Source organism: Pogona vitticeps, chromosome 6, assembly GCF_051106095.1.
Source record: "Pogona vitticeps strain Pit_001003342236 chromosome 6, PviZW2.1, whole genome shotgun sequence".
NCBI classification, from domain to species: Eukaryota; Metazoa; Chordata; class Lepidosauria; order Squamata; family Agamidae; genus Pogona; species Pogona vitticeps.
In genome coordinates, this window is record NC_135788.1 from 2,652,404 (window position 1) to 2,724,190 (window position 71,787).

Genomic DNA, 71,787 nt, shown 5'->3' on the forward strand with positions numbered 1-71,787 from the left:
AATTAGTAGATCAAGGCATCAAAATGGATTGGTGGGCACGAACACCATTATTATCAAGGTTTGCTAAAGATAACCAACAGGGCTTTTACTTAGAAAATACCCCCTTTGATTCAGAATTCTTCTAGAATCAGAGGGAAAAATGTATTTAGTTATTATATAATTTTCTGTTAGATTTTGAAACACAAGATGAAGTGGTAAAGGGCTGTATGATTAAATGGGCAGAGAATGTAGGACATAATATTCAAGAGGATCAATGGGAACGAATTTGGGAAACAAATATAAAATTAACTAAATCTGTTGTCTTTAAAGAGAATATATACAAAATGTTCTACAGATGGTACATGACCCCCACAATACTGGCTAAAATAAGCACCCAGATTTCAAATATATGTTGGAAATGTAGACAGAATAGCTGACTGATACAAAGTTATCTGTATGGCTGCAGAAGATACAGAATAAACGATAGATAAAGACAATCAGCTACATAACTACGATAACAATAGATCTGTCTGAATTTGATTTTTCCCCTCTCGCCCACTCTTTATATTTCTTTATGATATGCGGAACGATGACTAAAAAAGAATGTTTAGAATTACTGTGAAAAAGATTGATTTGTAATGTATCCGTTCAAATCCACCCCTCCGAGTGTGTCTTGGAAACAGGTGAAGAGTTGGAGAAGAGTAGAACTTCCATTTCATACTAGGATGACCATGCATCTTTCAGGGAACAGTCCTCTCTTTGAAGGTGGCCCAGAGGGTGTTGTTTCTTTTTCCCCTGAAGTTGCCTTCTGCTGGAAGGAAAGCCCCGTCATAAAGCCTGATTTAAATATTCAAAGTTCAAACGGTTATCATGGATGTAGAACATTGGTTCCCAACTCTGGGTCCCCAGAGGTTCTTGGACTACAACTCCCAGAAGCCTTCACCAGCCAGCTGTGCTAGCCAGGATTTCTGGGAGTTGTAGTCCGAGAACATCTGGGGACCCAAGGTGGGGAACCCCTGGCCGGGAAGAGGACCATCCTTAGCGAGACCTAGGGAAATGGATTGAACAGGTACACAGGTCATGCAGATATAAACTGCTCCACGTGGGTGAGGCTGTGATGGGTTTGAATGGGATCTCTTTCAACAATACTGGTAATTTCTAAATTTGCATCCGTACATAATAATTAGCCCCTGTCTCTAGCTTGTGGCTCACAGATGACATTCACTGTTCTATCAGGTTCCCCTATAATAAAAGGGGGGGGGAATACCTTGCATAGTAGGGGCCTACTTCTAAGTCACCAAAGGAACTAGAAACCCATATATTGAAAAATGGTTATATGCATGTACTGTAGATTTTTTTTACGTTGGCTTGGGCATGTCGTGCGAATGGCTGATGGTCAGATTCCGAAAGATCTCCTGGATGGAGAATGAGTGCAGGGAAATCGCCCCAGAGGGAGACCACAGCTGCGATCCAAGGGGATCTGCAAGCAGGATCTGAAGGCCTTAGGAATGGACCTCAACAGATGGGAAACCCTGACCTCTGAGCATTCAGCCTGGAGGCAGGCGGTGCATCATGGCCTCTCCCAATTTGAAGAGACCCTTGTCCAGCAGGCCGAGGCAAAGAGGCGGTTATAAAATGAGTAAAACCAGGGAGCTGGGCAGGGGACAGATTGGATTTGTCTTCAGTGTGGAAGAAATTGTCCCTCTCGAATTGGCCTTCTCAGCCACACTAGACCCTGTTCCAAGACCTCCATACAGAGCACATTACCATAGTTTCTCAAGACTGAAGGATACCTACAGATTTTTTACGCAGGGCAAATCGGATGGAGGAAGCTTCAGAGCCCAGATCTTTCGTTCGTGGTTAGCTTTTAAGGCAGTAGTTAATGACCTGGTTAGACCCGAATCCTCCGACTTAGGAAGGGTTTGCACTGTGCCCTAAAGTGAGATGGATCTGGCTGGGATCCATGGTCTTCTGTGGAGCCGATGGCCGGAGCAGGCGACCGTGTTTGTGCGCGTAGACAGACTTTACCTCCTCGTTCAGTATTGTTCTCTTGGCTCTAGCCAGGGTATTGCGTTACAGCTCTCAAAAGCCAGATCGGATTTCCTGGAACTCCATGGAACGTAAAAGGAAAAGAGATCTGGGTTGTCGGGAGGGGCTTTACTGTACATGCATGAGATCATGGGATAAGATTCTGCCCTGAGGTGCCAAGCCTGGCTGGAATTCTCCCCCCCCACTTCTTTTATAAAGGCAGAAGGAATGTCCAGACCACCAGTCTAACAATTCAGTCATCTGTCTATGATACACGCTAAGCAACAATGTTCGCCCAATGTTGGCCATGAGAACAGAACCTCCATGTTTAGTGGCAGTGTATCTTTAAATAACAGGTGCTAGGGATGTATAGGAAGTGGTGAGGGGGTCCCTCATAACTTACTTCTGAACAGTCAAGAAGCAACAAGGATGATCAGGGCACTGGAAACCAAGCCCTAGGAGGAAAGGCTGAAAGAACTGGGCCTGGAGAAGAGAAGATGGAGGGGAGCACTTTTTGAAGACTTGAAAGGGAGTCCTACAGAGGAAGGGCAGGATCTGTTCTCCATCATCCGAGAGTGCAAGACACACAACAATGGGCTCAAGTTACAGGAAGCCAGATTTCGGCTGAATATCAGGAAAAAGTTCCTAACTGTACGGAACCAGTCACCTCGCGGGGAGGTGGTGAGCGCTCCCAACGCTAGAAGCCTTCAAGAGAAAAATGGGACCACCCTCTGTCAGACTGGCTTTGATATGGATTCCAGGGGGTTGGACTGGATGGCCTTAGAGGCCCCTTCCCACTCCCTTATCCTATGATTCTGTGAATCCTGCCATGCTTTCCTGGGCACAAATCACTGGGTTTACTTTGAAATCTAGTGGATACCAGATCAGGTATGGAGCTCCTTATTCAGCCCGATGCAGTGACAGACAAAACCAAATGATCAAAACACCCAAATATTTTAGCTGAAAGGTCTTAACTTCAAGCTCTCAGGACGGTTATTTCAACTCTTTTTAAAAGAATAACTGTGTAAAACAAGTGTGGCTTCTGTATTTCCTAAATATGAAAGTTAGTGGACGAAGTACAAAATTCTAAAGTTCCCGTCCAGCTTCATTACTGGGTGAATCAAATAGGACTCATTTTTCATCAAAACTGCAGGGGTGTTTTTTTTTTAAAATCATCCCCTTGTATGTCAAACATATAGCTCCATGGACTGTGTCAAGCAGGGTGTGGAAAATATTTCCTGCAGTGGCTTTCACATCGATGTATTCTAAGTTTCTCTCGATGGAAAGTCATCTGGGTAAAGGATCTGGAACCTACTCTATAGTTGACAGGGAGGGCTGCCATGTGAACAGAGCCCTACAGTACAGGAATTAGATCTAACAGACTTGATCAATTTTATTTACAGTAGGACCCCTGTATCTGGGTGATGGGTTCCAAACCCCCCATGGATGCTGAAAACTGTGAATAATAGCAAACCCAACATAGCCTAGTAGAAGGGACCCAAGGCGGCTTATCGATAGGAGGGCAGATTTCAGTGGAACATCAGGAGAAACCTGCTGATGGGACAAGCAGTTTGAAAGCAGTGCAGGCGACTCTGTTGGTCACCCAGAGGTCTCCAAGTCGGGCTTGGGGTGGCCCTCTCTCGGAGGTGTTCCAGCCTCAGGCTAGAACGAGGTGGCCTTTCATTCGCAGGGGTCTTCAAACAGATGCAGGGCGCCATCCCGAAGTCCTCGCAAGGCTTAGAAAGGTGATTCCCTGGGCTGGAGCTCTCCAAATTCCTGAGCCAGCATGCCCGAGTCGTTGCTTTAGACCGCCATGTTCTTTGTGCTGGCCCACAACAGCTGTCCGAAGCGTTCCAGTTTTAAACTGGACCGCCGTCATCCTTGGGACGGGCCAGGAGCCTTTTCCTCAAGCCATACTCTTGTCCAGCCTCCCGCTCCGAAGCATCCGTAGATGGCCTGGTGGCTTCTTGACTTCATGCCGTCTGTCCCTCATGGTGGAAACGAGATCACGCTTGGCTGGGCCACGCTTGGCTGGATGCCCCTTCGGCAGAGGGTCATCTGAGCATCCCTTGGAAGGCCTCAGCCCATCTCTGCTACAGCTCAGCTTATCTCCTGGCAGGAATGGAGCAGGAGAAAAGCCCGGGATTCTGGTGAGACATGATGGGAAACTCAGATATTTAGCTTAAGATATCTGATGAAGGTCTGGCCTCCTCCCCCCCCCTTTGACACCGCTCAAGTTTCAGAACACTTATCTCTGTACATTGCTGTGTATAAAGCTGTGTATTGGGAGTCCCGAGATCTGCAGCGTGCTGAGATGCTTAGAATTCTGTGCCGGAGAGTTATTATTATTGCTTTGACTTATATGCCACCCCATCATGCCAGATCACTCTTGGGGGGGGTTTACAACTTAATTATGCAATGAACGCCTTGTCCTCTAGTGAGCTGGAGAGACATTTTACCAACCTTGGGAGGATGGATAGCTGAGTCACACGTGAGCCGGCGACCTCAACCTGTGGGAATCGAAGTCAGGTTGTGAGCAGACCTCTGTGCAGTCCAAGGTCTTGGACGTTCAAGGAAGCAATAGCAGGATAGCAGACGGACGAGTCCCCTGGTCTCTGTTTTCCCCGCCTGACTGACAGGCACTGCAGTTCTCTTTAAATTACAAAGATGATCTCAAATGTCACATCTGTACCCATGAATTAGTGCATGCTGTTTTATGCAGAGCGGTGTGCTTTACTGCTCTCCCTTTTGGGGGGTGGTGTAAATGGACACCCTACAGCCGAAAGATTTGAAAACAGGTTTCCTCACTTTAATCCCAAATCTGGTCCAGCCCACCACACCGGCTCTTCCTCTGAGCATGCCTCAAAATCATCATCATCTTAGAAAGAACGGCAGAGCTGGAAGGGGACCCTTTGGCTCATTGAATCCAACCACTATCAAGAAGACCCAGTGGAGGAATCGAACTCCGAACCACTGGCTTTACAGCCAGAAGCCTAAACCACTGAGCTATCCAGCAGTTCCTACACTGACTCAATAATACTCTTAGAATTTATGGGCTGGAAAGGACTCTTTGGCTCATCAAATCCAGCCCCTGTCAACGAGGCCCAGCGGGGAATCAAACTCCCAACCTCTGGCTTTGCAGCCAAAAAACTCAACCACTGAGCCATCCAGCCGTTTTCCAGACTTTCCATGAAAGAAGGGCTTTAAATGGAACGGCAATGGCCCAAATTCCTCCTTCTGTTCTTTTCTCTTGGACCTGAAAGTTCATCCTAGAGCATTATCAAAGAATCTGGTGGCTCCAGGGCTGAAATTGATATAGGGCAGCATACAGCTGGCTTGTGTTCATCCCCCCCCCGCCGACCTCTCCAAAGACAGAGACAAATTTGCCCCCCCGTCTAGGATCTGTACCTGATACCCCCACCGCCCAGCCTTCTTTCTATTTCGGCACTAATTCAGAACAATGTCCTCAGCGACCACTCCAAAATAGAAGGCCCAAATGTCTTCTCCTTTTATAGCAACGGTCCTATTGTGCGAGGCCTGGCATGCCTGCCCAGGGGAGGGTGGGCAGTGGATGAGCCTGTTGGGGAGGGGGGGGGGACGGAGGCCAAGTGCCACAATGTGTGACATTCGGGGACGGAGAGGTGGATAAAGACCTCGGCCAGGAGACCGTCCCGCGCTCTGCTCTGCCTCCCTTAGCCAGCCGCCGGCTTCACCCTCACCTCAGCGCCATGGCGCCCAAGAAGCCCGAGCCTAAGAAAGCTGAACCCAAGAAAGAAGAGCCAAAGGCCGCGCCCAAGCCTGCTCCTTCGACCGAGGCAGAACCCCGGAAAGAAGTGGCCTTCAACCCAGCTAATATCAAAGTAAGTGTCTTTGAGGGATCCTTCCCGGTAGAGGGTTGGGTTGGCCAAGGTGAAGCTGCTGGTGGTGGTGGTGGTGGTGGGGAGGACATCCTTGGGCTGTGCGTATAAGGTGAGTTTGCAAGAGATGGGTGGGTTCTTCAGACGGACCTGGAAAAGTAGAGCATCGGAACGAAGTGCTCCTTCACATGACCTTGAAGATTAGAGGATGCTGGAATCGTAGAATCCTAGAATAATGGAGTTGGAAGGACCTATAAGGCCATCGGGTCGAAACCTGCCCTGCTCAAGGCAGGAACCCAAGTCAAAGCAGATCTGACAGATGGCGGTCCAATTTTCTCCTTCAGCGTTGGAGTGCTCACCACCTCTCCCTGAGGTCATGGGTTCCGTTGTCGTACTGCTCTAACAGTTAGGAAGTTTTTCCCGATATTCAGCCTTCATCTGGTTTCCTGTCGATTGAGCCCATAATGACGTGTCCTGCCCTCTGGGATGATGGAGAACAGATCCTGTCCCTCCTCTGGAGGACAGCCTTTCACGGATTTGTGATCTCCTGTTTCTCCTCAGTCTTCTCTTCTCAAGGCTAAACATGCCTAGTTTCAGTCTTTCCTGATCTAGGAAGCTATCTTATCTTGAGTCAGACCATAGAAGTCCATCCAGCCTAGTCTAATATTAGTAACAGCTCTTGGGATCTTCAGGCAGGATTCTACCCGAGCCTTACCCACAGATCCCTGATGGTCACCCATCCAAGTCTTAACCTGGTCTGACCCTGCTTAACTTCTGAAATGAGGCCATGGAATGGTATGGAGCCAGGAGGACGCTTCATGGGTCCCATTGGTCGCTGAGAGCATCCACCAAAAGAGCAGGCTACCTGTTTTTCTGTCTCTCAAAGTCATCCTTGCGCACGGATGGACTTGACTGGCGCTAGAAGAGATGCGGAGACATTTTGCAGGCAAAGGTTTAGGCACATTTCGAGCACCTGCCCTCTGTTTTTCTTCATCTCAATCCCTTTTAGAGTTCAGATTAGTTGCCCTAAGATTTTGCCACATTTTACATGAACATCCCCTAAGAAGTTATACTGGTTTTTGACCTTCTTGTAAAGATTTCAGACAAGTCCTTGTAAGAGGAATGCATTGCCTAAAAATGAGGACACAGGCCTGCATGGAAAGTGTGCCTATGAATGTACTGTATGTTTGTAGATGCCTCTTTAGGGGAGAAATTACTATTGTATAAATCGAAAGATCTGTTTCCGTGTAGTAAGGAAGATATGAAGCAGGCCACCTCTGCACCCCCTCAGTTTGCAGTGCATTTGCTAACTGTGGAAAATCTCTGCATCCCTTTGATACAGCTTTTATCTTCACGCTTTCATGCAGTGCTTTAAACACAGGATGCTCAGCTTCATCTTGGGGGATTGGCCTTCCTCAAAGTAGAACATGATGAAGGTTGTAACCCTATGAACGTTGACTGAGCCATCCGTGAATTTTGGTCTCCAGGAAACTAAATAACAGCTGCACAAAAGACGGTCCCAAGTCTGTAGAAAAGATTTTATCAGATGTGCATGAAATCTGTATCTGTTTATCTGTAGAACATTAAATGGAAACAATTCGTTGGAGGAGATGCTGATTTGCTGGGCAAATGACGCATCTCCGTATTGCGGGTGGAGTCACCTGAGAAGAGGCATTTCGGGTTGAGATGGAAATGCTTCTTTCACGATTGGGACTTGTCGCACATAAGCACCCATGGGTGTTTCAGTGAGCCAGCATGAAAACAAGACCCGTAGTCATGTACCTTAAGTGGAAATACAATGCAGAAGTGCTGAGGACTTGGCTACATGTTGTCATACCTCCATTTTTGCATCAGATATACCAAATTGGGAATCGATTGTTAAAATATCCACCTACGTGATGTACGGCTAAGTACGCATTTTTGGGGGGGGGGCAGAAATTGCTTTTTAATTAAAAAAAAAACCTGGAGGATGTTGTTTATTTTGAATTGATTCCAGTTGCGTTTTGTTTTGGCAGGTGTGCTTCCTTGTGTTCGAGGACATTGTTTCTGTTTGTTAAATATGGGATGCTAGGATAACAAGTATTACGTTTCCTTTCCTGTGCAGCGTTAGGCCACTTTGAAATTGTTGATAAATATTAAAGTAGATCTTAAAAATAATTAAAAGAGGATTTAGACCAGTGGCAAACAATTCTCAACACAAGGGAAAAAATACAACACAGCTGAAGAACATGACTTTTGGGCATGACGAGGGACCTGGAAAAATTGGAGGTTGAAGTGTTAAGGGGTTTGCTCACTTAAAAATGCAACAAATTTAAAGTCCGTTTAGTCCACTGGACCGATATACCACACTGTTTACAACTGGACTAAAAGTGGTCCAAGAGGAGGTGTGTGTGGACGCAAAAAAGATGCGACTTTAAATCGATTTCAAAACCTCGATCCAGTTCTTGATTTATTTTAGCAATGTAGCCACACCCTGAGAGGGAGAGAAAGGAAAGGGATATGAGTGGCACAAAACAAATTTAAGTTGGTGGAACCTCGGAACAACTGAATAAAAGAATAGGCATTATATATGATATTTAAAACGGCCAGGATGTATCTAATGCTCAAGCAAAACATTTTTTAAAAAACAAATATGGTTGATACTAACTCAAAACTAGGTCCACTTGACCTCGAACATATGTGTTTTTTTGGGGGGGGGAAACTTATTTTATAGAAGACTAGAATGATGGACCTGGAGGGGGCCTCTTAAGGCCATCGAGTCCAACCCCTTGCTCAAAGCAGGAATCCAGATCAAAGCAGATCTGACAGAGGGTGGTCCAATTTTCTCTTGAAGGCCTCCAGCGTTGGAACGCTCCCTATCTCTTCCCAAGGTGATGGGTTCCGTTGTTGTACTGCTCTAACAGTTAAGACGTTTTTCCTGATCTTCAGCCTAAATCTGGCTTCCTGTAGCTTGAGCCCATGATTACATGTCCTACACTCTGAGAGGTTCAAGAACAGATCCTGCCCCTCCTTTATAGGACTACCTTTCAAGTATTTCAAAAGTGCTCTCCTATCTGCCCTCAGTCTTCATTTCTCAAGGCTAAACATGCCCAGTTCATTCAGTCAAATGGCATAAGGTTAAAAAAAAGGAGAGAGAGAGAGAGAGAGAGAGACTAATAACCAGTCACTGTGGCAGCCTGGGACATTTATTCATGTTTATCTCTGGGCCAGGAAACACTGGACAATGTTTCAAAGCTAATGAATAGGATATTGCCTCATATAATTCCATTAAAACCTTAACCGGGTTTGCAAACCGTAGCAACCTGAAAAGTTGCATCCGAGAGAAACCGTTGTTGATGTAGCTCCTTCCGTGAGGATCTCCGGAAACTCAGGAAGGAAAACAGATTTGGGATGAAGAATTTAGTAAAGCATGCCGCGGCAGCATGATGTCAGAAAAGGACTGATCGCGCCGGTATACGAAAAGGTTAGGAAGCAAAACTTAGAAGTATTTTATGAGGCCACGGGGCGGAGACCACATCCATTGTGCTTAGAGAAGACCTACTGAAATCCGTGGGATGAAACACAGCGCCGAGGTGCTAATTCTCTTGCTTTCCATGGGCGTAGCCTTAGCACGGCAATCTGAGGATATGTGTTCATTAAATTTGGTCAGAGGGTTGGTCGAGGTGAATTGCAGGGCTGTTCTAATTAGTGCAAAGAGTTCTAATTTTAGATCCGCCGTACCTATAAATTAACAGATGCTCTCGTCTGCCCATCTCTGTCCTCTTTCAACCTCCTTTTGATGGCTTGCCCTAGACTTCACCCTCTTAACGTATAATAAAAGGGTAGCTCAACAATGGTGCTGTTTCTCCTCCGTTTCTCCTCTCGTTTGTTCTTACTTTTCTCATTTGTTGCCCCCCCCTCCTTTTCAGTCACAACTTAGATCGCACCCTCCTTAGGGCAGAGGCTTGTATTGATAAGGTTGGAAACCAGAAAGGCTGTCAACTTTTGGCTGCTGCAGAAAACCCACTGCTGTCCTATCCCCAATAGTAAATAAGTCATCTAGCTTCTTGTTAGAACTATTAACCGTGGTGGTCCGGTCACTTCGGAGGGAGTCTCTCGAAGAGCTCATACCTGTTGGGAATTTGAGCAACCTTCGTATGATGTCTTTAAGAGGTTTTGTCTAGGTGGGACCTTTCTGCACTGGAAGGGCTGTCGATCCATCCAGCAGTAGCCAATTGTTCCCTTTCCACCTCAGATTATAAAGAGAGTCACTCCTCTCTCCTTAAGAGTCCTTTTCTCACTCTTTCTCTCAATCCGTATTCAGTTAGCTATGTAGTTAGTAGTCAGTATTTAGTCCACTGTTGGTCATGTAGCTATGAATCAGTTAAGGTACGTTTGTGTAACCAGGTGTCATTTTTCTACCATATGCTGTTTTTTTAAATCTCTTCAGAACTGTGAGTAGATGGGACTTTATTCCTTCTCTTACCTTTGCCTCAGAGTGAGACTGCAAGTGCCAGTGGATGAGACAACCAAAAAGAGGCTGTCTACTCTGGGAAGACTTGAAGCTTATGCTGCTCTCTAGGCCCCTTTACTACCCGCTGTGTAGCTAGAGGTTTTTGACTAAAAATTCATCCTTTGACAAGGATTTACCAACTGGAAGGTCTTGCTCATCCTTTCTGGAGATCCTTTTTCTCGTCGTTTGAGGCTGTTGGCTGGGAAATTGAGATCACTCCCTTCCCTGCAAGCTAGTGGGGTCTTATGGAGGGCAATCAAGGCATGGCTCCAGCATTGTGGATCATGTTAGGGAATGGCAATGAAAAATTCGCCCCTCCTTCACTGGTCACCTATTTTCTTAGCTTCGCCCATTTTGCATGACGTGCCCATGAACACATAGAATGTGGCTCCTGGATTCTGGGGAAAAAATTACAAGAGTATGGTACTCAGCATGGTGAAGGCTTCTGGGAGTTGTAGTCCAAGAATGTTGACAGCAAAAGTCCTCTTGGCGTGAAGCTTGTTCTTTCAGGAACTCCGTAAAGGGACCTCCCGAAGAGGTTTGCTTTTTCTTTAGAAGCGTTGGCATGTCACGGAGTCACCTCAGTTGCTTCTGTCTTTCTTTCAAGAGAAAGAGTTCAGGCTTGGTTTGCTCCAGGACCCGCTGGCTGGTCTTTCCAGCCATCCAGGGAATTCGCAAAGTTCTCCTCCGCCACCACGTTTCAAACGAATCAGTTAGGATCTCTGTCTCCCCAAAAACCAATGGGGGGGGCTTTTACATTAAAAATGTCAAACAAGATTGACCATGCTCTGTGTGTACCGATGGATGGCTAGGACTTGAGAGAGGTGCTTTTAGGGACTACAACCCCCAGTATCCCCAGAGTGGTAACCCACAAACCCGCCATTCTCAGGCTCTGTCAAGGCCCTCCCCTCGCCCATGCTGAGAGAGAGGGAGCAAAACCCCCACATATCAGAGGCATCATGGGGTGGGGTGGGGGTCTCGCCTTTAACGCAATTTATTTATTGCCACGAGCATCGCTCCAGAGGGACAGCCTGTGCTTAGCTGGGCGCCAGCCCAGGAGGGATGGCGTGCGGCTGGGTCGGGACCCGGGCTTTTAATAGCCGAACAACTGCGTCTGTCTCCTGTTTACCTGGCTCTCGCTGCTTCTCTTCGGCTTTTGTCAGCATCTAAAAGAGAAGCCCTTATGTGTTAAGAGAAGGAGATCGATGCTGTTTTTTTATTTTATTTTTTATACTCCTGGCCCTACGCTCACTTCTTTTTGTTCAGCTGCCTGACTTATTTTTATTAAAAGCGGCTGAAGATTTTCTTCACCCCTGCAATCGCCATGCTAGTAAAATAATAACATTCACCTAACAATGTTTCTCAGTCAGCTATGGATGTTAAACAGCCAAAACCGCCACCCCCACCCTGCACCGCCACAAAGGCGTCAAGTTGGGTGCGAAATGATGCTTATCTGTGCAAGATCTCTAAAGTCACCCATGTGGTTTACACAGAATCACAGAATCATGGAAGGAGTCTCTTAAGGTCATCCAGTCCAACCCCACTGCTCAAGGCAGGGACTCAAATCAAAGCAGATCGGACAGAGGGTGGTCCCGTTTTCTAGTGAAAACTCACCACCTCCCGTTGAGGTAACTGGTTCCGCTGTCATACTGGACTAACATTTTGGAAGTTTTTCCTGAAATCCAGCCCAAATCTGGCTTTCAGGAGGTGGATGAGACCTAAGGAGTGTTGAACAGCAGGGGACTAGCACCTCATAGGATTTGGGACCATAATAGCATGGGCCTTTTTTGCCGCCACGTCACATGACTGGCTCATTTTCATCTTGGGTTTCATGCTTACACTGGAGGAAAAAGAAGTAATGGGGATCAGCCGGAAAATCAGTATGGTAGACCTGCTAGCTTGGTGTTTTGTGGTCTAGCTGGCTCCTTATCATGTAATAATCATGAGACATCAAGTCAGTTCTTCTAGTGACTCTTTTCTGATGCTGGCTAGATAGCTCAGTGGTTTAGATCTATGGCTCTGGAGCCAGAGGTTGGGAGTTCGGTTCCCCACTGGACCTTCTGTGAGTCGAGCCAGCCTGGGTGGCTTTGGGCCAGCAGCACCGCCCCACAGTGCCCCCAGAAAAAAGCATGGATAAACCTCCTTCTGATGCTGAAGAATTTACGCTTTTGGATTGTGGTGCTGGAGGAGGCTCTTGAGAGTCCCCTGGACTACAAGGAGAACAAACCTATCCGTTCTGAAGGAAATCAACCCTGAGTGCTCCCTGGAAGGACAGATCCTGAAGCTGAGGCTCCAATCCTTTGGCCATCTCATGAGAAGAGAAGACTCCCTGGCAAAGATCCTAATGTTGGGAAAGTGTGAAGGCAAGAGGAGAAGGGGACAACAGAGGAAGAGACGGATGGACAGGGTCATCGAAGCGACCAACATGACTTTGACCCAACTCCGGCAGGCAGTGGAAGACAGAAGGGCCTGGCGTGCTCTGGTCCATGGGGTCACGAAGAGTCGGACACAACTTAATGACTAAACAAACAACAAACCTTTTCTGAGCACTCTTCACCTAGAAAACCTTAAAAAGGGGTTGCCCTATGTCAGAATTGACTTGATGACAAATGATTAATTAGACACATCCAAACCCATTTATAATTTCAAACCTAGGCTGGTAAAAAATGTATGATGTGTCATAGAAGTCCCCCCCCCCAATTGTTATGTACCTGACACTGAACGCAACCAGTTGTTGCTGTTGTTATCCTACATGATCTCACATCAGCCCAACGGATTCTCTTGCTCCGTAATAGACAGACCTGCAAAACTGTAACGAATGATGTCCTTCTAAGAACTGACAATCAGTAGGAAAGATACGATGGGCCGTTGTTTTATTTATGCGGACGACTGCCTCTAGGTTTTCCTAGTGCAGAAGGGACTGAGAGTAATTTGAGAGAGGAATTCTCCTCCTCCCCTGTTTGAAAAAGGGTGGAATATATAAACCAGTCCTGGGGTTTATGGTTTGACAATTCCCGGGCACCCTTCCATCTGTGTGTTTAATTTTATCCTTCACTTCATGGGGGTGGTTGTAATGCATTAATCACCCCATTTGTATGCGTTCGCTCCCTCCCTCCCTCCCTCTCATTCTTCCCACATTACAAATTCTGTTAACGAGTTCAGGGGACTGGAGCATCCTTAGATCAGAACTATCCCTCCCCATAGGCATTGTAAGAAGTTAGGCATTGTTTAAAATCCTTGTGAAGAAGCAGGTTTTGACACTTTGGGAACAGGCGAACACTCAGCCCACTTAAGGCAGAGAAGCCGGGGTTAATCCAAAGCACAGTAAATAGTGTGTTTCCACAGTTTCAAAACATTACATTTAGGAGGGGGGGTTCTGGATGCGAGAATCCCCCAGCCTGCATGGCCGGCAGGAAAGCTGTAGGAATGACATCTTCCACCTCAAAACTCTGTTTTTTTCCTGATAATGCCTATTCTAATTCAGCCAAGCGCTGGTGGTCTGCTGAGACTGGGAGCCAGGAAGGCCCGTAGCTTTAATTAAAATATGAGCTGTCAAAGCAGGTTGTTAAAAAGAAATTGGACTTGTGCAGATAGTATTGATGCTGCACTTTTGCCAGGATTAGACTCACAGCACCCAACCACCCAGGTACACAAATGTGCACGCATACGCTTTTCGGCTTGACTGGCTGGAGGCGTGATCTATCTCCATGTCAGGCGGGACTGTTGTGTGACATAGACGTGACAGAGCCACGTTCTTTAAAAAGCCCATACGCTGCCATTTGAGATGGGGTGCATTTGTCGGGGTGACTTCCTTCCTGTCTCTGCATTATTCAGATCTCAAGGTGTGTGCAACCCATCAACCCCCACACAGGTGTGTCATCATGCTTGCCCAGTGTGTGCCATGCCCCTTAAACTCTTGATCTTGGAATTGTTGTGGATCAAATGCTGAAGATGAGGCAACAGTGTGATGCAGCTGCAAGAAAGGCAAATGCGATTTTAGGATGCATTAACAGAAATACAGTCTCCAAACCCCATGAAGTATTAGTCTCCTTCTGTTTGGCACTGGTTAAGCATCATCTAGAGTCCTGCGTCCAGTTCTGGACGACGCGCTTGAAGGAGGACGCCAATAAACTGGAACAAGTTCATGGGAGGGCAAGAAGGATGATCAGGGGATTGGAAACCAAGCCCTCTGAGGAAAGACTGGAAGAATTGGTCATCTTTAGCCTTGACAAAAAAAGAAGACTGAGGGCAGATAGGAGAGCACTTTTCAGATATTTGAAAGGCTGTCATACAGAGGAGAGGCAGGATCTGTTCTCGATCCTCCCAGAGGGCAGGACACGCAGCCATGGGCTCAAGCGACAGGAAGCCAGATCTCAGCTGAATATCAGGAAAAACTTCTTAACTGTTAGAGTAGTATGACAATGGAACCAATTACCTCAAGAGGTACGAGTCTATGGTTCTTCTGAAACAGGCAGGGAGAAAGCCACGTATATAATGGGACAGACTAGTAACTGAAAAATTTTGGAATGCTGCTGTTTGTTTATTTTTATATGCTGCATTTTCCCTCATAGGGGACCCAAGGTGGCTCACAACAGATAAAATGAGATTTAAAAGCACTATATCAATGCCGCATTTTTTTAAAAAAACTATTAAGCATACATTGAGATTTTAAAAATCAAGTATAAATACAATTTAAAAATATTTAAGAACTTGTAAGTTAAAAAGCAGAATTCCTGAGGTAAGTCTTCTTTGGACGCAAGCCACGAACTAGAGCTTGAAGAAGTTATTTTTTATAATCATCATAATCTTAGAACGGCTCAGTTGGAAGGGACCCTCTGGGATCATCAGGTCCTGCCCATGTCAAGGAGTCCCCGCGGAGGAATTGAACTCCCAACCTCTAGCTTTGCAGCCAGAGATGTAAACCACTGAACAACCCAGCCATTCTGGGGGTTCTACAGCTCCAAACCCACCCCTTCTTAGTATTCTAGTGGATTCTGGGAACTATAGTCCATTCGAGAAAGTTTTCCGAGCTTTGGGACAGGGGAAAACCTAGCCTGGCTCCCGTCTGGTTTTTCTTGTTGCTGTTTTGGCCACCGGCCACCAAGCAGAAATCATCCTCATCCGCGTGCAGTTGTTTTTCCAGTCCATTGGTGACCCCAGAGTGAAGTCAAGGGGGTGAATCGGCAGCCACAGCCGGGAGAATCCAAGATTATATTTCTGAAGTCCATTAGCAAGGAACAGCCAGTCTGTTAAAAATGTTTTACATTTCTGGTGGTAAGAGTCTGCCAGGAACCCATCGGGTTTCTCCGGATGGGCTGCGGAGTCTTCTTTCGCTGGTCTTCCTCCGACTAATTCTCCCCCAGGCTGTGGAAAAACGATGGAGGCATGTTCTCAATAAAAGGATGGAGGTGATCATCTTACGGCCGAAAGCTGCACGTCAACTCTGGTTTACAGCTCCCAAGAAGAGGACATACAACCGCAGGCTCATTAAACGCTCAGAAAAAGAGACAGTGTTTGTGTGTTATAAGACAAGGGGCTTCTGGGAACACCAGGATCCGATCCTGCTTTCCTAATGTTGTTCCTGGCATCCGCCCAGGGGAAAAAAAAATAAAAGCAACTGAATTTTCACGGGAAATTTCTGAACAAGGAGACCTGCTACCGTGCATTTGGTTGTTTATTTATTCGTTTCTTTCTTTCTTGGTGAAAAATCAATGCTCCGCTTTTGAAAGGAAGCCTTAGGAAATGGCTTGAAGGAATTTTAGAAAGAAATCTTCTGCTATAGCCATTAAAAAATTAAGCACAAGCCAAAACACTAAAACAGTTTAAAATGGCACCATATTTTAAAAACACCGTGCTCTCTTAAATCAAAAGCGGGGGAAAGGGAAGAGGTTTTTGATGTGCGTGTAAAAATTTTCCAATAACGAGGCCACAATGACTTCCGGGAGGATCGCAGGGCGGGAGGATCGCAGGGCGGGAGGATGGTGGATAAAATTCCAGCGATGGGGTGCCTCGGTTCCAAGGTCTTTCTGATGGCTCCATACATGCCAGTTTTCAAACGGGTCACTTGTGCGCCCTCCGAAAGCAAGCCAAGAGAGAATTTCCCTTTGTATCAAGCCGAGCGCACTCCATTTTATGAACAGATGCAAAATTAGGTTTAAATATTTGGATAGAATTGCAACTCATTTCACTCAAGCGGAAACCAGGTGACTTTCGTGTCCGGTGCTGAGTCTGGCATGCGGGTATCTCTTGGTGTGTGAAAAGGAGGTCCTTGATTTGCCCCCAGTAAGGATGGAATTAGAGATGATTGAAGGCTATTCATTTAAAGATTTATTTAAATCACAGGGGATTCTTGCTAGCGGAAGGACGGCAAAGATGGGGGGGCCGGGCTGCCCTCCAGTGGGAGGGAGTTCCAAAGTTTGGGAGCTGCCACTGAGAAGGCCCTCTCCTGGGTCCCCACCAAGCGCACCTGTGAAGGTGGTGGGATTGACAGAAAGGCCTCGTCCATGATGTTAAGATCATCATTAACACCTGAGCAGCTTCCTAAAGGGAGATACGGTCCTTAAGATGGCTTGGACCCAGGGCATTGAAGGCTTTACTCGCTAAAACCGGCACTTTGAATCTTGCCCAGAAATGGATTAGCAGCCAGTGGAGCTGCTCGGATGGTGTTCGTGTGTCTGTTCTATGATCCTTGTCACCAGACCATTTTGTACCTGCTGAACTTTCCCAACACTTTCCAAAGGCAGACCCACCTAGAGTGTGTGACAGTATTATGGTTTATAAATAGGGCATAAATAGATCCATAAAATGAAGGCTTATAGATGGGAATCTTTAGAACGCGTCCTCTTTTTGGGGGTGGGTCTCCGTTTTTCCATTAGAGTTGGACTGTGGACTGCTTTTCAGATGGAAGAATGCCTTTAAAAGAGAGGACTGTCATCCCTAAAACAGGACATGCAGCTGTCTTCAGGATTCAAAAGAAAAGCCCGAAATTCATGTCTGATCTTCCCAGCGCGGGCCCATCCCTAGGAGTGACTCATGTCCATTTCCAGAGAGAGGGACGCAAGACCACGGAGCCTGCTGAAATTCATAAGCCTTGTCGGTTGCCTGAAATTTGAATGTAAAGGGTGACTCATTAGTTCTCCCAACCGGCAGTGATTAATCTGTTTTTACTCTCTTTCAGGTTGAATTCACGAAGGAACAGATAGACGGTAAGGAATGATTTTTCCCTTCAAGTTCTACAGTTTGATGATGATGATGATTTTCTTAACCATTCCAGTTTAAGTCATGATGAGAAACGACTAAAAACTGAATTTAGGGGGGGGGTGCCTTTTAATAACAACAGGAAAAGTAATAATAATAGAATAGCTCAATGCTCAAAACATTTGAATGAAACACATCGGCTACACTAGAATTTGGAGTTGTTGCCTTCTTCTTGAATGACAATTTGTGGCTGGTTGGGGGATTCTGGGAGCTGTGGTCCACGGCAGCAGGGCCTGGCGTTTCTTACAGGGCCTGGCGTTTCTCCACCGATTTGGGAAATCCAGTTACCTTCTCAGGTTGTAGAATCAGAGGACCGCACTCAGACCTATAGGGAAGCTTACAGGTCAACCTTTCCCTATAGAGACTAATGGAAGTGGCTGGTCAAAGGAGTAGGATGCACAGAGATAACGGATGTCCTGAAGGCTGGCTGGTACAGACTGTTGCAGAGTCGAATTTTGATTAAATTTCCTCTAGCTGTGTGGCAGAAGTGCAAGGACCTACAGAGCAGAATCAGTTTTGAGTCTCCTCAGAATAGATCACTCCTTATTGTCTCATCAACTGGCACTTACAGTTTCAATAATTCATTCTTAACATTGGTAAGAGAAAGAATAAAATGGTTTCATTTACTCACAGTTGAACAGATCGAAAACAGCGTGTGGTGCAAAAAAAAAAAAAAAAAAAAAAAAGGACTGGTAGTAGAAATATTCCCAGACTTTGGAAAACCTATTTGCTTCATTAGAACTCCCAGAATCCAGCAGTCAGAGTGACTGCTCAAAAGGTTGGCTGGGGAATTTTGGGGCCGTCGTTCACAAAAAATAATTCTGCAGTAAGGCAGTCCAAGCCGACAGTATAAAAACCCCATGGGGCAATAATATAAAGTCATCTTTTAAAATTAATATTTGGATTACATCTACCAAACCCCTTTTATCAGGAGTTCTGGGAGCATTACTCAAAAAACAAAAAAAAAACAAAACTTTTCCATGTTCTGCTGGAAACCTAAACCCTAAAAATAATGTAGGAATCTGTTCTAGTTTTCATGCAAGGAAAGATGTGTTCCAAACTTCCCTTGAAAAATCTGAGAGGCCAAATGTGCTTCCAGCACCATGTTGGACGTGTGTGGAGCACATATGTTGCATTAATGTATGGCCAGCCCTCTCCCGCGACACACAGTCTCTCTCTCTGAATTTGACAGTCAAAATATGAAACTGTGCATTTCCAGATGTCCTTTCTTTGCATTAAAACAAAATTGAAAAACCCCTCCCTCGCTCGCTTTCATTAAATTCAGAACGGATGGGGCATCAGGACGCAGTCCCTTCTCTTTCTGCATGAGTCGAGGCTTAGGAGTTTATATATTTATTTATAAACCGTAATTTTCAGCATCTGCTGGGCGGGTGGTGGGTGGACTTGGAAACAGATCCCCTCCAGATACAAGGTTCTATTGTAAAACTAGAAGTTAGAAAAAGTAACTTCTCAATATCCCCAATCCCCTGTCCCCTGGCAGCAATTCTGGAAGCTATTGTCCCGTGAAGTAACTTTAATCTGACCTGTTCCTTCTTTTTCAAATGTAACTTCATTACAAAGATACTCTAAGAAGTAGTGAGTTCAAAGTAACTGCCTTCATTGTAAGATGTCTATTGAAAGCTCTAGGCGGTCTTTATAGTGCTTTTTTTTCATGCTTAACAATCGTAACTTGTTACCTTTTTGACAATCATAACTGAGTCCATGAGTGCTGTTTTTAGTTGGGTTTTTAACATTTTAAATGTTTTAAATCATTCTGTGTATTTTAATTGCTATTATAGGTTAATGTAGAAGTCATTGTGTTTTAAATTCTACTCTTTGAACACTGGGAGCTGCCCTTGACCCCACTTATCGGGAGAAAAATGGCCTATAAATAAGAGAAATAAATATATCAATGTCTAAGCCTCAACCCATGCGGGAATAATAATAATAATCTCAGAACTGCAGACCTGGAAGGGACTCTGTAGATAATCAAGTCCAGCCCCTGTTAAGGAGGCACCGAAGGGGATTTGAACTCCCAGATGTCTAAACAAAACACCGAGCTATCTAGCAGACACAGATATAGTTTCATGTTCTGCTTCTTGACTGGTAAAAATATAATTTATAGATCCCAACAAAGGACAAATTTACAGTGGTGCCTCGCTAGACGATGATAATCTGTTCCACTGAAATAGCTGTCTAGCGAAATCATTGTCTAGCGAAAAGCAAATTGTCATCTAGCGAAAATCGGTTAGCGAAGCAGGGACCAAACATTGTCCAGCGAAATTCCCCCATAGGAATCACTGTTTTGCAAATCGCTATAGTGATCGCAAAAAGTCAATGTCTAGCGAAAAAACTGTCATGCGGGGTAACTGTCTAGCGAGGCACCACTGTATATCAGAGGTGAAGTTTCCAAAATTGATCATTCCCTGAGTCTTCAGGAGAATTTGATCAGCTCAAACGGCCTTGGTTGATACCGAACCCTTTCGCCTCTCCTTTCAAATCATGGCCAGCATCAACCCACAGTCTGCGGTCGAAGGCTGAACTTTCTCTGACAGTGCGACAGAAGCCCAGGGACCATGTGAATCCTGCTGACAAGGTTTTTCTAATAATGATAGGCTGGGAGAAAGCCGGAGGACCGGCCACAGTTCAACATGGGTGTGTTTGTTCAGCTGCCGTTAGGGGGAAGTGGCTGTTATCCATGCCGTCCTGTACCCACAGGAGAATAAGAGGCCTTCCTGTTGGGATGCTTTTGCAGACCGGGGAATGAAAATTTAAAAAGGGGGCATTTCTGTAAACCTGGCAAAGAGGGCTTCATCAAAGAGTCTGTAAGGGCAGTGCAGGGTGTTTGTGTATGAATGATAGAACCCTAGAACAATTGAGTTGGAAGGGGCCTGTAAGGCCATTGAGTCCAACCCCCTACTCAAGACAGAAATCCAAGTCAAAGCAGATGTAACTGATGGTTGTCCAATTTTCTCCAGCGTTGGAGTGCTCACCACCTCCCGAGGTCATAGGTTCCATTGTCATACTGCTCTAACAGTTAAGAAGGTTTTTTCCCCCTGATGTTCAGCTTAAATCTGGCTTGCTTGATCTTGAGCCCATTATTATGTGTCCTGCACAGATTAAAAATGGCAGCTTTTAGTGGGTTGAAATAGTTCCTCAATCAATGAAAAGCTTTCCGTTTCACATGGCACAGCCATTTCTGAGGGCAAAGGTAACTGCAGTCACTTTTAATGGCTAAGCAAAGTTTTTTAAAAAATCTCTCTCTTCTTGGCTTGTTATTTCTGTTTATTGGCTCAATCGGATGGGTGGTCCTGATCAATATGAGAACACAGGCAGCTGATGTCATTCTCCTTTCCGGATCAATCTTACAGGTGTTTCCCATCATCATTATCATCTTAGAACTGCAGAGGTGGAAGAGATTGTATGGGTCATCTAGTCTTGCCCCGTCAAATGAGGCTCAGTGTGGAATTGAACTCCCAGCCTCTGGCTCTACAGCCAGATGCCCAAACCATTCAGCTATCCGAGCTAAGAACTACTTCACAATGAGAGACAGGACCAGCCTCTTGGCTGTGTCCCTTCAGAGTGAGGATTGGGGGGTGTCCTCTCTCTGAAATTTTGGGCAAGGTGTTATCCCATCCTATTATGCAAGCCACCCATGTCTCAAAGTGCAAGGCTCATGTGATCACACCGTTCTCCGTACCCTTCCCATACACTTCCAGTTGGAACCAATTATCTCGAGAGGTGGTGAGCACTCCAACGCTGGAGGCCTTCAAGAGAAAACTGACCACCCTCTGTCAGATCTGCTTTGATTTGTATTCCTGCATCAAGCTGGGGGTTGGACTTGATGGCCTTAGAGCCCCCTTCCAACTCCATGAGTCTATGATCCTATGATACTGCACCTAGAAATGCCGTACGGACCCTGAAGGTTTTGCTTGATTCTTGGTCTTGATTTGCTAGCCGTGAATAGGAATGAAAAGGGCACCTATAGTTATTATACATTAGCAGACCTGCTTTTGTCTGGATCTTGTGCGAGAGAACTAGGAATGTCAAGAACTTTTTGCAAGAATAACTTTGGGAGCAAATTACAAGGTGAGGTGTTGTGCAAACCCCCAAATATCTGCTGCATTGTGTTATAGACTTTGAAAAAACAGAAGCACTGGATGGTTTGCTTGTATCTTTTGACCTGTTGGCCAGTATTGTTATGCTTAGTCTCTCTCTCTCTGTCTCTGTGCACTTATGCTTGGCTTCACAAAAGAGAAAATAAACCCAGTAAATTTGCTTTGAGATGTCTTGCGCAAGATGCAGGCAAGTTAATGGGAGATAGGGAGGAACTACCCTTGTCTTGTTCTGGAGAAGAAGAAAAATCTTAGAAGAATTAATGAGTACCGTATTTTTCTGTGTATAAGACGCCCCCTTTTCTAACCCAAAATTAAGAAATCTAAGTGGGGCTTAGCAAGTGGAGGGGAAAACAGGGATCAAAGCCCTGCAGGATCACTTTGATCCCTGCTTTCCCCTCCACTTGGTTTTGTTCTCTCCTCAGCTTACTTCTGTTTATAAGACACCCCTCAATTTTTAGTCTAAAGATTTTAGACAAAAGTATAGTCCTATACACGGAAAATACAGTACTTGGCAGGTTATACCCATGAGTTGAGGCAAAGCATGGATCTGGTTGAAAACAAGGAATTTAGCTAGATTTCTTCATATGGCAGCTTGCAGGAGGACAGCACAGGCACAGACAGACCATCTCACTGACAACTCATGTTGCATTCAAGAATTTGAAATGCTGATGAGTTCACAATGTCGCCAGAATGTTTGAAACAGAGATGCTTCGGAGGTAACGTGAGGTTTGTTAACTTTTGTCCAGAAGGTTGTCTCTCTCTCTGTCTCTCTGCTGGAACGCCTCCAAGATCTGTCTCTGAGATGGCTGTTCTCTTAATTCCTAATTGTTCCTAGATTATACAAATTATACAGAGAATGACCCGACCTGACCCTTTCCACTCTTCTCGTTTCCCCATGAAGTCCAAAGCCGAAAGAATGCAAACATATCTGATAACAGCATCAACAGCAAAGTTCGTCCAACTTGTCCTGTTTGGAAACCAAACCAAAACACAAGGATCTCATGGAATGCTGGGTTGACTGTCATCTTGGCCATTGACTTGGCCTTCAACTCCTTCATAAAGTCAAATGGCCATGTTTTAAACTAACTTCCTTCCTTTTTAGACTATTCAAGGGAAAGTTTGTCGGGGCAGGAAAAACATTCTCTTTTTCCCTACTATTGATGCCGTCAGCTTACTCAACAAAGGTGTAACGTCTGCCATCCAGACATGACAGAGACTGTTGTTTTCATGATGGTCTTCTTCTCTGCTTGCTCTCCAGAGTTCAAGGAAGTCTTTGAGCTCTTTGACCGCACTCCCAAGGGCGAACAGAAGATCACCTACGCGCAGTGTGGAGATGTCCTGAGGGCCTGCGGCCAAAACCCCACTCAGGCTGAAGTTCTCAAGGTTCTCGGAAGGCCCAAACCAGACGGTGAGAATTTCCGTATTCTGTTCTCCTGCCCACATGTCCTCATGGGCCATTTCTCAGTGAGCTGTGGGCTTTTCTGGCCATCTCAGAGAACGCACCTTGTCCCTTGCTTTGAGTCCAGAACCTCCAATTCACAATATACTGTACATCTGTTTCAGAGCTGGGCAGAGCTGGGTGTTCGGATGACAGCTCCAAGAATTGTCTGGAATTCTCCAGTTCTCCCCCACTTGCTCAGCACACAGTCTGTTTATATTCAGCGGTTGTGACCTTGATCAAAATGACCTAAAAGTATGATCCTGTGCCATGCCAGGAGAATATAAGCGTGGCCTTGATAAACCGTTCTCAAAACCCATCCAGTCCAAGACTCTTATGTTAAAAATGACCCTTTAAATGCCCTGGTGGTTTGTGGCCCTGCTTAGTCCCTTGAGACCAGGGGCCCTGGGGCCACCACGGATTTCCCCTTGTTGTTTATCCACTCCTTGGAAACAACCATCCCTGATTGTTTGTCCTCTAAGGGAGAAACAGCTCTGATGGGATATATGTCAGGCAAGCACGATGAGGCTACAAGTGGTGTACGTTTGCTCTAATATGCCTTTGCTCCTTTTTGACTGGTTCTCTCTCTCTTGTTCAGTGGTGCCATTTCAACCTTCCATCGGCACCCCCTTTTCTTGTATGGCCCATGATGTTAAAATACTTCAAAACCAGTAATTCCCAGTCTTTTTCAAGGGAAACACAGGTTTCCAGTGGTTTCCAGTCATGACCCCCTTTTAGAACAGTCAAATGACCCAGAAACCTGCCCCCTGTTGAATTTTTAAAAAGGTATTTTTAATAGGACCAGGTCATCCTTTCTCAGAAAGCAGAGACTTCTCTCTCCCGCAAAGGGCTTGTTCTACATACACACTAACTTTAATATCCTGCTCTGAATGGTCAAGGAAGAAATTATATATCAAGAGATAGAACACATATAAGGCCACCCATGACCTATAAAATACAGGTTGGGAAAAACCACTCTAAATATTCAAAATCAGCATTGCACACTGAGCGTGTTTGAGAACGTTCTCCCTGGCAAGCTTGTTTTGTAGGTTTAAGAAGCGCCTGACCCACACAAGTGTCTGGGGACACCCCATGGGTCACCCTCAGACTGAAGTGGATCTGCCCTACAACCGATAAATCATCCTGGATGACCACCTCTCTGTTTTGGTGTTCCAAGGGGGCTGGCAGTCATTTGTCAAGAGGATGGGAGTAGAGGAAAGCTTGGACAGGGTACTCAACCTCACTTGACATCCTTTCCCCCCTTTCCCCCGTTTGTCCGGTGACAGAGATGAACCACAAAATGATCGACTTTGATACTTTCCTGCCGATGCTCCAGCACGTTGCCAAGACGCAAGAAACCGGGACGTTTGAGGATTTTGTGGAAGGCCTGAGGGTTTTCGACAAGGAAGGCAACGGGACGGTCATGGGAGCCGAGCTCCGCCATGTTTTGGCTACGTTGGGTAAGGGGATCTAAGAGTCATAGCTGTGGGGCCAATCAGGCTTAGATTGGGGAAATGTAATGGAGGCCACTGGGTCCATTTTTGTGGGGTAGTGAATCCGTTTCGGGTTTTCATCCGAACTATGAAGCCGCTGTCCATGGTGCTTCACCATTTGGGTGGATTGGATTCAACATGCTAGATAGTTTTTGTAAAGTATGGGCTAAGACCTAGAGCAGTATTAACACCCTCTATTGGGGGGGGGGGAGTGTTGTGATAGTTTGTGCTACACACTTTTTTTTAAAACCTCTATTACAGTACCAAGACCCAGGTCTAGTTAGGGTAGACACACTGGCATTTATTTTTTCAATGTGAATTGTTAGACATGAGAACTAACTGAAGCCCCACCAATTTCAATAATAGGGTGTATATTCTTATTGTGGTCGAAAACACTGGACTTCTCAAAAAGTCAGAACTGGGGAAACATGTTGGTAATATCATATATTTAACCAACGAGAAATCTCCTTAAGAAAACATGTAGCAGTTTTCACAGGAGAAGCCTCGTGTCCTTTGAAAGGGTTGCTCAGGGACGGTAATCGTGAAAATCCGGAGACAGAACGACAAACGTTGACTTGGAGATGAAGCTTGACGGGGTGAGCGATTGTGTTCTTTTGCACCTAGGGAGCTAAGAGAGGCTTTTGATCTGCTCTCTCGGGTCTAATACAATTCATATGTACATTTCCAAGTTCCTTTGTGCAGCCTAAAATACCAAAAGCGGGTGGTTCCAATCCGGGCGATTTCTCCTCCTTCCACTTTGAAAATGGCAACTATTGTACAGATTTGTTTGGGTTGAAATTAGAGATGGGCATGAACCAAACTCTGGACTGGTTTAAAAAAAAAACATGAGCCGGGCTGGTTTGGTTGGTGCAACCCCTTTTGCCAAAATGAAACAAAACACCAAACTTTTTCCCCACTTGGCACATTGCTTTGCTTGCGCAAAACGGATGCCCACCTGCCCCCTTCCGGCGGGCATTCGTCACCTCCTTACCGGGTCCTGCCTCCTCCTCCTCTTTCTCCCCTGCCCGCCACCACCTTCAGAGACAGCTGCTCGGCTTCCCTTTCGAGAGCCAGATCTGTGGTCTCTGTGCATGTGCACACCTACTAGCCGACAGATGTGTGCATGCACAGAGACAGTAGCTTGGCTCCTGGAAGGGAAGCTGGGGTGTTGCCTCTGAAGATGGCAGGGAGGTTGAAGAGACAGTGGAAGAGATGGCAAGACCAGTTTGGGCAACTATGGGGGCAGTGGGAAGGGGGTGGGTGGGTAGAGGCTGTAGGTTCCCGTCCCCACCCACCCTGGCATGAAATGGAAAAAACTAAACCATGAACCTGTTCATTTTTCTGGAGATTTGGGGGTGATTCGTGATTCGTCGATAGCCGCGAACCACGAACCACCACAAACTGCCGGTTTTCTGGGTTTTGTGCTGAAATCCCCAGTCCCATCAAACATGCAAGGCTGTGTCCCACCAGTGATGTCTGTAAGCAGGTCCAAACTTTCTTGATTGATAGACAGGACGAGACAGGGGCCTGTTGTTGTAAACATTCTGACAATTTTTTTTAAAAAAAAATCTCAATAGCATAAACAGGACTTGCAAGGCACGAACACCCTTTTATCATTCAGGCTGCGGAGTTTGTGAGATCAAGCAAGACTTTCATGTCCTTTCCTTCTGCTCTAGGAGAACGCCTGAGTGAGGAGGAGGTGGATAAATTGATGGCCGGCCAGGAAGATTCGAATGGCTGCATCAATTACGAAGGTAAAAGCCCACGGAAAGTAGCATCTTAGAAGTGATTTATTCCCATTACTTAGTAGTGTTGCTACAGAAATTCATTGCTACGGCAGTGTTAACTTCAAACAGTTATTTACTTCATCGCTGAGTGCATTCCAGCTATTTTTCCATCATGTTTTTAAGAGGAGCAAAAAGTACGGTAGGGACTGATAAGAGAAGGAGGGAAAATTTAAAATGTCACCAAAAATGCTCATCAAACCAGCCAGTTCAGAACTCAGAAATAGAGGGCTTTCCCCCCCTCCTATTTTATGCACCAGCTGCAAGTTATGTCAAACACTTGAGAGGGCTTTTGGGAGGTGGCTAAAAAACCCCAGAATTCTAGTTGGGGCAATTCTGGCAGAATTCTGGGTGTTGACATTCCAAAACACATGGAAATCTCATCTCTAATCTCTTGCACCAATGATCCTCTCCCAGAAAGGTCAGCTTCAGAAGAGAGATTTGGGGTTACTCAACCCTCTTCTGTATCAAGAGATCATCTTGTGGCCATCAGTTTTTGGCCGATCGGGATCCAGAAGGCTGCAGAATTCTGGCAGCAGAATTCTGAAGTCTGTGTAAGGATCTTGAAGTCTGAACGCAGAAAGAATCCAATCCGATCCAAGCAGTACAGCCTTTTCTTAAGAGCCCAGATACGGCATCCTAGTGAATCTTTTTCCCCTTCCTTTTCTCCCAGCGTTTGTGAAGCATATCATGGCAAGCTGAACCCCAGGTAAGCGAACCATTTCTTATGGGAGAGCTGTTTCTGGGTGGGAGATCTTTGGCAGACCAACCCACTTCATTTGTTTGTTCATTTCTTTGCACATCCATCCGTTAGTTAGTTAGTTAGTTAGTTTATCTCTATCTATCTATCTATCTATCTATCTATCTATCTATCTATCTATCTATCTATCTATCTATCTATCTATCTATCTATCTATCTATCTATCTATCTATCTATCTATCTATCTATCTATCTATCTATCTATCTATCTATCTATCTATCATCTCAACACACTATACTGGGCGACCAACAACCAAACAGTAACAGCAATAAATCGAAAGTAACAATAGTCAATAAACCCACAGTAAAAGAGCGGCCCAAGACAAGGGTGCCACACATGTTGAGCCCACATGTTCGGCCGGGGAGGGCACGTGGCAAATTCACGTGAGGTTGCCCTCAGTGACCCCTGTGAAAAGCGACATCTTCAGCAGCCTCCTAAATGGGAGCAGGGAGGGGGCCGGGCTCAGCTCGACCAGGAGCCGGTTCCAAAGACCAGGTGATGCTACCGAGAAGGTCCGGCTTGTAGTTGATTTTTTTCCTGGCCTCCTGCAGTATGGCAACCCGGAGAGGCATTGCGTGGAAGGATCTCTTGATGCAACTTGATGTTCTTGGAATAAAGCTCTCCGGTTCATGGGGTCCCAGCCCGTAAAGGGCTTAAAATATCTCCATCATAGGCATCCTTCAGTCTCGAGAGACTATGGTAATGTGCTCTGTATGGAGAATTTGGAACAGCGTCTAGTGTGGCTGAGAAGGCCAATTCGAGAGTGACAGTCCCTTCCACACTGAAGACAAATCCAATCTGTCCCCTGTCTGGCTCCCTGATTTTGCTGCTTTTGTGACTTCCTCTTTGCCTCGGCCTGCTGGGCAAGGGTCTCTTCGAATTGGGAGAGGCCGTGATGCAGTGCCTGCCTCCAGGCTGAACGCTCAGATGTCAGGTTTTCCCATCTGTTGAGGTCTATTCCTAAGGCCTTCAGATCTCGCTTGCAGATGTCCTTGTATCGCAGTTGTGGTCTCCCTCTGGGGCGCTTTCCCTGCACTAATTCTCCATACAGGAGATCCTTTGGAATCCGACCATCGGTCATTCTCACGACGTGCCCCAGCCAACGTAGACGTCGCTGCTTCAGTAATGTATTCATGCTGAAAATTCCAGCTCGTTCTAGGACTACACTGTTTGGAACTTTGTCCTGCCAGGTGATACCAAGAATCCGTCGGAGGCAACGCATATGGAAGGTGTTCAGCTTCCTCTCCTGCCGTGCACAAAGGGTCCAGGACTCACTGCAGTACAGGAGTGTGCTTAGGACACATGCTCTATAGACCTGGATCTTCGTACGTGTCGTCAGCTTCTTATTGAGCCATACTCTCTTTGTGAGTCTAGAGAACATGGTGGCTGCTTTGCCAATGCGTTTATCCAACTCGACATCTAGAGAGAGGGTGTCAGAGATGGTTGAGCCGAGGTACACAAAGTCATGAACAACTTCCAATTCTTTTGTGGAGATGGTAATAGAAGGAGGTGAGTCCACCCCCTGGCCCATGACTTGTGTTTTCTTCAGGCTGATTGTTAGTCCAAAGTCTTGGCAGGCCTTGCTGAAACGATTCATGAGTTGTTGGAGGTCTTCGGTAGAGTGGGCAACAATGGCTGCATCATCTGCGAAGAGGAAGTCCCGCATGCATTTCAGTTGTACTTTGGTCTTTGCTCTCAATCTAGAAAGATTAAAGAGCTTTCCGTCTGATCTAGTCCGGAGATAGACGCCCTCGGTTTCAGTTCCAAAGGCATGCTTCAGCATGACAGCAAAAAATATCCCAAAAAGTGTTGGTGCGAGGACACAGCCCTGTTTCACTCCGCTTCGAATGTCAAAGGGGTCTGATGTTGAGCCGTCGAAAACTACAGTGCCTTTCATTCCCTCATGGAAAGATCTGATGATGTTGAGGAGACGAGGTGGACAACCAATCTTGGGAAGTATTTTAAAAAGGCCGTCCCTGCTAACCAGATCAAATGCTTTTGTAAGGTCTATGAAGGCCACAAGGAGTGGCTGTTGTTGTTCCCTGCATTTCTCCTGCAGCTGTCGGAGGGAGAATACCATGTCAGTGGTGGATCTATTGGCTCGAAATCCACACTGTGATTCTGGATAGACTCTGTCTGCAAGCACCTGGAGCCTCTTCAGCACAACGCGGGCAAGCAGCTTCCCTACCACGCTAAGAAGAGAGATGCCACGGTAGTTATTGCAGTCGCCCCTGTCTCCTTTGTTCTTGTACAATGTGACAATGTTTGCATCCTTCATGTCCTGTGGTACTCCACCTTCCCTCCAGCAGAGACGAAAGACTTCATACAGTTCGGTGGTGATGATCTCCTTACAGCATTTCAGCACTTCAACAGGGATGTTGTCCCTTCCAGGTGCCTTGCCGGAGGCGAGGGAATCCAAGGCCGCATTTATTTCTGCTAGGGTTGGTTCGCTGTCTAGCTCTTCCAAGACAGGCAGGCACTCAATGTTATTTAATGCTTCTTCGGTTACTACATTCTCTCTGGAATATAGCTCGGAGTAGTGCTGTACCCAGCGTTCCATCTGCTGTACTCGGTCCTGGATGAGCACACCTGTAGCAGACTTCAAGGGAGCAGATTTCTTCTGTATTGGACCTAAGGCTTGCTTGATACCGTCATACATTCCTTTGATGTTACCTGTGTCCGCTGCTAACTGTATCTGAGAGCAGAGCTGGAGCCAATAATCGTTGGAGCATCTCCTGGCTGCCTGTTGCACTTGGCCGCGAGCAGCTCGAAGAGCTTGCAGGTTGTACTTGCTAGGACAGGCTTTGTATGCTGCTAGAGCTCTTCTCTTATCCTCGATGGCTGGCATTAACTCCTCTGAATGGGCTTCGAACCAGTCAGCCATCTTTTTGGTCTTCTTGCCAAAGGTGGATAAGGCGGTGTTATAGACAGTGTTCTTGAAGTGTTCCCATCGTTCAGGTGCATTTGCATTAGCCGGACCTGGAAGGGCTTCCTCAAGTGCTTGGGCAAAATCCCTCACTTTTCTTTGATCGCAAGTCTTGCTGATGTCAATACGTGGTCTTCCTTCCTTTTTCGTGTGATATACTCTCTTTGTTTGCAGTTTTACTCTACTACCTACCAGGGAATGATCAGTATCACAATCAGCACTCTGGTAACTGCGTGTGATCGTAATACTAGGAAGGCTGGAACGTCTAGTGAGGATTAGATCGAGCTGATGCCAATGCTTTGATCTTGGATGTCTCCAGGAAACTCTGTGTTGCAGCTTCGTGTTAAAGAATGTGTTGCTGACACAAAGACCATAATAGCAGCAAAACTCCAGCAAGCGCTGGCCATTTTCATTCATCTTTCCGATGCCAAAACGGCCTAGACAAGTGGGCCAGGAGTTGTGATCAGCCCCAACTCTAGCGTTAAAGTCTCCAAGAATGAACAGTGCCTCTCTTTCAGGGACTTTTTTGATGGTAGCTGCCAGATCATCATAGAATTTGTCTTTCACTTCTGGAGTGGATGACAGTGTTGGTGCATATGCACTAATGAGGGTTACTGGTCCTGCTGATGAGTGGAGCTGCAGAGACAGGATTCTTTCGCTCCCCACAGTAGGTGGAACAATGTATCTCAGAAGAGTATTTCTGACTGCAAAGCCAACACCATATTCCCTGGTCTCATTCGATGGTTTTCCCTGCCAGAAGAATGAGAAGTCTTTTTCTTTGACAGATCCCGAGTCTGGCAGTCTTGTCTCTTGGAGGGCAACAATGTCCATCTGCAGTCTACTCAGTTCCATGTCAATGACAGCTGTCTTGCGCACATCGTCTATTTCTTGCAGGTCGTTAGGAAAGCCGTAGTCATGGAAGCCAGGGGTCATTGTCCGTACATTCCAGGTGCCCAGCTTTAGGGCAGAAGTTTTCTTACGATTGTTGCATGGTGCACGGTTATCGATCTGCTTGTCGGGTTTGACCCTAAACCCCACGCACCCCGTGAAGTTAACAGACCGTGGCGAGGTAGCACCTTACTGGCTGGGGGCTGCCCAGCTTAAGGCGGGCGGTATCTACCTAGTGAGGTGCAATGACCTCTCCCACCGTCAGAAGTAGCCCCTGGCGTCCTGCTCTACGCCAATTGAGCAAAGACTTATAACCGGTAACTGCTACTTCCCGTGTTGTTTCGACGCTGTATGCGAAGCTGGAGTGTCCTCTCCAGAGCACGAAGCCTGGGTAAAATAATATGGAGGATAGGCTGTTACCCAAGCAGAAAATCCCCCCTCTCCACGTCGCTGAAATGGTCCAGTGGAAAGGCAAGAGCCAATACAACTGGCTCCAGCAACGTCGCAGGAGTTGGCAGAATGACAAAAAGTGCCTCCGGGACTCCGGCTCCGGATTTTTCCTCGAGGTTATCTCCTGAAGCCCTTTCCATAAGTGGATATAGCCACAAGGCAGTGGAGGTTTAAAGTCGGAGTTTTCCTTCTCCTAGGTGGGCTGCCTTCCATGGCTGACGAGCCCCACCTACCCGGCCTGCTCTCTAATAGTGTGGAAGTATGCAATGTTGATTGGCTCTCTAATTTCTCAGGTTAGGGTAAGAAATAGGATTAGAGAGTTTCATGCGCCATTAAACATGCTCTCTTGCTCATACACCATTAAAGGTAAGAAATCTGCCCTCCCTCAGGCCACTCATATTTACCATATTAGGATTTGAGAATTTCGCGCGCCGTTAGGGGCGCGAAACCCTACCCGGCTTTCTTCCCCGAAGCCTCCAAGAGGAATGGGCACAGTTTCCAGGAAAATCACAAAATCAAGGCACCAGGCTCCCCCCCTCTAGGCCCATGTGATGATTGAAACAAAAACAGCACATTCCTTAGCAAAATATTCATGGAGGCCTACCCGGCTTTCTTCCCCGAAGCCTCCAAGAGGAATGGGCACAGTTTCCAGGAAAATCACAAAATCAAGGCACCAGGCTCCCCCCCTCTAGGCCCATGTGATGATTGAAACAAAAACAGCACATTCCTTAGCAAAATATTCATGGAGGCCTACCCGGCTTTCTTCCCCGAAGCCTCCAAGAGGAATGGGCACAGTTTCCAGGAAAATCACAAAATCAAGGCACCAGGCTCCCCCCCTCTAGGCCCATGTGATGATTGAAACAAAAACAGCACATTCCTTAGCAAAATATTCATGGAGGCCTACCCGGCTTTCTTCCCCGAAGCCTCCAAGAGGAATGGGCACAGTTTCCAGGAAAATCACAAAATCAAGGCACCAGGCTCCCCCCCTCTAGGCCCATGTGATGATTGAAACAAAAACAGCACATTCCTTAGCAAAATATTCATGGAGGCCTACCCGGCTTTCTTCCCCGAAGCCTCCAAGAGGAATGGGCACAGTTTCCAGGAAAATCACAAAATCAAGGCACCAGGCTCTCCCCCTCTAGGCCCATGTGATGATTGAAACAAAAACAGCACATTCCTTAGCAAAATATTCATGGAGGCCTACCCGGCTTCCTTCCCCGAAGCCTCCAAGAGGAATGGGCACAGTTTCCAGGAAAATCACAAAATCAAGGCACCAGGCTCCCCCCCTCTAGGCCCATGTGATGATTGAAACAAAAACAGCACATTCCTTAGCAAAATATTCATGGAGGCCTACCCGGCTTTCTTCCCCGAAGCCTCCAAGAGGAATGGGCACAGTTTCCAGGAAAATCACAAAATCAAGGCACCAGGCTCCCCCCCTCTAGGCCCATGTGATGATTGAAACAAAAACAGCACATTCCTTAGCAAAATATTCATGGAGGCCTACCCGGCTTTCTTCCCCGAAGCCTCCAAGAGGAATGGGCACAGTTTCCAGGAAAATCACAAAATCAAGGCACCAGGCTCCCCCCCTCTAGGCCCATGTGATGATTGAAACAAAAACAGCACATTCCTTAGCAAAATATTCATGGAGGCCTACCCGGCTTCCTTCCCCGAAGCCTCCAAGAGGAATGGGCACAGTTTCCAGGAAAATCACAAAATCAAGGCACCAGGCTCCCCCCCTCTAGGCCCATGTGATGATTGAAACAAAAACAGCACATTCCTTAGCAAAACATTCATGGAGGCCTACCCGGCTTTCTTCCCCGAAGCCTCCAAGAGGAATGGGCACAGTTTCCAGGAAAATCACAAAATCAAGGCACCAGGCTCCCCCCCTCTAGGCCCATGTGATGATTGAAACAAAAACAGCACATTCCTTAGCAAAATATTCATGGAGGCCTACCCGGCTTTCTTCCCCGAAGCCTCCAAGAGGAATGGGCACAGTTTCCAGGAAAATCACAAAATCAAGGCACCAGGCTCCCCCCCTCTAGGCCCATGTGATGATTGAAACAAAAACAGCACATTCCTTAGCAAAATATTCATGGAGGCCTACCCGGCTTTCTTCCCCGAAGCCTCCAAGAGGAATGGGCACAGTTTCCAGGAAAATCACAAAATCAAGGCACCAGGCTCCCCCCCTCTAGGCCCATGTGATGATTGAAACAAAAACAGCACATTCCTTAGCAAAATATTCATGGAGGCCTACCCGGCTTTCTTCCCCGAAGCCTCCAAGAGGAATGGGCACAGTTTCCAGGAAAATTCCTCTTGGAGGCTTCGGGGAAGAAAGCCGGGTAGGCCTCCATGAATATTTTGCTAAGGAATGTGCTGTTTTTGTTTCAGTCATCACATGGGCCTAGAGGGGGGGAGCCTGGTGCCTTGATTTTGTGATTTTCCTGGAAACTGTGCCCATTCCTCTTGGAGGCTTCGGGGAAGAAAGCCGGGTAGGCCTCCATGAATATTTTGCTAAGGAATGTGCTGTTTTTGTTTCAATCATCACATGGGCCTAGAGGGGGGGAGCCTGGTGCCTTGATTTTGTGATTTTCCTGGAAACTGTGCCCATTCCTCTTGGAGGCTTCGGGGAAGAAAGCCGGGTAGGCCTCCATGAATATTTTGCTAAGGAATGTGCTGTTTTTGTTTCAATCATCACATGGGCCTAGAGGGGGGGAGCCTGGTGCCTTGATTTTGTGATTTTAAAATATCTATGTGTTGACAATTAGCAGATTGCAAAATAAACTGACTGCACTGAAGTTCAGGGAATCTCTGTGTAGGGTCTCCGTTGTTAATCCAAAATGAAGAGACTTTTTTGGGTCGTAAGGGAAAGATCAGGCCTTCTCAGAAAGAAAGGCAAGTGGGGTCATTGGCCTTGAGAGTGTGCAAGTTACAGTGATTCCGGAAGTTGGAAAAAGTTCATGCCTTGTTAGTATTGTGAGAAGTTCAGATTGAAATCTTGGAAAGACTGGGGTTGGGGTCAGACGGAACATCCTAGCACACTCAGGATGAATCCATCTGGAGCGGGGGGGGTGATTGACCTACATAGATCTGGGGGGGCACACAAACCCACTCCTGAACCTCAGAGGTCTCCTATCCTCCTGCTGCCCCCCAAATGTATTCTAGGGTGCATGAGGACTGTAGCAAGATTGACCCTCCTCCTTCAGCTCACGAGAGCACCCCATTAGATTCTGGCTAATGGAATGTTTTAGTCATTCCTAATGTAAATCCACCTGAATGGATAGCTTAGGGTTTAGATCTCTGGCTTTGGAGCAGGAGATTGTGAGTTTGAATCCCCACAGGGCCTCCTGGGAGAAGAATCAGGGTATCTCCAGAAAAAGGTAATGGGAAACTACTTCTGAGCATAGCGTACCAGGAAAACCTTGAAAAAGGATCAGCATAAGTCAGAATTGACTTGATGGCATGCCAGCATTATTAATTTAAATCCTATTGATTTCATTGGGTTTGTTTTGAGGAACTATTGTTTCAACTCTATGTGTCCTTGAATGTTTAGGAGCATGTGTTCTAAGCCTAAGGAAACCTTTGTGAGGAAAGACCTCTTGGCTTATAGTAGGTTCTTTTTTGGGGGGGGGGTGTCTTTAATTTTTGTGCTTCTTGCACACTGCTACTTTTATTGGGTTGAAAATTTCTTGGGTGATTTGACAGATACAGGGTGAAAGAAAGGTTAAGCGAAAGAGGGGAAGACACACACACACACACACACAATGAAACTTTCTTGAAATTGTTTGAATGCCACAATTCTCCATTCTGGGAGTTCTATCTCCCTTAGAGACATCTGATTCTGATGCACTTGGGAGAAAGATCTAAACAGGAAGGCTCTGAGGATTAGCTAAAGCCAAGCTCCACTCAAGCTTCCTGTTTCTGCCCATGTACTAGGTAGGAACTTTTTTTCCTGAGCTTGGGTAGAGTGTGACCTAGCTAAATCTCAAAGTCTTCCAGTCGAGGACTTTCCCCCAGGTGCATCACATTCAGGAGTTTATCAGGTGTATGTAGTGAAGCTAGAACTCCCAAAGTTGAGAATCATGATCCTTGTAGTCCAGAAGATGGAAAAAAAAATCTCAGCTTTAGTGCCCAGTAGGATTCTTTGCTGATCCGACATGGGAATCCCTGGGGGCCTCCCACTCAGGTCACAACGATGTCTAATCCCGGATCACTTCCAAAATTGGCCTCACTAGTTGATTCCAGAGTTTGGAGTCTCCAAGGGTTCCTAACCTTGAGCCACCCGAGTGTTCTTGGACTGCAATTCCCAGAAGCCTTCACCACCACCCAGCTGTGTTCCCCAGGTTTTCTGGGAAATGAAGAACACCTGGCTTACCACTATCCTCTGTGCCATCATCTCTTGATCCCCACGCCTTCTCCAGCCAAAGCCTCACCACTGCATACTGGTTTTGCCTGTTTTTTTTTTTAAATCATGGTCACGGAAGGGAACGTTTGTCTTCCTTTCCTGGAAGAAAAGAAGAAAAACAAGAAGACCGCCAACATATGTGCCGCCCACTCGGGGTCTGTGCTGGTTATTCTCCCCCAACCGCCTGGCTCTTGGGAAAAGTCTGACCTACGAACCGATCGCTCCATCTGTTTTGCAAGCGAAAATGTTAAAAGGGGTGGCGTGTCTTAGATAAACCAGGGGAAACCATCCAAACAGTCCTCGATCAGTTCCTGTTTTCCCCCTTGCTCTGGTTTATTTATCTGTTCTTCCTGCCTGATCTTGTTTGTTTAGGGAGATGCAGAATTATCACAGCTTGTGTGGCTGCAGGCCTGGGGGAACAGTGGCTTTTGCTTGTCCTGTCTGTTCACCAAAGCCCCAGGGAGTAAGTAAGCGAGAGAGGGGAAGAGATGGCCCCGCTGCCAGAGATTATTTTTTTTTTTGCTTCAGTGATCTCCAATCCGCTGCCCAAATACAAGCTGACTTTCAGCAACAGAAGGTCCCTGCTCCCGGCGTCCACCGCTACCCGATTTGGTCCTAACACATTTCAACTTCTTTCTGATCTTTAAGGAAGCTCACGGGGTCCCCAAGGGTGGGTCAGCGGCTGAGCAGGGAAACGAACTGCTCTGAACAGCTGAACCACCAGTCCGTGCCTTTAATCTATTATTTATTTATTTAGAATTTTTCTATGCCACGTTTCTTCCTCAAAGGACCCAAGGGCGCTTACATTATTAAAACAATATTTTAAAACAGCCGATCTCTGTTGTTGTTGTTTAGTCACTAAGTCGTGTCTGACTCTTCGTGAACCCATGGACCAGAGCACGCCAGGCCCTCCTATCTTCCACGGCCTCCAGGAGTTGTGTCAGGTTCATGTTGGTAGCTTTGATGACCCTGTCCAGCCATCTCATCCTCGGTCGTCCCCTTCTCCTCTTGCCTTCACACTTTCCCAACATCAGGGTCTTTTCCAAGGAGTCTTCTCTTCTCATGAGATGGCCAAAGTACTGGAGCCTCAACTTCAGGATCTGTCCTTCCAGTGAGCACTCAAGGTTGATTTCCTTTAGAATGGATAGGTTTGTTCTCCTTGCAGTCCAGGGGAATCTCAAGAGCCTCCTCCAGCACCACAATTCAAAAGCATCAATTCTTCGGCAGTCAGCCTTCTTTATGGTCCAGCTCTCACTTCTATACATCACTACTGGAAAAAAACCATAGCTTTGACTATGCGGACCTTTGTCAGCAAGGTGATGCCACTGCTTTTTAAGATGCTGTCTGGGTTTGTCATCACTTTCCTCCCAAGAAGCAGGCATCTTTTAATTTCGTGGCTGCTGTCCCCATCTGCAGTGATCCTGGAGCCCAAGAAAGTAAAATCTGTCACTGCCTCCATCTCTTCCCCTTCTATTTCCCAGGAGGTGATGGGACCAGTGGCCATGATCTTAGTTTTTTTGCTGTTGAGCTTCAGACCATTTTTTGCGCTCTCCTCTTTCACCCTCATTAAGAGGTTCCTTAATTCCTCCCCACTTTCTGCCATCAGAGGGGTATCCTCTGTTACACATCAGAATAGTCAAGCGCAGTGTCTTGTATGCTCGAGTCCACCCCCATGCTTCCAGGAAGGGCCTAAGATGGAGAGACACCTCCTCCACAGGTTGCCTCCAGCAATTGTTGGTGATGCTTTCTCTCCATATGGAGGATACATTTAGCTGTCGAGATAAAAGCCGCTTCTTTTAGGCCCCTTGGCCGACTCTCGAGAAGTGACTCCTGCCCGTCTGGGTTGGGCCACTCCGGGAGGTCTTAGTCTTAAAAGAAAAAAGTCTTCTTCTCTGCCATGGGTCCTAGAGTGACAGCTATTTCTCCCCCCTTAACAGACTTTGTCCAGCGATGTTGGCAAATCCTTGGTCCCAAGTCCTGAGTTCGAATTCCTGTTAGAAACAAAGGGTGTGTTCTGAGTCCTGATTTGAGTCCAAGTCATTGAAAAAAACAACCGCCCCAATGACGCCTGAGTCAAGTGTGACTTTAGTCTGTCTTGAAACCGAGTCCTGTGACTTTAGTCCCGATCTATGTTCTTGCCCCACGTTCCTGATACACAACACAAAACTCCAGATGTGGATCAATGATCCATGGGGAAACACATTGAAAAAATGGCCCCTTCTTCAATACCCTGGACCTCAGGAAGTCACTTTCTCCCCAAGATGCAAATCACATCCCCATCCATCCTCATACCTTTCTTGTGGAGTGCATGTCGTTTCTTCCATCCCTGGCCCACACACGGACTCTTTCCCCGAGTGGCTTTCTTGCGCTGGTTACGAGGGCTTGATAATATAGACAAATATAGACAAATATAATTTGTCACATCCGCTGTTGTTTATTTTTCAAACCCCCCCACTTGCGGGGGGTCAAGTCCTCGCCTGGCTTCTGGCCCGTTCTTGGTGGCCGCGTTCCAGTTTCCCCCGCCGGCCAGCTCCGGCCTCACGTGGCTTCCATGGAGAAAGAAGAGGCAGACCTCAGGCGTTGCTGAGCTGTGCGTTTGTGTGTTTGAGATGGACTCATTGAGCTTCCTTGGTATTTTTTTTAAACAACCCTGTATTTATTTATATCTGTTTTGGTTGGCTCCTAAGACTTAAATCAGCCTTTTCTTATCTTGCAACAACATTTGAGAAGGGAACTGGCTCACTTAATTTCGAGTCCCGAGATCTTCCTGGCCTCCTTTGATAGAATCGGAGAGTCGAGCCGGGATGATACGGAGAACGAAAGCTAAACCTTTTTGTGGTCTGGAAAAATCTGGTGTAGGTCAGCAGGGCCAAATGAAAAGCCAGTCAAGGTGGAATGGCAAGGGGGTGATTCTCCTCCCCGGTTCCATGATCAAATGGATCCGTCCATGGAGATACATGCGGCGGCCCTCTGATGGTTTCAGTTTTTCACATTGTATTTGTGTGCTCATGAGATCTAGAAACTTGCTTTTCCTTTTTGAGAAATAAAGCAAAGCAAAAAGCAAAGCGTGCTGCTTATATACCGCCCCATAGCGCTTCAATCACTCTCTGGGCACTTTACAATTTAATTATGCAGGCTACACGTTGACTATGATCAAGGAAAATGGTGGGAGGGAAAGCTTAAGACAGGGCAGTCACTGCGTTAGTCCTCCTCATCCTTTGCAGAGGGGACTATTCAAACCTTTGTCCACTTTTATTTTATTTTTTCTTTTGCTTTCTCTGGGTGCTGGCATTGGTGCTTTTTATTGTTTACTTCTTGTCTAAATCAACGGCAGGGCTTTTCGGCCGAAGCAATTCCTTCCTGAATCATGCTTCTGACCTCTCACGTTCTGCTTTTAGGGTACGAGGATCGCAGCCGGGAGTGGAGTTTGGATTTCCTCGGAGGCGCAGGAATGTCTTTGCTGTTTCCCATCAGGATTTAGGCTATTTAACCTCCTCCCCCCCCCCGTCTTGCTTCCTCTCCCCTGGACCCCTGTGCTTTGGGCCCTGTCGCTCCAGCCGGCTCTCTCATCTCTACCTCCTCCCCCCCCCTTCAGGACCTCAGGCTCCATCATCCCTTCCCCTCCAGAGCTAGCCAGGGGCTGGAACAATGACTCTGGGGATGTCAGAGGTGTCACTTTGTGGACTGCAAATCCCATAATCCCCCCTGCCAGCCAGCCACTTGGGGGATTCTGGGAGCTGTCCTCCAAACAAACTATGGGCAGCTACTCCATCTGTTTACTCTCCGTCTAGCCCATTCGCAAGGCAGGCTTAGACACCTAGCCTGCTTTCTCCACAGCGGTACCCCGTGTCAGGAACAGCCCTTTAGCTGTTCAGGAAAGCCTTCTCCTGAGCTTGGGAGGCACGAGAGGGTTCCAGCCCCATCTACACTCCTCTGCTTTTCACAGGGCTCTTGGAAAGTCTTTGGTACCGAGTCCTGAGTTCGAATCCCTAATAAAAACAAGCTTTTCCCCCACAGAAAAAAAGGGAGAGGTGGGTGGGTTCTGAGAGAGGAGTGAAATCAGAACAATTGAAAACCAACCAACCAACCCTGAGTTGAATTTATGAGTTGATTCATCAGTTCTACTTAAGTCCAACTTGACAGTGTTTTCTCCTCCCTGGCTTTCCATGGGTACAGAAGGTGGCTGCTATTTTCAAGAGTTCCAGCGGGACCCCGGGATGCATGCGGCCCCTCCATTGTGCTCCTCGGTGGCCGAGCCAAGAGCGAGCAAGAAAAAAAAAAGACATCCAAAAAACCAGAGATTCAGGTTGAAGAGCGCGATTCATTCTGCGCAGACAAGACGAGACCTTGGAATTACCCCCCTCTTCATTGTAATGTTTCCAATTAAATGAATCCTTTTTCTGTGAAAATCTTTAGGCATTATTTTGCAGCCTTGCCTTGTGTGTGTCTGTCTCTCCCCATGCGTTTGATTGTTGACGTGAATGGCTCTATTAAAGATGGTTCTGAATGGAAAAAATTACAAGGTGGATAAGATTGTCTCACTTGTGAGTAGAGTTGGATGTTTCCTGAACTTGGAACAGAACGGAGGCCCCGCCAACATGAGCTTCTGGGACAATTCAAGTTTTCTAAGGGGGGTCTGCATATCCAGTCCCCCCCCCCCCGTGGCTCTCTCCTGAGCATTATCCTGGGAGTCACCTTGCAAATTAAGAAAAATGTGCATTTCCTACAAAAGGGTTTCCCCTTTAGACATGCAGGTCCCTCAATGCACCATCAAATTTGGAAAGGAAACCTGGGTTGACCGCACAATGAACAATCTCAAAAGAAAGAAAGCTGATTTCTGAAATGCAGACTCGAGCGAATACATACGACAACACCACATCTTTCATCACTTCGGGAGCTCCACTTTTAACAACGGGCTAACTGTGTCCCTGAGTCTCCACCTTGATTTGGGTCCAATTTTTCCCCCCCCATTCTTATGGATTTCCATTTGATCCTATGTCCAGCTGCATGTTAGGCCTTGAAGAGTCTGGATGCAGATTTCATATGGGGAAAAAAAAGGCAGACAACTCCAAACCCTTCCTTAAGAATCGTCCATTCTTCTCAGCTCCCGGGAGCTGTACAGTTCTGTAGCCCTATCTGCACTCTTCACACGCACTGTTCAGTCTTATCTACATCTTCAGAACTTTGCAGTCTAACAACTTGAAAGAATCCTGATTTATGACCACAAGCTGATTCTGGAGAGGAGGACAAGGGCCGTCCTCCATTTCCGGTGTGACATTTCCAGCTACTGTATTTAGAGTTCCTTTGTTTTATGACATGACACCTGTTCAGCTTTAAATGAAGAGAATCGCCGTTGCCACAAGGGCCTTCTGAGAAGCATTCAAAGGCCAGACTCAAGGCTGCCTCCCAGCTGCTAAGCCATACAGGTGGCCGAAAGACCGGGGCAGGAACACTGGAGGTCATTCAAACGGTACCGAGCGACCAGCGTCTGCTTCTCCCCAAACAAAGCCCTCTGCCGAGCCAACTCTTCATCAGAAGGAATCTCATTAGCGTTCTTTGCTAAAGAAGTTAAAAATAAATGCCAGCCTGTTGTTGATGGGAACGAGACGCCATTTTTGGACATCTCTCCGCTTCCAGAGAGTGAAGACAGTTAAACGGGGTCAGCGTCAAACCGATTGCTGGGGATTAGTCTACGTTCTCAAATGTCGAAATGGCAGGCATGATTGAGACCTAGACCCCTCTCCCATCACAACAGGATGGCGTTCTTGATGGCTCTTTTGGGTCAACTTGTATTTGGTCTAGTGTCAGACTCTTGTGGTTACCTCTATACCTTTGATATGGAGGCAGTGACAGATTTTACTTTCTTGGGCTCCAGGATCACTGCAGATGGTGACAGCAGCCATGAAATTAAAAGACGCCTGCTTCTTGAGAGGAAAGTGATGACAAAGCCAGACAGAATCTTAAAAAGCAGAGATCTCACCTTGCCGACAAAGGTCCGCAGAGTCAAAGCTATGGTTTTCCCAGTAGCGATGTATGGAAGTGAGAGCTGGACCATGAAGAAGGCTGACAGCCGAAGAATTGATGCTTTTGAATTGTGGTGCTAGAGGAGGCTCTTGAGAGTCCCCAGGACTGCAAGCAGAACAAATCCATTCATTCTGAAGGAAATCAATCCTGAGTGCTCACTGGAAGGACAGGTCCTGAAGTGAAGGCTCCAGTACTTTGGCCATCTCATGAGAAGAGAAGACTCCCTGGAAAAGACCCTAATGTTGGGAAAGTGTGAAGGCAAGACGAGAAGGGGACGACAGGGGACGAGATGGATGGACAGGGTCATTGAAGCGACCAACATGACTTTGACCCAACTCTGGGTGGCAGTGGAAGACAGGAGAGCCTGGTGTGCTCTGGTCCATGGGGTCACCAAGAGTCGGACACAACTTAATGACTAAACAAGAAAAGGTCCAGGGCTACCTGGGCATCACAAGACCTCATGGGAGGGGTAGTTCAATGGGATGCACCCTATATAGGTTCATAATCCTTTGGAGAACTCGATGAACAGCTTCTGGTAGCTGAAGTCCAAAGCCAGTAACATTTCCAATGCTCAGTCTAACTATAAATTCCTGGAAAGGAAAAGACACAAGGAGTTTGGGTTCTGAGGTTATGAAAATAGCTCTTGAGAAGGTTTATGGGACACATCGTGAATGTTCCCATCTGTTGCTTTGGCATTGGTTTCTCAGCTGGCTTTCCTCCCAATCCGTAAATGACTAAAAGAGGCCCTGGAGAAATGGTCGGTACGGGTTGTTTTTTTCTCCTTCTTTTGGGCACCAGTCAAGTGCGAAGTCGCCCCTCAAGAGTAAGTGCCCTGCCCTCCTTGGATGCCCACCTTGGTCCATGTTTGCTATGCAAGGATGTTGCACACTCGTGTCATAATCACACCTAGGAACTCACCATTGTGTCATAACCACACCGTCAGCAGTAGCTGAAAATGCTCTAAAACAAGCTGGACATGAAATGCCATTCCAAAATACTGAGGTACTGGACAACACCAGCTATCATTATGTTAGAATGCACAGGGAAGCCATTGAAATCCATGCTGCTGGAAAAACCATCGCTTTGACTCTGCGGACCTGTGTCGGCAAGGTGAGGTCTCTGCTTTTTAAGATGCTGTCTAGGTTTGCCATCACTTGCCTCCCACAACAAAAGTTCCACGTAAATAATACCTTGAGGTATTATTTGCCTCATGTATAGTAACCCTATACTTGAAGTAAATAATAAGAGTTGGATTTCACACGAACAAGAGGAGCTTATTTGGGAGGAATAGGTAAAGGGGGGAAGTAGTTTATGAGATATTTAAACTAGAGAGAAAGAAAACTCTCCTCCTCTTTCTTTTAGTATATTCCCATACACTTCGCGAATATATTCCCATACACTTCACTCCAGACGTCTCCCCTGTATCGAAACCCAAGATGAACTGCTCCCATAGCTTCTACATTTACAGGATCTCTCACTGGACTCCTCCTTTCTGTCCATCCAAGAACAGACCCTCTGACCGACTCCCGTTTCATGTAACTGCCCTTCACATCCCAACCCGTCCAACCAATCAGCTTTCAGCTCTTCACCCAGCGCTCCATCCCTTTTCTGCCAATCATTCGAGCACCCGGCTCTGTGCATGCATGCCCATCATGCGCTCACAGTGATGCACCAAACAAACCTATTATGCACACACACTCTTCTGAAGAGAACAGGTGGAATTGTCACACAGACCTACACCCCCAAACACCCCCAAAACCATAAGGAACTGTTGAACCCTATTGCCCGTGAATTCTGAGAGGCCTGGAAGTGGTCCAGGACACTGAAGACGCTGTGGATGGTGGCCCTTCAGTTGACCCTGGCCCTCAGGGATCCAGGGTCAGGCTGAACCTCCGAAGAAAAGGGTTTAGTGCCTGAATTTGAAGGCTGGGCATCCTTCCAGCCCACATGAAGGTCACAGGAAGAAGGTGTGACCCTGGAGGTAAGCCCCCCCCGACAAACTGAGTGGCTGTGGGGAAGGACTCCCTGGGAGAGGACACTTCCTCAGAATTTGGGGAAGCCCTTCCTCCCAGGCCATCAGTGGTCAAATCCTGTAGATACGTCCTTCTACCAGTTGAACCAAAGCCCACGGCTGAGACGTCAATGGAGTCCACCAGCTCTGAGTTATAAACCTGCGCCAGCCTCTGCAGATTTGAAGGAGGCAATGGCTGGGATCCAGTATCACGTGGCAGCCACTGTAGGCCCATTGAATCAATGGGTATCCGGTGAGCCAACATCTATGTACATTCCATTGATTCGAAGGGCTCAATTCTGTTCTGGCTTGCTATTAGATTTCAGCCAATGTCTGTCTTAGCGCCAGACTTTGCCTGTCGTCTACCTTGGTGCCTTTCTGCGAACTCTCTGGCTAGGGATGACCTCGTTGTTTGGTTCTGCCAACTGCTGCAGCTGCATCACTCAGTTTAGGCCCCTGAGGACCTTCTAGATGGGTCTTGCATCTTTATCACCCTTTTAGACCTACACCTGAGCAGGTCAATCCTCTTGAGTGGGACCTAAGAATTAAAAAGTTTGGAGTCTAGGAATTTTAAGTTCTCTGGATTTGCAAAACCTCTCCTCCTTTAGTTGCTCTTCCCACAGCATTCCTCATTTCGATTTACTGCATAGGAGAGTCATTATGTCATTTTGTTCCTTTTTAAAACAAAGGTTTACATTGCAATGGGTCATTAAATCTTTTTCTCCTGCTTCGTAGAGTGATAATCGGCTGCAAATCAAAGTATACAAAGGACTTGTTTCCCTTTAAAATAATAATAAGAGAGCCTTCTTTGAAAAATATTTCCACTACCAACTTGTAAGGACAATGCTAATAAACAGTGCAAGAGAAGACATAACACTTTCACTGGTTTATATCTGTCAACGCTCTCCAAAGAAAACAAGCTTTCTTTCCCTACTTGACTGCCTTTCCGCTAATTATTCAGTAGAAGAGTATTTTACTACTCTGAAACAGTCCTATTTAGTTCTGAACTACAGACTTCACTATATATGGGTGGGACTACACTGAAAAGATTTGCTTTGATTTGGATTTGCCTGTATTGTGTTTGAAATTGCAGTTAGTGCTCACACATGAGCTGCAGAATTATTTGGTTCATACTGAATGCCATGCAATTCATGCTAGATGCAATCACAGCCCTTCACTTCTTTCTTGCCTTCCTTCCTCTGATCCCACCTCTGCTGACCCTTCCTTCCTCTGGTCCTGCCTCTGCTGACCTAACAGGGAACTGATAGGGGCATACATATCAGAAATAATAGTGAGGACACAGTGACAAGGCAATAGGGTGATCTAGCACTAATCTCATATATGTAACAATTTTAAAAAGAAATATCGGAGGATGATCAGGGGAGAGGAAAGAAAGAAGGGGCATGTTTTCCTAGTCCTGAACATCATGCCCCAATTGTCTAAATCACCGAAACAGTACCTACAGAAATGCTCCCTCATCTTTACAGGAATATATCACAACTAGTCACACGAGAAAAAGACTGTTCAAATCCTTCCAGCCTCCCCCCCTAAGCAGCAGAGGGGAAAAAGAAGTCATATAAGGAGCAAAAAGTTTGAGACCAATTCAAATCAGCTTTTGCATCATGAGGTCAGTAAAAAAAAAATACTTCTAATTCACCTGTTTTGTAAATGGAGCAAAACTCATGGTGTTTGACCATGTAGTTGCAGATTAAGTCTTGCCTTTGAGTAAGCATGCACAACCCCAGTAAGATTCAGACTGTCTTATGTGGACGGGGGAAGGTGTAAACTTTCACCTCCCCTTATTTTCCTTTCTTAATTTCAAATTCAAAAATGAATCCAAAAATGTCGGAGGTAAAAGAAAGAGATAGTCTACTGTGTATAATGGAGGCATTTCCCCGCTTTCATTTCCAGCCTCCAAATTTGTAGCAATAGGGGAGATTTGGAAATAAAAACTGGCAGGGTGGTTTAAACATCTCTCACCCAAACATAATGGAAGCACTTGCTTACTTGGAAGTGAAGAACAGACTGTGATCCTAATTGCCCTGCTGTGCATTTAACGCGGTGTGTAGTTTAGCCATTAAATGGTTTTAAAAGCAGGCTTGGAGAGGTTTATGGTAAGGAAGATGGCCCCGAGTGCTTTATGGCCATGTTGAAATGATAGCTAAGCAGGATCTCCCAGGGCAGAGGCCGGAGGCCAGTGCATGTCAGCAGTTGGGGACAAACAACAAGGGAGGAATGTCACCTTCCTGGCTCCCTGATAGACTTGGCTGGCCGCAAGGGATGTGCCTCTGCATGAGGCCATTGATAATGAACCAGCAGGGATGTTTGTCTATAGTGAGAATTAAACCTAGATGCAGCCCTTGGCAGACTTTCCCGTTAAAAAAGACTATAACTGCTAAAAAAGAGAACACAAGCTATTAAAGTTACGAGTCTCGCTTTTTCCTCCTTTTCTCTGGAAACTCCTCCATCTAAAAATATCTCTTCGAAGGGAGCTTGCCTCTGCCAGCATCTGAGAATGATCTTTCCCCTTTCTCCCAGACCAGCTTTATCTCTCACTTAAGAGATCCATCATTTCAAACATACCTCGAGCTGGCTTCTTAACCTCCCCTCCCCCAATTATGAGGGTCCAGCTTTCATCAGCAGTGGACTCCTCCTTATGTCATTCTGGGATTTAGTCCAATTATTAGGTCTCTCTCAGTCTTTGAGAAATGGGAATCGCCTTTTATGTTCTTATCCAGCCTATAGAGTGGACACTGGCCAGGTTTTGAAGTTATGGAGATGAAATATGCTATATGTTTTATCATAGGAAGATCAGAACAAAAAATCCTTCCCCTCCCCACTTAAATGGGTCTACTTTTTAGGGAGGGGAAAACCCCTTCTTTTTCATAAACATCTGCTTCCCAAAGTCCAAACGGAATATTGCATTTTTTTCCCCTGACCCATGATGAGTTCACGACTCCAAACCCTCATGGCTGAAATCCTGTTGCTTAGCATAGTAAGTCAGAACTAGAGTAGACCCACTGATTCAGTCAACTGATTCAGTAAGTCAACTGAATCGGTCAACTGATTTAATCAACTGATTCAGCAGGTCAACTCCTTCTTAAGTTTCATTGATACAATGGACCTACTCTAGTTGTGGCTTACATTGTTGTTGTTGTTGTTGTTGTTGTTGTTGTTGTTGTTGTTGTTGTTGTTGTTGTTGTTGTTGTTATGTGCTGTCCAGTCACCTCCAACTTATGACAACCCTATGAATGAGTGATCCCCAGATTGTTCTGTCCTCAACTGCCCTGCTCAGATCTTGTAAACTCAAGTTGATTATGCGAAGCAACGGGTTTTCAATCAAAAAGAAATTGCAGTTAATGCTCACACATGAGCTGCAGAATGATTTAGTAGTTTATTGTTCATACTGAATGCCATGCAATTCATACTAGATGCCATCACAGCCCCCCACTTCTTTCCTGCCTGCCTTCCTCTGCTGATCCTTCCTTCCTCTGGTCCTGCCTCTGCTGACCTGTTAATCTACATCCTTCCTCTGGTCCTGCCTCTGCGGTCCTGTTACTCTACATCTTGACCAGAACCTGAGAGATAATTCCCTCCCGATGGAACCGAAACATGAATGCTTTATTGCCAGCTCAATTATCAAGCTTGTCAAGGCTGGCCTATGGAAAGGTGATGGAGGTGAGTCAGCAGCTGGGAACTAGGAACGATGGGGGAACTTTTAGTCCCCATAACAGAAGTATGAACCAGAAGTCAAGATGGAGCACCACCCAAGAACAAAGATTTACATGAGAGAATAAGAAGACCTTGTTGATCAAGCACAACAGGAAGCCTTCTTATACAGTTTCCTGTCCTGGAAGATCTCACAGCCAGTCGGGTTGAGTGGGGTCAATTCACAGAGACGTTGCTGCTTTCAATTTGGTGGTTGACCAGATGGAAGGGTTTCTCCAACCTTCAGTCACCCCCTCTGCAAAAGCACATTGGCTGCCATCTCGATCCAGCTTGGTCCAAGATTTTTTTAGAGCCTTTGGTTTCTGCTAGACCGCCCCTTCCTTCTCCATCTTCCTACCACAGAAGGTTCCCAGAACGTCCGAGACCTTGAGTAGACAGAAGTTATTTATGGACGTGAAGGCGAAATAGAAAAATAAAAAAAACCCAAACATCCCACAATCAGCATTTAGACAGTGCCTGTTCTCTACACCCGTACTTGGAAATGATTTGTGAGGTGTCACCGTCCAGCTACACATGTCCTTCAGTGTATCCGGATGGTGGGAAAGGAAGTGACCAAGCCAGACCGTGTTTCATGAGGGCACGTTGACTGGTCACATCGCCTCTTTCTATGGTTGAGGTCTCGGGCCATCAGATGATGTAAATGACCAAACATTGCCCTCTGGATTCGGATGATAACTGGGTCTGTGTACTTGTGGGTAGGAGATAATTTTCCAACAAGATGGGAGAGAAATATGAGAAATGACAAGAAGCTGGCTTGTTGTTATCTTCTCAAGTGATTTATGGCATGAGGGGTGGTTTTACAATGGTCATTCTGAGGTCCAATATGTTCATAGAAGCAATGAAATCTGAAAGTCAGGATTCTTCCAGAATGGGGAAAATAAACTTTTCATAATGGGTCAGAAGGCTGTATTTGTTTCTTTGGGGCCCAGATGAAGGACAGGGTGGAAAGTGGCTGGTTTTTCATAGAGCTTCCATCCTGCTGTCTGAATGGACCAACTTGTGTCTTTCCATTCTATGTGTCATCATCTAATTTCTGATGATTCTCTTTTTTTTCTGTCCATTGCACATTCATGTGTAACTTTAGACATTCATTGAACACACTTCCTTTCCAATGCATATTTTAGTAAATACCTTTTCTCTGAAAACGCACATTTTTATTGCCTAAAACCGCACTTTTTTATGAGCATATTTTAATATGTTGTTGGAGCCAATGTCTGAACACTCGGGGAATGTGAAAGCTGCTGAAGTGTCATTCCGGCAACTCCTGCAACATCGCTGGAACTACAGTGGTGCCTCGCTTACCGATCACTCCGTTGAGTGACGAAACCGCATACCGACGCTGTTTTTGCGATTGCAACAGCGATCACTTTGCGATGTTTCCTATGGGGAAAAATCGCTTTGTGATGATTGCGCGGAAACGATCACCGCAAAGCGCCCATTTTTTAACAGCTGATTGGCGGTTCCAAAATGGCCGCTGAAAAAACAAAAACGGCCGCCGCTGTTTTGCCTCGCTCTAGAAGCACCCAAAATGGCTGCCGCTATGGAGGAATTTCGCTTAAGGTGAGTTTCTAAGCCCATAGGAACGTATTAAACACGTTTTAATACATTCCTATGGGCTTTTTAAAATCGCTTAGCGATTAAATCATTTAGCAACGTTTTTCCTGGAACAGATTAACATCGCTAAGTGAGGCACCACTGTAGTTGTATTGGCTCTTGCCTTTCCATTGGACTATTTCAGCAACATGGAGAGGGGGGATTTGCTGCTTGGGTAACAACCTATCCTCCATATTATTTTACTCAGGCTTCGTGCTCTGGAGAGGACACTCCAGCTTCGCATACAGCATCGAAACAACACAGAAAGGGATTGCCACTCTCAAATTGGCCTTCTCAGCGACACTAGACGCTGTTCCAAGTCTCCATACAGAGCACGTTACCATAGTCTCTCAAGACTGAAGGATGCTTAACAAAAATGCTAAACAAAAAAACCTCAGAAACAAATATTCATGTATATTTACAGGGCGTGTTTACTGGAAATGGCCACTAGAATGAGCCACAGACCATGCAATGTACAGTATTGTATTTTATATTTCCACGTTTTCCGGCATCTGCAGGGGGCGGGTGGGTTGGAATGGATGTCTCATGGATCCCGGGTCCCTGCTGTAGAATTCTTGGTGATGAGCTGAACCAACAGGCAACTTAGGTGGTCAGTCTCCTTCTTGAATCCCCGAACCCTGGACTGCCCAGCAGATGCCCATGGCCACAGATCGTGGGGGAGGGGAGCAGCAGCTCTCCGATCTGTAGGTTCCCAACACCTTCAGGCTCAGAACACAGAGGGCTTCTGGATTATGTCTATGATGTCATCTGTTATGCCTGTGATGTCATCTGCCACTCTGCCCCATGCTTCCTTGTTGCCTGTGAGCATGGCTGCTATTCCCCTCAGGGAAACGGAAAGACAGGGGTGGCGGTGGCTTATCTTGGCCACAAGATGATCTTGTGACTCTTCCCTCCTAAAATAGAATGTGTCTGTGGTGGTTAGTTGGTTTTGGGTTTAGAACGGCTAAGTAGAATATGTCCGTTGCTAAAAAAGACCCACTAGTGGTAGAGAAGAAATCTGCTAGTAGCCAACTGGAAGGAGTCCCTTCTTTACATCAGTGAAGGTGACGCCCAAGTGATGCTTTCCAGGTATTGCTGTACTGTCGTTCCCAGCATCCCTCACCAGTGGCTTGAAAAGCTATGACTAATGAGGACTTCCAGCCCAACCTGACCCAGAGGGCTCTGCTTTGTCCACCTATGCATTACAGGTATGTTTCAAAGTAATGTACTTGTCCAATACGAGTCTCAACAGCATCTTGGATGGTTGCTTTTACGCTCTTCATTTTCTGCTTTGCTGAACTGGGGGAAGCAGAGATGAGTCACCTCCGTATTTATACTTGTAACAGCCCTGTGTTAAATAGTTGAATAGAGATTTTGTGTATTTTGGTTCAACCGTCAATCCAAACGGCCACAGCTGAGACATCAGAAGAAGACTGAGATTCGGAAGGGCAGCAATGAATGGATTACCAAAGATCATCAAGTGTAAGGATACGTCCCAAGAGACCAGGATCATCCACACTCTTGTATTTCTGATAACCTTGTATGGATGTGAAAGCTGGACAGTAAAGAAAGGAAATGGGGGAAAAAAACCTGATTCCTTTGAAATGTGGTGCTGGAGGAGAGCTTTGAGGATACCCTGAACCCTGTGAAAGACAAGCAAGTGGGTCCTAGATCAAATCAAGCCGGAACTCTCTCTGGAGGCATCAATGTTGGAGTTGAAGCAGTCCCACTTTGGGGTCATGACGAGAAGACAACATTATCTGGAAAAGACCATCACGCTGGGAAAGGTGGAAGAGGGAGCAGGAAGAGAGGAAGACTAAATACAACATGTCTGACCCCTTAAGGAAGCCACAGGCTTGAGTTTGCAAGACCTGGGCAGGGCTTTTTGTGGACAGGAGACTTTGGAGATTGCTTGTCCATAGGGTCACCATAGGTTGGAGGCAACTTGATGGCCCATAGCAACCATAGCCCTATGAAGTAGACAAGGTTCTTACACAGAAGAAGCCATTGGGAAGCCTTAGCTCTGTCCAGGGTCCTGAAGCATTTATCACTGTAATCTCTTGCCCGTTACTAGAGCTTGGGAAAGTAACTTCTGCTCATCCCTCCACCTGGAATGTCCCAGCCAGTTGGAGCGATAAGTATCTTGGAGTTTCCTCCTCCTGCATGAAGACATTTAGTTACCTGAGTTACAGATGGGTCTCTGTGGGAAGTTGAGTGTTAGCCACCCAGTCACTGGAAGGACAGATCCTGAAGCTGAGGCTCCAAGACTTTGGCCATCTCATGAGAAGAGAAGACTCCCTGGAAAAGCCCCTGATGTTGGGAAAGTGTGAGGGCAAGAGGAGAAGGGGACGACCGAGGACGAGATGGATGGCCAGGGTCATCAAAGCGACCAACATGAATTTGACCCAACTCCGGGTGGCAGTGGAAGACAGGAGGGCCTGGCGTGCTCTGGTCCACGGGGTCAAGAAGAGTTGGACAGGACTTAAAGACTAAACAACAACAACTAGCCACCCAGAGTACTGTTTGGGCATTGAATGGGAAGGATACAAATGTACTGAATGAATGAATGAATGAATGAATGAATGAATGAATGAATGAATGAATGAATGAATGAATGAATGAATGAATGAATGAATGAAAAATCAATCAATCAATCAATCAATACCTCTTGAATGGGATTCGTTAGAAGTCCTTCTATGCTAGAAATTAAGAGTTTGAGAATGGAAGCCTGGAGTTAACCATTGGATAACAAGATGGAAAAATAACTTCCAGAAACATTCAACTGCCTGCCTGCCTGCACGGTTTGCCCATATCTTTCTAGGGATTATTATAAGAATGGAAATGAGGATAAGGATTATTTCTTGATTAAAAGGATTATTATCCTATTTTTTAAAGAAATATGTTCTGCTTTAGAAGAGGTGGCCATGGAAACAAAACGGCACATTTGAATTGCAGATTGTTCATTACCCCAAATAGAGAACAATTTGTATGCCATTGTTTTATGTAACAGACCAGAGATGGAGGATATTACATTTTTTGGGGACAATTCTCTGAATATTGCAGAAAGTGTGGCCGATACGGCTGGAATTTTCTGGGATTTCGAGGACCCCCAAAGGAAACTCTCTTACCTCTGGATTAGGTATGCGATTGATGTCACACCCGCTCTGAGAAATGTATGTGGACAGGAGGAAGAGCCAGCTGCCGGAAGGACCAGAATGCACAAAATATAGATCCCAAACTTAGTATTGATGACATCTTTGTGGCAAAAGTCATCAGGGTTATTTATTTATCATAATCCCAATAATAATAATAATCTTAGAACTGCAGAGCTGTTAAGGAGGCACAGTGGGGAACTGAACTGCCAAACCAGAGAGCTATCCAGCCGTTCATCTCTTCCATTGATATCCTACTTTCCTTCCAATGAGTGCAAGAGGCTGGAAGGCCTTCCTCGCACAAAGTTATCATCATGAGAACCCAACGAGTTAGGTCATGTTGAGAAAGACTTGAGTGGACCCACCTCATCGTTTGGCTCAGCAGAAGAGTAGAAGCCAAATAAAGTCATAGTCCAAGACTCTTGATGACAGCACCATGGCATAAGAAAAGGGGCCTTGTTCATTGACGACATGTGGATCTCTCACGGGTGGGCCTTGAACCCACAGATCTTGAGTGTTCCATTGTATTTTCTCATTGAGGTATCAGTAGATTTTTCACAAAGCCCTCAATGGTGTCCATGGAAGACATGCACTTGGAACGTCTTGCTAGCAACCCCATGGCACCATGCTGGTTTTGCATGAATCCATTTAGAGAACTTGATTATTTTTTTTTGACCACTAGGAAGATGCAAATGAATGAAGCTGTGAATCATTCAGGGATGTGGGTAGGTATTATGCCTTGCCTCCAGAAGACGCTGGGTTGTATTCCGTGTCCTGCCGAACAAATTTCCTACGAAGCCTATTTGCCTGGGGAAAGCCTTCTAGATTCTAATGGGAGCTCTGTTTAATTCATTTAGTCTAGATCCGTCTACACCTCTGGAGGAATACACACCATCTGCACACCTTCAGGTCTGAGTCCTCAAGAGAGAAACTACCAAGGTTTAACTTTTCATATGTGAGAAGTTGGATTTGGCCGGAGGAAAAGCCAAAAGCTATTTCTAGCCCAACCTCTTGGAAAAATGGATTTTCATGTGTCTTCCTGTGCCTGCATTGTTGCTTCAAAAAGAACAGACGTTCTGGAGGGAATAAAGACGAGACTGCAGAAATGCCCAAATGGAGCAGAAACATGAGCAGGAGCTTGTGTATCAACACAGTTGGAAGGAGAGTCAGAAAAAGATGCAAAAGTAGAATAGTAGATGTCAGCTCCTTCTGGAAAAGGTATGATGTCGGACGACAGGAACTATAATGTAAACTGGAGTCTGAAAATATAAATTTTCTATGCATTTGTTTGGCTTTCTCTCCATATTCATATGCAAGCAAATCCAGATCGAGCCCACATTGAAATTATATAGGTTACCTAGTCAAGGGGTCACTAGACTTGAAATACTTCAAAAAGGTCATCCTACAGAGGAGGGGCAGGATCTGTTCTCGATCATCCCAGAGTGTAGGACACATAATAATGGGCTCAAGCTACAGGAAGCCAGATTTAGACTGAATATCAGGAAAAACCTCTTAACCGTTAGAGTAGTATGACAGTGGTGAGCGCTCCAATGCTGGAAACACTCAAGAGAAAACTGGACAATTGTGTGGCAGATATCTTTTCATTTGTATTCCTGCCTTGATCAGGGGGGTTGAACTAGATGGCCTTACAGACCCCTTCCAACTCCATGATTTTATGATTTCCATGGTTCTATTTTCTAAGGTCACTTGCAAAGATTCTACCAGTTACTGGATGTCTTAAATACTGATGCCAGGGCTGTAAAATTTTGGGTTGCTGGGGGGGGGGGCTAATTAATATGCTCCTTGCCCCACTTGACCCCCCCTCCAGTCCCTGGCAAAAACACAGGATGTCCGTGATCAAAATCTCTGTGTTGTCACTTTCTTTTGGAAAAAACAGCCATCTCAGTGCAACTGACCTGTGGGTTGGAACCCTTTCCTAGTTTCCCAGGCTTAAGGAGAGTCTCCCTGGTCTGATCAGCTTTGTGGGAAGAGGAAAATACAGCAGGATCCAGATGGCGCTAATGGCAGCTTTTGAGGGAGAACTAGCAGATACGAAGACGGAACCACGTCTCCCTTTATGAGGTTGCTCAGGTATGAGGTTCACCTAGAGAGGCCTTTCTCATGGTTCCCTCACCATCATAGGTGCACTTGGTGGGGACACGGGAGAGGGCCTTCTCTGTGGCTGCTCGTTTAGACTCTGGAACTCCCTCCCACTGGAGGCCAGCCTGGCCCCATCTTGGCTCTCCTTCTGCAAGCAGGCGACGACCCTTCTCTTCAGGCCAACTTTCCCTTGTCTGAGAGAGGTTTTCAAAAGGATTGCTTGGCCTCGTTGCTCTGAATGTGTCTTTGCTTTTGGTTTTAATCTCCCATTTTTAGTGCGGTTATTTGTTTGATTCTTTTGAAATATTTCCATACGTAACGTTTTTTAGCTTTTAAATATTCTCTTTTCAGGACGTTAAGCCAGCTTGGGTCCCTTTGGAGGAGAAAGACGGAGTGTCAGTATGTTAAATTTAAAAAAACCAAAAAAGTGCAGAAAAGTTCACCCCTCCACCCATCCGCATTTCCTTGACTGTCGAAGCAGCTACAGAGGACAACTTGTACCTGAAAAGTTAATTGTTAAAACCTAGAAGAATCTCAATAGAGGCTGACTAGACACTTGTGGAGGCTGGACCGTTTCCTGAAAGGTGGGTTCTGTCTCTTGGTTGCAAGGAAGTGTGAGCAAGGTCCAGTGGTTTGTGTCCAGCGTTTAAGCTCCTTTATTGTTTTAATAAGAATAATCTTAGAACGGCAGGGCTGGTGGGGACCCCTATGGATCATCTAGTCCAGCCCCGTTCAGGGAGGCCCAGTGGGGAATCGAACTCCCAACCTCTGGCACCACAGTCAGATGCTGAAACCACTGAGCTATCTTTGGCCTCAGTGGCGTTTTCCATCTTAACTAAAAGGGATAAAATGGCCACATGCCCTCTTTCAGAGACCCCAGTTCTAGATCTACCAGGGATCCATTAGCCGCTCAGAGGCGTCCCCTGTGCGAAAGACGATCCCTTCCAAGCGTGATTTAACAAGAAAGAACCAAAAGACCTGGAACTTGCCCATCATCCACTGGGCATCCATTTCAGCAGCTGCCACATGGGTCACGTAGTTGCTTCCCAGTTCAGTACGATTCACCGTCATGGTCCCCTAAAGATCCAAATAGTTTCTCATTTTGCTCCCAAAGACAATGTCACGCAAATCATTGGATGTTTTTGATGACTTAGGAGTGACCAACGTTTTACCTCTGGAGGGGGACGGAGCTGTGCAGAATTGTGACCTAGGAGTGACCAACGTCCTATCTCCGGAGGGGCATGGAGCCATGCAGAATTAAGGAAATTATTCCCCGCCCCTTTAATTCCATTTCTCGTTTTAATATGTATTGTTTTGTCTCCTTGACTCCCTGCCCTCTCCAGTACCCCCTGGAAAAAAAAGGAACTGCCAATATTTTTCCAGACATGGTTGGCAAGGGCCCAAAAATAACTTTCCTGAACATAAGGGATTCTAAAATTATTCTATATGTATGCATAATCGTCTATTAAAAGGGCAATTTCTTTTATTTTTAAATTTTTGTTTTAAAAAGTTTTGCTCGTAGCGAGAAACCATTCAGAGGTGTGACAGATGGGGGTGGTGGTGGGGGAATTAATATTTCACTGGAAACCAAATATCCTGTCTTTTTATGGTGTTGGCAGGAGGGGGTAGTTCCAGCCACTACCTATAAGCTCTGACTAAACTGGATTCTTTTAACTAACCAAGGTCACTTCACCAAGGGCATTGCGAAAGTGCGCTTTTCAAAACCGAGAGTGTAAATGTGTACTGCTTTGCAGTGGATCTACAGGTATGCAGGATCACGGTATAGAATCACAGAATACCAAGCAAGTGCCAGGAAGAGTGGATCCTGTTGTAACTGGCAAATCTCCCCTTGAGATCTCCTTTGGGACATTCACTATGAATCATTGAATCAAAGAATCATAGAGTTGGAAGGGGTGTATCAGTTCGACCCCCTGCTCATTGCAGGAATCCACATCAAAGCAAATCTGATAGAGGGTTGTCCAATTTTCTCTTGAACACCTCCAGCGTTGGAGCGCTCACCGCCTCCCCCTGAGATCATGGGTTCTGTTGTCACACTGCTCTAACAGTTGAGATATATTTTTTTCCTGCTATGAAGCCTAAATCTGGCTTCCTGTCACTTGAGCCTATTGTTACGTGTCCGCACTTTGGGATGATCAGGAACAGATCCTGCCCCTCCTCTGTAGGATTCCCTTTCAAGTCTTGGAAAAGTGCTCAATCCTGTCCTTTTTTGAATGTTTTCCCCATGCAACCTGCAAAGCGGAGATGAGCAGGGATGGTATTTCAGCAGGCCCGAGACCCTCTGGCAAAACGCACTCCTCAAACTTTCTAAAATAAATTGTGATCAATTTAAAATTGGCTCAAGTCATCCCCTTGACACGTTATAGGAAGTGCAGAGGCAGTTTTGCCATGTTTTGGAGGTATACCCTGTATTTTCGCTTTTAAATATTTTTGAAGCCTCTGCAGGTTGCAAACACAGTCTTTCTGTTTGTTTTGGTTAATGAACTAATTTTGGTAAGAAGAAAAATACTGGGGGAAATAGCCTGGAGTGGATATCGCCCTCCACGATCCAAGGATAGGTTCCCCCACAGTGTCCGGTGACTGCCTGTCTCTGTTATAAACAAATGGGAACTCTGTTTGCATATAATATGCTGCTTATTGACTCAAGGGCACACAGGCTGGAATGGTGTAATGCCAATTTTTTTTTTCACCAGTATAACCAGTGCAAGCTTGTTTGCCTGTGCTTTACTTTTCTGCTTTTGTGATCAGATGGTAAGCTTTGCTTTCCATTGCTACCAGCGACTGCTGGTGGGCGGCTCTTTTGCATGGGTTCATACAATCACACCATCTGGGACTATCAGGGAAAAAACTTCTTAACTGTTAGAGCAGTACGACAATGGAATTCATGACCTCGGAAAGTGCTGAGCGCTCCAGCACTGGAGGCATCCAAGAGACAATTGGACCACCGCCTGTACGATCTGTTTGGACTTGAATTCCTGCCATGAGCAGAGGGTTGGACACGACAGCTTTATGAGCCTCTTCCAACTCAAATATTCTATGATTCTATGAACCAATGCAAATGGATGTGTTTTTGAAAATAGTAGAAGCCCCAGTGGTGGAGGGGAAAATTACAAGAGGGGGGCGGGGACTCTGGCTGATCTGCATTTCCCTTTACATCATAGGATCAGCAGAGGGGAAAAAAAAAGCAAACCAGTCCATCCCATTTCCTTCAGTTTTTGCCAATGGGGTTGCACCCTCCTTACTCGCAGTAAAGTGATTGCTTCCAAGATCCAGTCTCTCGAACCCTTGGGCCCAAAGAAGAATATCTGAAAGCCAGCAGCCCCGATCCTTTTTTTATTTCTGAAGGTATAAACAGCAAATGCTTATATTTAAAAATAGACCAAGTCATGCTAAAAAGTCACATTCATGGCTATATACTTTGCAGGCTTTTCTTTCTTTAAAGGAGGAAGGTCAAAGGCGGAATGAATTTGATGAAAATGAGAAGCCGGCTGCCAAAATCAGCAACGGTCGAAAATCGAATGCGATGGGATCACCATTAAAACCTTTGCAAGCAATTAACTTTACTGCTATGTTCCCTAGACATTTCCTTAACTAAATAGACACCGGAGACTAATTACAGAGGCCATAGTTGGTGATGGCGGAGGGGGAGGAATGGTATTGATTTGCAAAAGCAACATGTTTGGAATGTGATTCGGGAACTACCTGGAATCATGCAAGTTTTAAGAAGTTGCCTTATATTCTGTTCAGACATTTTTTTGCATTCCAGCCGAGAAATGTCTCCTCTCCACCAGGCCTCCCGGTGAAAATTTCGCACCTTACCTGTCCTGCTATTTGATCCACCTTGGCAGAGGAGAATCTTACAACCTTTGCCATGCATCTTTTTAAAATTTCCTTATCCCTCCACCGTGTCAAGGGATTTACTCCCTGGGAGTGGAAAATCGGTTTCAGATATTGAGATGCCCATCTATTGTGCCCCCTGGGCAACTACCAAGCAAACAAACAAGTCTTTATTACGGTCATTAACCAGCGTGATGGGCAACTACTGCATTTTAGCTGATCCAAACGTTTCAGAAGTGTGAAATTCCAAGGACGGAAATAAAAGGATTAGATGGAAAAACAACTGAGTCCAGTAAAACTTTGCACATGTTTAAAGAGGCAGCGAAGGAGCCAGTCCTAGAACAATTCCAGGAAGGACTTTTTTCCAGGAAGAACTTTTTAAAGGAGTTGATTTCACTGTCTGCATTGAAGGTGTGACCCTATCGGCCGGTCGTGCTTGGTGTATACGATACGAAGGCGTCATATATCGTATTCCTACATACGACAGGGAGCAAAACGATGAGATCTGCTTATCACAAGCTGTTGCAATGGGCAGTTTTAAAGGGGTAATTGGGCAAATCCGTGCAGGACAAGGGGGCAGAAACAAAAGATGCTCTGTGACTAGAGCGAAAAGCATGTTAGTGTTGGAGAGATGCGAATCAGGGAGGTGTTCGGGTTGGAGAAACCAGCCTCCCAAGGTTTCAAATGTCCTGCAGACCAATCTCCAAACAAAGGATGCTAATTTATACAGTTGAGAAAAGCTCAACTGCAAAAGGATGCTTTTTTCATGGATTAAGAAACCACTTTTTCCTTAGCCGTTGCTCAGCTCATGTCCTGGGTCTTGGGTCTTCCCATGGGGTTGCCTCCTTTGGAAATCAAACGCTGGCCTGGAGAAGCCTTCATCTGATCTAGCACAGCTTTTGAAGGAGGAAAAACACATCTTCACAGTAGCAACATCTAAAACGAAACACATCTCTAGCTTTCTTTTTGAGTTACATTTTCCCTTCTGCTAAAATGCTTAATTGCGGGGGGGGGGGAACAGTAGGAGGCTGTTTTAATTGCTGAAAAATAGTCTTCTATCATAGCCCTGGTTCATGATTGCAAAAACACTCTGTGTATGCTGTGAAAACGTAGTTTGACGGGAGATTTCCCAGCTTGGTGCTACTTCAGGCTCTGTTCCTCCTTTGGTCTTTCTGGGTACTGGAACGATGGCTTCTTTGTAGTCAACAAATCAGCACGGCAGTCGATTGGGAGACAGTCCTTCACGGTGCTTGTCGTCCTGAAAAAGCTCCGTATCATGGGTTTCTGTCTGGAGATGTGGAAAGTATAGTGCGGCTGTAATTACAGACCGAATAATTACTTTAGTTTTAGAAGAGGTAGCCATGTTAGCCAATGCTAGGAAATCAAGCCAAAAAAACATACCAGGTCTGAGGAAGTGGACTTGTCCACAAAAACTCACACTGAAATATATCCACTGGATTGGTATCCACAGTTTCACTTACCTGCAGTCTGAAAATATTGAACACAAAATAACCTAGAAATGTGTGTTTTCATGGTCTGTTTACCAGAACGAGTCACTAGAGGGAGCCAGAGCCCGCGCAATGTATTCTTGTTGGACTATACAGCATGATCTCAGTTCTGGAAATACATGGTGAAAATACTTTTTTCCTAGTTTTTCTTTTACCATTATATATACACATAGATATGAGGAGCCCCGTATCTATCTATCTATCTATCTATCTATCTATCTATCTATCTATCTATCTATCTATCTATCTATCTATCTATCTATCTATCTATCTATCTATCTATCTATCTATCTATCTGTCTGTCTGTCTGTCTGTCTGTCCGTCCGTCCGTCCGTCCGTCCGTCCGTCCGTCCGTCCGTCCGTCCGTCCGTCCGTCCGTCCGTCCGTCCGTCTAGTGTTTGCTATTGTCCACAATTTTCAGCATCTTCAGGGGCGCTTAGAACCAATCCCCCAACAGATACGGGGCTCCTGTCTAGCAGTTTTAGAAGGGGTAGCCATGTATTAGCTTGCGCTAGTTTCTAAGGCAAAAACAAAAGAAAAATAGAACAAAAATCAGACTAGAACGTGGTGGCACCTTAAGGGCTGACTGCTAAATTTTAACTTGAGCTTCCATGGAAAAGTCCCCTTCCTTATGTCTTACGTCTGAGCGAGTGGACGTATCCACGAAAACTCACATTAAAACATAGCAGTTAGTCTTTAAGGTCCCATATGTTCATCTTCTTCAGTTCTTTACTTTTCGTGGATGAATGCCGCAGTCTTATGTTTAAGCAAAGCCATTTGTTGGAAAAGCCCAGGATCACAACTGTGAACATTTAAGACTGCCTTCCATTAATCACCAGCCCTTTTATGTTTTCTGTCTCTGGATTCTTTCTCCCGCCCCCCCTCCAAGTTGGCTGAACAGACTGGATTTTTAAAAAGGCCAACAGCTTTCAGCAGAAACGGTCTAGATCTGCGACCCAGGATTACAGGAGGTCCTCTCGGAGATTCATCAGAGGGGCACAGACTGAAGGTGGTGGTGGGACCCATATGAAGGCTGTTCTTCCTTTGTTCGACAATACGGCACAAAGGGCGCCGCCCACTTGTAAAAGTTAACGAGGCGGGAAGGGCTTCTGAGAGCAGAGTTTTCCAACCTTCTCACGTCTGCTGGGCGAAAGTCCCGGCTCCAGGTTTTAATGCATAACAGGTGGTGGGAAGAAGGTTTTCAAGGGCATTTTGACACGGCGAGAGGAGGCGTGCAGTCTCCAATCGGCCCTCCAAAGAGGTCTTCTCCAGGTGGCCTTGGGCCTGGTGGATCGAGCAGGTGGCCAAAGTCATGCAAGGACAGCGATTCAGAGCCACCTTGGGTACTTTTAAGGAGAAAAGCAGAGTAAAAATATTTTAAATGATAATAATGAAGGCCCCACAGTCCTCCCAGAGAAATCAGATGGACTTTGGTGAGGATGGAAGCAAGGCAATGAGATTTTCTTCCTGATGCAGTTGCGGTCGCCTCAACGAGTTGTGCCTTCTTTCAAAAATGAAGGGATGCTAACATTCAAATCTGCCAGAAGAGTCACATCCCACCTTAATGAAAACCTTTACCACTCAATGTGCTGGTTCTTACTCAGCGGTATATCAGGAAGGGAACGGAGATTTGCCCAGAACGTTCAGAAATCTCAGACGATTAACTTCCTTGGATCCTTGAACCAGCAGAGCCACAGAAAAATGTCTGGAAACTTCAGCTGGTCTAAAACAATGCATCTGGACAGCTGACCAACGCCAGTTGCAGATCTTATGAGATCTCTCACATTCGAGACTGGTTTGCCAAAAAAAATAAAAAAATCTGCGCAAGTCTTTTGAGCAAAAGATGGTATTGCGGACGTGTCATATTTATACTGATGCCTCCTCTCATCTTTGTGTTCTCACTGAAAAGATGAGGAGAGGCGTCTACGTCAAGACACCTTTTTTCCACTGAATAGGTGGGAAGGGACGTGGTGGCGCAGCAGGTTAAACCGCAGAAGCCTCTGGGCTGCAAGGTTGGAAGACCAGCATCGTAAGATCGAATCCACGCGATGGATGGAGCTCCCATCGCTTGTCCCAGCTCCTGCCGACCTAGCCGTTTGAAAGCATCTAAAAATGCGAGTAAATAAATAGGGACCATCTTGGTGGGGAGGTCACAGCGTTGCATGTCTAGTCGCACTGGCCACGTGACCATGGAAACTGTCTACGGACAAAACGCTGGCTCTACTGCTTGGAAACGGGGATGAGCACCGTGCCCTAGAGTCAGACACGACTGGACTAAAAGTCAAGGGGAACCTTTACCTTTACTTTAGGTGTGACAGCCTCACTCTTAAGGAGTTCAGGGCTCTCCTAGAGAATCAGAACGAGATCACAATTGGGATTGCCTGTGGAGTGGTCCACTGCGATCCATTTTCCAGGGCTCACATGAGACATGGGGAAATGTGCTCCAGTCTGACCTTGATCCGTGCCCCCAAATCGGTCCAGCTTGTAGGGTTTCAATTTTGGTGAGCTGGGCTAGATCGATTCCCTGATGGACGGAAGGGTCCCTTTTCAGGGGCATCGCTCCCATTCAAGCAACTCTTCCCGGTGGGATGGAGCCCACACACACATCACTTTGGAACCGTCGGATCACACCCTCAGTTTCCAGACCCACATGGACACGGAAATCTAAAGGAAAGCAATAGAGAATCACAACTGAGAACTAAGAGAACTGAATCACAGACCTAAAAATGTAGACCATCTGTTGGCTGATCAAAAGTTGTCCATTTGTGTGTGTGTGTGTGTGTGTGTGTGTGTGTGTGTGTGTGTGTGTGTGTGTGTGTGTGTGTGTGTGTGTGTGTGTGTGTGTGTGTGTGTGTGTGTGTGTGTGTGTGAAGGAGAGAGAGAGAGAGTCTGACCACATCGTGAAGGAAATGCTATTATAGATGGCTTTGTACTCTTCCACAGATGGGAATGTTTTGCTAATTAAACGTTATGGAATATTGAACATATGCCTTCTTATAAAAAAAGCCTTGCATTCCCTAAAACTGGAGAAGGGAAGCAGCCAAGACACCCCAAATACAAATGCAAACCAGCACTCATCTTTTCTTCTCCATCTCGATTTGTCGCGAGCTGTCATCATTTCTAACACTTGCAAAGCTATTTTTGAAGATTTCCAGAGGGGGGAAAAATAAGTAAATTGGAAACCTATTACCCATAGTTATAATAGAGGGCTGAGAACATATTGTACTATAACTACTAGTAACAGGCTGTCAGTTTATTTATTTTTTCCTCTGGACATTTTGAAAAATAAGAACCCGGCTGAATTAATACAAGAGAGGCCAGTTTAACCCACCATTGTGTTTGCTGCCATGCTCAAGAAGACATCCCCAGAAAAATAAAGGCCTGAAAAGCTGAGGGATTCTTGAGGATTTGTCCAACAAAATAACATTTCATAGAATCATGGTATAATGGAGTTGGAAGGGGCCTCTAAGGTCATCCAGTCCAACCCCCTGCTCAGTGTAAGAATCCAAATCAAAGCAGCTCTGACAGAGGGTGGTCCGATTTTCTCTTGAATTCCTCCAGCGTTGGAGCCCTCACCATCTCTTCCCAAGGTCACTGGTGTCATTGTCATACTGCTCTAACAGTTGAGAAGTTTTTCCTGATATTCACCCTTCATCTGGCTCCCTGTCGCTTGAGCCCATGATGATGCGTCCTTCACTTTGGGATGATTGAGAGCAGATCCAGCCCCTCCTCTGTAGGACAGCCTTTCAAGTCTTTGAAGAGTGCTATCGTATCTCCCCTCATAATTCAAACTCTGCTGAAAGTGCAACCCCAGTTGGAAGCCCCAAGGTCTACACAGGAGGTCTCCTTGTGAGTAGAGGTCTCCAGTGGAGCTCTGCTGCTGAGCCTCAGAAGGTCCAGAGGGTCGCAGAACAGAGTCAGGCTATTTTGCAATTTTCTGTACATCGACCGGTTGCCAGAAAATAGAACCCAATGGTGCGAAAAAGGGGTCCAAAACATGAGCTAAATCGCCATGTCATTGCATCCTAAAATGATGATTTCGGTGGTCATTTGCAAAGGAACCAGGGAACTACAGGCTGCCTCCCCTATTTCCTTTTTTTCATGCTTTCTTTCTTCAGGTTTGAACTTTCTTGAGAAGCAAACTCCCCAGAGGACACGTTCTTAAAGCTGAAAGGAGCTGAGGTAAATCTGCTCCTTCCAGCCTAAGCGCCAATCGGTGTCTTTCACTATGATGGTAAATGGCAGAATACTTTTTTGATCCATTTGATTCGTTGGCTGCTGGAGATGAACGCCATCTCTCAGCAGCCATGGCAGATTTTGACACATGAGGGAACGTGAACTGATGTTCTTCGGCTGAGGTTCAGGGCCCAGTGGCTACCTTATCGCAAACTGGCAAGACCCCCATCATGGAGGTCGTTGGAGGGTGGCAAAATAGGGGAGTGACTGACAGGCCAAAATGAGGACAGAGCTCAATGGTCAGCCTTCAGAAACAAAACCTTCCAGCATCATTACATGTGTTTATTTTCATTCACTCCTGGCAAAGTTGGCTAAAAATGTGCCTTCACGCCAAGATCTGGATCAAGGTAAACCTTTTCCAACATCCCTGACTGTACCATATAATCGTCATCATCACCACCACCTATCATTATTTACTGTATTTTTTTGCTCCATAAGATGCACTCCCCCCCCCCAATGTGGGGGGGGGGAAGTCTGTGCGTCTTATGGAGTGAAGGCAGCGATTTCACCCCCCGCTGGCCCCGTGGGGGGTGGAGGGAGCATCGCAAGGGTCCGAATGAGCCTTCCAGGACCCTTGGGAAGCATTCCCCACCCCCCCCATGGGGCCAACAGGGGCAAAATCGCCACCTTCTGGGACTCTTTTGAGGCTTGGGAAGCCTCAGAAGAGTCCCAGGAGGTAGCGATTTCACCCCTTATGACCCCCGGGGGGGCAGGGTGAGTCTCTAAAGGATCCTGGAACACACCCTAGGACCCTTTAGAGACTCACCCTGCCCCCCCAGGGGTCAGAGGGGGCAAAATCGCCACCTTCTGGGATGCTTTTGAGGCTTGGGAAGCTTCAGAAGAGTCCCAGAAGGTGGCAATTTTGCCCCCTCTGGCCTCCGCGTGCGGGGGCGGGGCTGCGTGAGCCTCCAACGGGTCCCAGGGTGTGTTCCATAAGACAGACCTCTCCATAAGACTCACCAATTTTTAGGAGAAGAAAACAGATTATTTTTTTTCCTGTTTTCTTCTCCTAAAAAATTGGTGCGTCTTATGGAGAGGTGCGTCTTATGGAGTGAAAAATACGGTATACAACATTTTGAAAGCACTTCCAAAAAAAAAAAAATCTCTACCAAAGAGACCCATAAGACGGACCAGTATTTTATCCACACGGCAGATTGCAGAGCTGATTTTTAAAATGTGTTTCTCACATTTATTGATCACACTTTTTTTCTAGCATAAAGGACTCTCCTCTTTCCTACTTTATTCTCACGACAACCCTGTCAGGTAGGTGAGGCCAAAACAGTATAACTGGCCCAAGGTAATCTCAGTAAGGCTGAATAAGGATTTGAACCCAGATCTCCCCAGAATTTAGGCCAACACTCTGACCCACCATCCAAACCACACAGTCCTGCTACGGTTGACCAGCTACCCACAGGAGTCCAACGAGATGAACACCAAAGGCTCGGGATAAATTTTGGAAAAGGGAATTAAAAATCTCAGCATGTCACTGATGATGCTGGATGGCTGGCCCTGGGAAATATTACCTGTATCTCCTTTCCATTGAATCATGTGAAAATAGGCCGTTTTCTCTCTCTCTACTCCCCCTCCAATTTTCATGACTAGCAAAACTATTCACACTTTTCATGTGTTAGAATAGCACTCACAGGGTGATCAAGAAAAGACTACAAGTAAAACTGGAGACCTATCAAAGCATCTCTCTCTTGGTGTAGATGTAGCCTTTCCCACTCTGCCTGATTAAGATGTTCTAAGATCTTAGTTGGTCTCACTGCAACGTTTACTAATTGAGTCCCCCCCATGCCATAAATTAGCTCCTTATAGATCCCTTGTTTCTTGAAAATAGCAGCAATTGTTGTGAATAATTACTGTGTCCTGATTAGGAGAGTCTTCCACCTAGTGGTGGAAGACGGTACAGTAAGCCATACATGCACATTGAAATTGTTCAGTCTGACAGTTAGAAACAATGTTTTCGTTCCCTGACGGGATCTGTGTCTGAATAAAGACACGCAGATCAGTGCCCAAATTGTTCTGTGTGTACCCTTTCTGAGGACATTTGTGATCCTTTTCTGGACCCATAACAGTATCTCTGGTTTTCTGGGTCTCCAGGAAACAAAAACTGTATTTGATTCTTTTTTAGATGGGCAATGCAAGAAGTCTGCTCATCTTCTCTTTGCTTTCTGAATGCTCTCTCACTCACCCGTCCTGGATATGAAATTACAGTAAGAATCCCGTATCCATGGGGATTCAGGTTCCAACTTCCCCCATGATGGCTGAAAAACATGCAACACTATTTTAATAGCAAACATTATCCCTAGCATGCTCTCTGTCTCCCTCTAGTGGCCAGTTCTGGTGATGACATATTGGAAATCTATTTTTCTCTTGAATGCTATACATAGCATGGTCTCTGGTTCCCTCTACTGGCCAGTTCTGGTAAATTCATTGTTAAAAATGTATATTTTCGGACATTTTTCTTTTAATATTTTTAATATTTTGAGACCGTGAATAAGTGAATTAGCAGATACTGATCTCACAGAGAAGGGGGTCCCACGATACTGGTTTCTCCAGCCACTTTGATGATTTAATCTATCAAGCAAGAATGGCAAAGAAGGTTTACTTAAAGACCACATTCTCCTTCCTCTTCACCACCAACACAGTGACTTCCTGATCGTTTCCTTATTGAACACCAACTTTAACATGAGGAATCCAAGGGGTGGGGGCTCTGCCCTCTGTGTTGCTAGGTCTCTCTGCTCTGCCCTGTGGATGCCCTGAAAATGCACACACACCCCTGATGTGGCTTGCATTTACACATCTGGCTGGAGACTGTCACACCCCTCCTTGTAACTAAATACACGTTTAAAACAACCACAACAAACACACTTTACAAAGAAAGTCACCTTGAGGGGCCCAAGTTATCCTGCCAAATTTAAATTCTCTGGACTGCACAGTCTCGAAGCGATGGGGGGGGGCAGAGAGACAAGCAGACACATTTTCTTTCATTACTATCCAGGACCGGCATTTTGTAAAGCGAGAGTAAGAGCACTTAAAAGTTTACTCCCGCCGTTATGAACTGCTAACACCTGATTCATTGGATCGTGGCACTTAGCTTAAAACTTTTAGCACTCCAGAAAATTTCAGCTAAAAATAGGCAGAGGGGAAATCAAGAGGGTGAGGGAAATTAAGCAGAGATGCGAGAGAGAGCAGACGCAGAAGCTAATGAAATCTGGCACTTTTATGGTTGAAAGCCATGATGGTCTGTATAATTCAGGACGGGCTTGGCAAACGATGATGGTGTTTCTCGCCCTGTTTCAGAATAGGCCGGGCTGCTGACAAAGGCGATGTATTATTACCCCTTTCCTAACCTACAAAAAAAGAACAGGGTTGTAATGAATAAATGCATCCTTAATCATGCATCCTCCAATTGGAACCAACAGCGGGAGGCGTGCCCAGGGGTCTAATGCTTGCCATAGCAGCTGCGCTCAGCCCTGGAGCTGTGTAGACCGCAGGAGGGCTGAGCAGGAGGGCAGAACTTCACCGTGGCTCCAGCAGCACCTATGGGGCTTCCTGAGGGCCACTGTGGCCCCAGACATGTGGTTTCCAGCACCTGCCAGGAAGAATGGATGCTGTTGCCACTGGCGAATCTCCCCTTGAGATCCCCTTGGGACATTCACTATTAATAGCATAATCACAGAATCATGGAGATGGAAGGGGTCCGTAAGGCCATCTAGTCCAACCCCCTGCTCAAGGCAGGAATCCACATCAAAGCAGATCTGATAGACGGTGGTCCAATTTTATCCCGAATGCTTCCAGCATTGAAGTGCTCACCCTTCCCCCTGAGATGGGTTCTGTTGTTGTACTGTTCTAACAGTTAAGACATTTTTTTTCCTGATGTTCAGCCGGAATCTGGCTTCCGACAGCTTGAGCCCATGATGACGTGTCGTGTACTCTGGAATGATGGAGAACAGATCCTGCGCCTTCCTTCTGTGGCTCTCTTTCAAGTCTTTGAATACTGACAGTAGGCGGTGAAGATGGCGAAGAACAGCGGCCTCCGTGATCGGCCCAAGATATTTTTCTGACTGAGGTAGAGCATCAAAGGTCCTTGGTGGCAGTTGTTTGTTTGCTGTTAATCTGTTTGGTTAGTTGCTAAGTAGGTGTGCAGGAAAGAAAGCAGCATGCACTAAGTCTGTACTTCCAAGCAACTGTCAGGAAAGAAGTCTTTGTTTTTTATTCTTTCTCCTACAAATGTCTCAGTTATTGAGACTTTAAGTGCCCGTTAATGAGCACTTAATGAAGTGCGCTCTGGTGAACATGTTGTAACTATTCTCCTCTGTGGAATTTTACCAGAAATTCAAAACTCTGCAACTTAAACTTAGATGTCCTATGATTTTTTTTTCCCTTGTTATTTAATCAACTCAGTTTGTGCCAGGAGAGGAAAACAGACGTTATAGAGAAGCCAAAGACTTCGGTCCAAGACCGAAAGATTAGATCAAAATGGAAGGTGTTTTAAGCGATGGGTGGAACATGAAACCCAAACAAGTTGAGGGTCAAGGGCACCTCTTCAGGGCCTGGGAACTGTCTTCATTTCAAGAGAGGAAGAATGAGATGCGGCGAGGCCAGGATCCACCTCGAACGACACCACATTCCAAGCCAAAGTTAGGCTGGACTTCATAAACACAGAGCAATATTGAGGATGTCATGTTTAGATTGGCCGGGCGGATCCTGAAAGCATGTTCAGACAGATACTGTTCATTTCTTCCACAATCTTAGGAGCTTTGGCTCAAATCCTGCCTTATTTTAGACTCTGTGAAAGCTTTTTGTTCCAATGTTTACAAAAATTGCTATTATCATTCATTTCAGCAGGCACAGAACCAAACCTGTTTGGAAGCGAAGCCTGTGCTCCTGTTTTCCTCCAACTTCAAGAAACATTAGATACTTTGGCCGGCAGACGGATGATCTGGAGAAGCTAGAAGGGGTCGGGGGAAGGAATTATGTTGTTTTTCTAGAATGGATGGAGTTAACCGCAGAAGCCTCCGGACTGCAAGGTCAGAAGACCTGCCATTGTAAGATCGAATCCACGCGACGGAGGGAGCCCCCGTTGCTTGTCCCAGCTCCTGCCAACATAGTGGTTCCAAGGTAAAGGTAAAGGTTCCCCTTGACAATTTTTGTCCAGTCGTGTTCAACTCTAGGGGGCGGTGCTCATCCCCGTTTCCAAGCCATAGAGCCAGCGTTTTGTCCGAAGACAATTTTCCGTGGTCACATGGCCAGTGCGACTAGACACGGAATGCTGTTACCTTCCCACCGAGGTGGTCCCTATTTATCTACTTGCCTTTGCATGCTTTCGAACTGCTAGGTTGGCAAGAGCTAGGACAAGCGACGGGCACTCACTCTGTCGCGTGGATTCGATCTTATGATTGCTGGTCTTCTGACCCTGCAGCACAGGCTTCTGCAGTTTAGCCCGCAGTGCCACCACGTCCCTAAGTGGTTCGAAAGCATGTAAAAATGCGAGTAGATAAATAGGCACCACCACGGTGGGAAGGTCACGGCATTCCATGTCTAGTCGCGATGGCCACATGACCACGGAAACTGTCTAAGGACAAAACGCTCACTCTATGTCTTGGAGATGGGGATGAGCACCACGCCCTAGAGTCAGACATGACTGGACAAATTATCAAGGGGAACCTTTACCTTTTCCCTAGTCTGTCAAGAGTTCAGTACCCGAGAGCATCTTTTCCAGACTCCACCACTGAGTGCAGGTCACACATCTGTCTCGAAGCCCTGTCCTATCCAGTGGTGAGGCCCTGATTTTGGTCTCAAAGTCAACCTTCCCTTCGTTGAATGGTGAAGGCTTGCATAGAGAAGTGGAAATGCACCTTTGTCAGCGTAGAATCACCAGAGAGACGGATCGTAGTTCAGCAATACAGCCGTAGCTTGGGAAATAACGCTTTCCCACAACGCCCAGAATCCTCAGCTTGGATTTTCGGAGTAACCGTCCCAAAAGTTAAGTTCCTCAAGGCTTCAAAGAAAACCTGGTTTGAATGCAAGAGGCTGCTTAGTTTAATTCCTGGCATCTCTGGGAGATATTGCAATATAATCTTAGAACTACAGAACTGGAAGGGACCCTTATGGATCATCGGGTCCAGCCCCTGTCAAAGAGGCACAGTGGGGGATTCAAACTCCCAACATGTGGCTAAACCACTGAGCTGCCCAAAGGGGTCAGGTGGTTGAGTTAAAACTCTCTCCAGATAGTCCGGATAATTTAGGAAAGCAGAATGTAGGACACAGAACTGACTAGTCCAGAATTGCATCTGTAGAATACAGTAGGACTCCCATATCCACATAAGATTGGTTTCAAGCTTCCGCCCACCGCGGATGCTGAAAAATGTGGTTATAGGAAACGCTATTTTAATACTGAATGCTATACATAGCATGGTTTCTGGCTCCCTCTAGTAGCCAGTTCTGGTAATTTCCTCTTTAGAAATCTATATTTCTAGGATTTTTCTTTTAATATTTTTTATATTTTCAGACTGTGGATAAGTGAATCAGTTGAATATTGATCCCAGCTTATGTTTGGCCACCAAATGTCCAATCGCTTAAGTCTGATGAACTAAACTGGGGCGGGGGAGGGGATGAGCAGCGGTACTGTTTCCCCATTTCCTTTAAAATGTTTAATCCAGATGTAGAACAAATCCCTACGTTCCAAAACAGGGGGAACCAAACCTGGTAGCAAAAATGTATTTATGCCTGTTAAGTGACCCAACTGGTATGACCACTGTTGACCAAACAAAAGTAAGTTTTCTAAGCTCCTTTGTATCATCTTCAAGGTTTAGCAGTTTCACCTGGATACCCATTATCCCCTTACCATGTTTCCCTGAAAATAAGGCAGGGTTTTACATTAATTTTTGCTCCAAAAATACATTAGGGCTTATTTTCAGGAGATGTTTTATTTTTTTCCATGTACAACCATCTACATTGATTCAAATACAATCATGTCATCATCTTCTGGTTGCTGCACAAGGGTGGAGGACGGGGGTTTCACTGAATTGGGGCTTATTTTCGGGGTAGGGCTTATATGACGAGCATCCTGAAAAATCCTACTAGGGCTTATTTTCAGGTTAGGTCTTATTTTTGGGGAAACAGAGTATGTGACCTGCTTCTTGCTACCCTATTACACCTCAGGTGCCTGGGGGTGACAGTGGCCCAGCGGTACAACTTTAAGCACACCATCAGCTCCATTCCCTGGCAGGTTTCCATGATGGTGCAGAAATCCAGATGCTGCTGAACTTTCTTGGATAAGATCTTTTATACGGCGCTGTGGCCATGCCGCGTTATTGCACTTACTTCCCCCTGGGATTCCTGATAGGTTGGGAATGCTTGAGAAAGAATGCTTGAAAACCCAAAAAGAGGGGAGAAAAAACCAGCGCCTGGAACGGGGTTTTCTGGTGGTTTCATACCGATCCCCAACGGTAACTCATATTCAAGGATGAAATCTCTCTCTTGATCTCTTTAACTCAGAACACGTTGGGTTTTTTGGAATGCCGTTTCCAGAGGTCAAGACGGCTGCCTCTTTGTTCTCCTGCATGCATGAATAAAGAGGCATGAACTATCCTTCTCAAATAACGACGCTGAATTGAAATAGAAAACATCAAACCCGCCGGTGACTCAGTTGGAGGGGCAGGTTTTCGTTCTAAACATGCTTTCTGAAAAGCGTCCAC

The 71,787-nt window shown here is 46.0% G+C and overlaps 1 protein-coding gene across 1 annotated transcript; it reads left to right on the forward strand.

The window, feature by feature from the left end:
- The first annotated feature begins 5,611 nt into the window (after nt 1-5,611).
- MYL3 (myosin light chain 3) lies at nt 5,612-40,389 on the forward strand. The gene is made up of 7 exons (XM_020804953.3): nt 5,612-5,867; nt 17,534-17,561; nt 22,990-23,139; nt 24,456-24,629; nt 26,339-26,416; nt 27,120-27,155; nt 39,272-40,389. Exons 1-6 carry the CDS (start codon nt 5,736-5,738, stop codon nt 27,146-27,148), a joined length of 591 nt encoding a protein of 196 aa, XP_020660612.3. The 5' UTR covers nt 5,612-5,735; the 3' UTR covers nt 27,149-27,155; nt 39,272-40,389.
- Nucleotides 40,390-71,787: the final 31,398 nt, after the last annotated feature.

Excerpts from the sequence above, each read along its gene's own strand:
- MYL3 (XM_020804953.3), top strand. The coding sequence starts at position 5,736 with ATGGCGCCCAAGAAGCCCGAGCCTAAGAAAGCTGAACCCAAGAAAGAA. Across the intron at positions 24,630-26,338 it reads CCATGTTTTGGCTACGTTGG|GAGAACGCCTGAGTGAGGAG; the intron begins GTAAGGGGATCT and ends CTTCTGCTCTAG. Across the intron at positions 26,417-27,119 it reads TGGCTGCATCAATTACGAAG|CGTTTGTGAAGCATATCATG; the intron begins GTAAAAGCCCAC and ends CTTTTCTCCCAG.